Below are 72089 nucleotides of genomic sequence, written 5' to 3'. Positions count from 1 at the left end.
AATACTTTGAATCAAGGGACTCAGAGTTTCCAAGATATCAGGGAAGATCTGTGGGACATCAATCCGTATTTCTCATTATACGACCTGGATACTCCCTTTTTTCCCAACATCAAAGTGTTAAAAAGGTTCCACACTGTTTCTACAAAGATCAGATTTGAGGTTCCATGACACATCATGGAGATTTATCTTCAGTTTTTAAGTTCAAATACACATTTTCCTTTGACTGAATCATTTTGGACAGCTGCTTAGAGGAAGAAAAGGTTTTTGCTTGGCATCCGATTCACTTCCTCTCGCTGTGTATCTTGCACAGTAATAAACTGCAGAATCCTCTGGTTTCAGATTGTTCATTTGCAGATAGATCTGGCTGCGGGAATCATCCCTGGAGATGGTGAAGCGTCCCTTGACTTTGTCAGAGTAGTAAATTGGAGATGAGGCTGTACTTATGTAGGCCACCCATTCCAGTCCTTTCCCAGGAGCCTGTCTCACCCAGTGCATCCCATAGCCACTGAAGGTGAATCCAGAGGCTTGGCAGGAGAGATGGAGGGACTCCCCAGGTCTTCTCACATCCCCTCCAGACTCCACCAACTGGACCTCAGATCGAACTCCTAAAAACAAAAGTGGTTCAATGAAATCTTCTATATACAAAAAGAGAATATGGACAGAAATTCTTTAAAGATGGGGAGAAAGAAAACTACCTTGAAGGAACACTAACAAGGGCACCAAATTCAGCCACAGGATCATTTTTTGCTCCCTGTAACCAATGAAAGGAATGGATAGGAATGGATTGTGGAAAGTGGACAAACTTTGTGTGGTTGGGTGTAGCCTGAAAAGGGAAACCAAGCGGCTCCTTTAAAGGGGAAATTGTGCCTTTATTTACATATTTCTAGGTATAAAGATGCCCCTCAGTTCATTTATCTCAAAGTTTATAAGGCTGATTTTCACATAACATGCCACTCTTAATAAAAGCGAAGGGATACTCCTTTAATCTATAAAGTCATAGGAAAAATATCAGGTTCATATTAGAGAAATTAATACAAAGAATTGCAAAATATCAGAAGAGAGTGTCTGTGAGGTGGGGGGATTTCCTAAACCCCATTGAATCCAGAGGAGGGAAGAGAGAAAGAAAGAGGGAGTGTGTGCACAGGAGTGGGGATTTTCTAAGAATCCCATTGAATCCAGAGGAGGGAAGAGAGAAAGAGGGAGTCTGTGAGGTGGGGGGATTTCCTAAAACCCCATTGAATCCAGAGGAGGAGTGTGTGTGTATTTGTGTGTTTGTGTGTGTGTGTGTGTGTGTGAGAGAGAGAGAGAGAGAGAGAGAGACTATCACTGTGTTGTAGCTTATGATTCTTGATGAATGTATTGTATTTTATTTTATTTATGTACACCGAAGACAAATTCCTTGTGTGTCCAATCACACTTGGGTAATAAACTATTGTACTCTACTCTACTCTACTCATTTCTATTTCAATTCTAATAAGAAGTTTAGCTTCTCTCTCTTGAAAATGTAAGCTAGCATAATGCAAGCTAGCTTTAGCTTTCAAACAGTTTATTTAGTGACCAAAGTTACAACGGCATTGAAAAAAGTGACTGATGACCATTTTTCACACTTAGCGACCATTTTTCACACTTAGCGACCATTGAAGCATCCTCATGGTCACGTGATCAAAAATTTGATGTTTGACAACAGATTCATATTTATGATGCTTTCAGTGTCCTGGGGTCATATAATCGCCTTGTGTGACCTTTTGACAAAATATAAAACTTTTAATCAAGCCCCCCCCCCCACACCCCGGTCAATGGTGTCCCTCTTTACCAATCTGAAAATCTGGTCACATTAACTTAAAAGAATAAAGAAAATGTTGGGGTTTCTGTTTTTTTCTGCTGAAGGTGAATCCAGAGGCTTGGCAGGAGAGACGGAGGGACTCTCCAGGTCTTCTCACATTCCCTCCAAACTCCACCAACTGGACCTCAGATCGAACTCCTAAAAACAAAAGTGTAGGGGTGTCATAGTTGTTCTTCCACACTCCCTGCACAGTTGATTTTTTACATAAATTGCCAGTCCAAAGAAAAATGAAGGCTGGTTTTCAAGAAGAACAATTCAAATGAAGTCCTGACAAACTTCACCATTTCTGAAATGTGATTCGAAGTAACAAATCAATCACGGAGAACATTTGAAAGAGGCATGTTAGAAGACAGGAAAACAATTGCATATTTGGATTCAGGAAAGGTTTTATACATTTTTTTTTTTGCCTTTAACACGACGATGTTAAGAAACCCAAAAGAACTGAATTCAGACCAACATCTTTTGGAGGCTATTTTGGGTGGCTTTTTGTTACTTCTTACTTGCTCCAAGTTGATTCCTCAAGGAGGAGGGCAACAATAAAAATTAAAATAAGAAGGAAAGAAGGAAGAAAGGAATGGAGGGAGGGAGGGAGGGAAAGCAGGTTTTTCAAGAGCAGGTTTCTCCTCTTATTATCCAGGAAGGTACTGATGGACGGTTTGCTAAAATAAAGCCAGGTCTTTGCACACACTTGAAAGTAAATCAGGAAGAGTGTAATTGTGGGGCAAGAACAAAGAATCCTTATCCACAGGAAATCTGCATGGGTAAAGCTTGTAACAATTCTGGGTAGTTAGGAAGCTGATAAAAGTAACAAGAGTTAGGCAGCCTGCAGACCTTAGCTAAAAGTTAGGAATAGAGATGGACTGCAGTAAATAAAATGTGCATTAGAGAACTGCTGGGGCATTCATCAGCCAAGGTTTAGGAACCAACAGAACAAATTGTAGAATTATTACTAAAATGTTCATCAGATGATATTTCTTATTATCTCACCTTGTCCGGCCTTCTCCTTTAGTGAAAATGTATAAACTTTGTTCTTGGTTCTTGGCATTTTGGTCCGGAGCCCTTTTCCTTGGCGTACCCCCCCATTAAAAAGCAATCAAAACCTGCACCTCATATCTGGCATCGTTCCTTGGCCTCTGCACCAGGCTCAGATCTGAAATGGGACCACCGTTTAATATTCTGCATTTTTAATATTTCCTAGGATATTTCATTCTTCTAGGAGAGGAGTGGGTGCTAGCATTCTACAATGCACAGTCAAAATGATAAATGATTGTGTAACCAACATTCTCACAGTGGACAGAGAAAGATAAATGAGTCATTTTGTTTTCACTGATTTGGGATGTCAAAGATGTACCCATTTTTCCCTATTACTCCTTAATTCATAGGTGTTAATGGTTCACATTTACATTATGGATTATTTTTAATATACACACAAACACATAAATATGGGTTTATCCTTCTAGGCATGAAGGCAAACATTTTTCCATATTGATACAATGGGTTGCTTCACATTTGATTGCGTTCAATTCTCCGTTTGCAATGTTCAAGTGAGGAAGCTGAATTTCCTTTCTGTTGTCACATTCCCAAATGTAAAACTGCAGAAGATGAGACCACAGGATTTCTTTCATTTCCTCCTAGAGGAGAGAAGTTGATGGATTTGAATTGTTATGGAGCACATCACGTATAGCACTGCTTTTATTGTCATTGCACGACATAAATAAAGCGAAAACATGTCAAAGTTTGTTTTGGAGGGCGTCAACGGCTGTCTTTAAAGGTGAAATTGTGCCTTCGTTTACATATTGCTTGAGATAAAAGAGTTCTTCAGAGCAGGATTTTCATAGTTCTCCTTCCACTGGCCCTGCACACTTGATTTTTACACAGTTTTCCAGTCCAAAGAAAAATGAAGGCGCCTTATAAAAGAGCAACTAAAACAAAGATTTGCAAAATCCCATCTTTCTCAAAAGTGATTCAAAGTAATAAATTATGAACAACCACTAGGAACATTTTAAAGAGAGATGTTAGAAAACATGAAAACAGCAGCATATCGGAGTTCAGGAAAGGTTTTATATGCCCTCTGCTTAACATCCCCTTTTAAAGACACCCCAAAGAACTGAACACAGACCAAAATCATTTTTGTTTTGGAGGGTATTTTGTGTGGTGTTTTCCTTACTTCTTACTTGCCCAGAGTTGATTCCTCAAGATGGGCAACCATTAAAAATTAATATAGGAAGGAAGGAAGGAGGGAGGGAAGAAAGGAAGGAAGGAGGGAAGGAAGGAAGGAACGAAGGAAAGAAAATTAAATATGGAAACATTGGGTGAAAAGAAATAGAAAAAAAAAGAAATGGCAATAGCGTATTCTTTTATAAAATCCAGTTTGGGATATTAACTGGGGCCAAAGTTTTTATCTAATGAGTATTTAGACCCGTGCTAAAGCCCATCCTTAGGGAATTTCTATCTAGCACGAGTGTTAAAGATTGGAAAACTAAAAAATTAAAAATAGTTTAGAAAGCACATTTTTCTGGATGTCCGTAAGATAAACAGTCAAAATAATGATTGTTTAACTAATATCATCACAGTGGACTTGGAAAGATAAATGAATCATTTAGTATTCACTGATATGGAATGCCACAGATATACTATTTTCCCTATTGTTCTGTTGAAAGAAATGTCCTTCTGGGTTCAGCTCCAAGTGGAGAAAAAGACACTGGAAACATGGAGCTTCCTTGGAAAGATGGTTTAATGGGGGACAGGATCCCATAGTTTGAGCTCCTTAACAGAAAAGGGGGATTTCATGCTTCCAGATGTTGGGTGAAGAAGGAAGATGCTAAAAGTTCCTGGCTTTATATTCTTTGTTCGGCCCAACCTCTCTGTTTCCTGTTCCTGTGTAAAAAATGTATTCTGATTGGTTGTCAGACTCCCAAAGGGCCATGCAGGGCTATGATTTGAGTCCAAGTGTGGTTGAGTTCCAAGGTGCCATGTGGTGAGTTTCTGTAGAAGGCTACTCCTATCTTTGTTATGTAGAGTAAATTAGCTCAGGGCCCCTAAAAACCCATTGACAAAAGTGGGGGCTATTAAGAGTGAGTCTGCTTCCTGCCTAAAAAACATGTTTCTCCATTTCTGTTCCAGGGAAATGTAATATTCTGCCTTTTCAATATTTCTCAGAATATTTCATTTTTCTAGCAGACGGTTGGGGGCCAATTTCCTACAGTCCTTTAATTCATGGATGGTTATGGATAAAAACAGTCATCTCAGAAATTCATAGTGTATATATATATATATATATATATATATATATATATATATATATATATATATATATATATATATATATATATATATATATATATATATATATATATATATATATATATATATATATATATATATATATATATATATATATATATATATATTTCCTATATACACACAAATAAACATTGGCTTGTCCTTATAAGCATGAAGACAAACATTTTTTCGTTATTCACAGAAGGGGTTGCCTCACATTTGATTAAACTGAATTCTTGCTTTGCAATGTGGAAGCAGGGCAGTTGAATTGCCTTTCTGTAATCACATTCCAAAATCCAAAACTCCGCCGGATGAAACCACGGGATTGAAAAAAAAGAAGAAGAAAAGGTACTGAGTGTAAATAAGTGTAAGCTTCTCAGAAGGAGAGAAAGTTCTTGACAAGCTTCAGATTCACTTCCTCTCACTGTGCGTCTCCTGCACAGTAATAGACAGCTGTGTCCTCCGTCTTGAGGTTGTTCATTTGCAGATACAAGAGACTATTGGAATCATCCCTGGAGATGGTGAAGCGTCCCTTGACTTTGTCTGAGTAGCGAATTGGAGATGAGGATGTATCTGTGTAGGCCACCCATTCCAGGCCTTTCCCTGGGGCCTGTCTCACCCAGTGTATATCATAGCTGCTGAAGGTGAATCCAGAGGCTTGGCAGGAGAGATGGAGGGATTCCCCAGGTCTTCTCACATCCCCTCCAGACTCCACCAACTGAACCTCAGATCGGACACCTAAACAGAAAGATGGTTCAATGAGATCTCCTATATACGGGAACAGCAAATGGAAGGAGCCTCTACATGAAATGAAACATTACCTCCAAGGGATGCAAGAAAGAATACCAAGTTCAGCCAGGGGGTCATTTTGGCTCCCTCTAAGGAATGGAGGGAAATTGAAAGGAGAGAATTTGAGAAAATGCACAAAGTTTGTGTTGGTGGGTGTCGCTGGAAAAGGGAAACCAACTGTTGCCTTTAAAGGGGAAATTGTGCCTTCATTTACATATTGGTTGACATAAAAAAGTATCTCAGATGAGGATTTTCATAGTTGTCCTATCACAGAGCCTGCACACTTGCTTTTTAAACAATTTCCCAGCCCAAAGAAAAAGGAAGCAGCCTTTACAGAGGATTAACTGAAACAAACACTTGCAAAATTTCACCACTTCTCTAATGTGATCCAAAGTAACCCATTGTGAACAAGAACTACTAGCATTTGAAAGAGGCATGTTAGAAAGCATGTAAAGAGCAGCACATCTGAGTTCAAGAAAGGTTTCATATTTTCCCTCTCCCCTTTAACACGACAAGTTGAAGAAACCTAAAAGAACTGAACACAGACCAAAACCATTTTTTCTGTGTGTCTTTCAGAGGCTATTTTGTGTGCTGTTTTTGTTACTTCTTACTTGCCCAGAGTTGATTCCCCAAAATAGGCAGCAATAAAAATTACAATAATAAGGAAGGGAGGGAGGGACTTTAAAAGCACAGAAAGAGCCCAAAAAGAAACAATACAAGAAACTTTCTTATTTCTTCTGCAGCAAATATTTGTACGTTTGCAATATTAATTGACTTTGTGATTACAAAAAAGAGCTCATGCTTTTCTACTGCCCATTTTTTTTATCCAAACCACAAATCAAAACTACTTGATAATTTGAAGAAACCCAAAAGAAATGAACACAGACCAAAATAATTTTTAGAGACTATTTTGTATGGTCTTATTCTCACTTCTTAATTGCCAGAATTGATTCCTTAAACAACAATAAAAAATAAAAAAATAAAATAATAATGAAGGAGGGAGGGAAGGAGGGAAGGAAGGATGGAAGAAAAGAAGGAAGGAAGGAAGAAAAGAAGGAAGGAAGGAAGGAAGGGAGGGAGGGAGGAAGGAAGGAAGGAGTTGTTCAGAGATGTTCAAGGGAACAATTAAAGAAATAACAACTGTCACACTTCAAAAATTAGACAATATCTATTTTGAATGGATTTATTCCCTCCCCCACCCACACTCATAAGCCATGGAGTTTCGTGTCTCAACATTTCCCCATGGTGTCCAGAGAGAGGAGGGGACACGTTTTTCAAATTCTCTGAGGAGATTCTTTAGGTCCAGATGTTTCCTCATTATGAGAATGGCAGTTTGGACATTTAGAAAGATCATCTGGAAGTTTCATTTTCAGATTTCTGCATGGCACTAAAGGAAAATACAGGTAGACCTCGACTCACAACAGTTCATTTAGAAACCACACAAAGTTACAACGTCAAAGAAAAAAGTGAATTATGACTGATGAGTGTTGCAGCATCTCCATGGCCACATGCTCAAATTCAGACACTTGGCAAGTGACTCATATTCATGATCTTATGAGGTCCCTTGTGACCTTGCGATCACGTCTTACGTCCTTCTGACAAGCAAAGTCAACGGGGAACCCACATTCACTGAAAACTGAATTGCTAACTTAACCACTTCAACAATTCATTGGAGCATTGTGTCAAGAAATATGTGTGTGCATGAATGCTGCTTCTTAAGCTACGGCCTGTTGATTCTATCCATGTTCATGTGATATTCAGTAAATGAACAAGAAAGATAAATGAGAGACTTTGTATACAATGGATTGACACAGCACAGATATATATCAAGTAAGGAACAATTGTCTTTTGCCCTTTAATTGGTGGATGTTTCTGGATTAAAAATGTCACCTCCACTTTCACATTATACATGTGAATATATAATGTGAAATTTTAATTATCCAATGTTTTCAGTAGAATGAATTCCCACTTCTACTTATACCTGCCAGCCAAAATGCTGCTAGTGGTATTGCTAACATGGGCTGAGGAGGAAAACGAAAATTTTCTTAATATTGGTGCAAGTGTGTGTGTGTGTGTGTGTGTTTGAGAGAGGGGGGAGGGAGGGAGAGAGGGAAGAAGGAGGGGAAGGGAGAAGAAAAAGAAAAAGAAAGAAGGAAACTTATTTAGCAAATAAGTTTAGAAAAACAAATGCTGTTGCTTTAAATCGGAACTGAGCATGCCTGGCTGTGGAATTCTGGGAGTTGAAGTCCACAAGTCTAAAAAAAATGCTGCGTCGCCAGCCATAAACCTCATTGAATGTCACTGACATATATATATATTTTTATAATATATATATATATATATATATATATATATATATATATATATTATATGCACAAGCATGAAGCCAAAAACACCAGCCTGAAGATGGCGAGTGAGACCTCGATGAAACGTTGCCAAGACAATCTCAATCTTACACGGGAAAAGACCTGAATACAACAAGACCAGCATACCTACAACCGTAAAAATCTACGAAAACAAATACATACAGAAACAGACACACACCCTAACATGAACACAAACACATCAGTAGGGAAATGTCCTGATAAATATCAAGGTAAGAATAGCCATCAAGCAGTGACAATATTGGCAAGGAGTCCAAAATAAACAAAGCCAGAAGGCTTCATGACAGTAGAGATTTGCAATTGCCAGTATGTTTCATTCCTGGCACTGCCAAGAATATACAGATTTAAGAATGACAGAGTCTCGGGTTTAAGCATACTGAGTATAAATAAATGGGGAAGGAATGGAAAAAGAATAACATGTAGGAAAGTATGAGACCGAGGAAATTCAGCAAGGAAGGAAATAAAAGGACTGAGTGTAAATAAGCGTAAGCTGCTCAGAAAGAGAGAAGTTCTTGACAGGCTTCAGATTCACTTCCTCTCACTGTGTGTTTCGCACAGTAATAGACAGCTGTGTCCTCTTCTTTCAGATTGTTCATTTGCAGATACAGCTGGCTTTTGCCATTGTCCCTGGAGATGGTGAAGCGTCCCTTGACTTTGTCAGAGTAGTAAATGTAAGATGAACCTGTACTTATACTGGCCACCCATTCCAGTCCTTTCCCTGGAGCCTGTCTCACCCAGCTCATGTAATAGCTGCTGAAGGTGAATCCAGAGGCTTGGCAGGAGAGACGGAGGGACTCTCCAGGTCTCCTCACATCCCCACCGGACTCCACCAGTTGGACATCAGATCTGACACCTAAGAAGAAAGATGTTTCCATGAGTTCTCCTGTACATAAGAACAGCAGGTGGAAAAATATCTACACAGTGGGAAACATTACCTCCAAGGGATACAAGTAAGGATACCAAGTTCAACCACAGTATCATTATTGCTCTTTCAGCAATGAATGGGTGGCAATTGAAAGGAGAAGAGCTGAGAAAATGCACAAACTTTGTGTTGATGGACCTGGAAAAGGAAACCAACTGTGTGGCCTTTAAGGGGGAAATTGGGCCTTGATTTGCATATTGCTTGAGATAAAAGACTTCTTCACAGCAGGATTTTCATAGCTGTCCATAAAAAAGCTGAAGCAGACTTTATAGATGAGTAATTGAAACAAAGACCTGTAAAATTTCACTACTTTTCAAAAGTGATTCAGGGTAACCAAGGATGAAGAAGCAGGAAGAATATTTGAAGGAGACACATTAGAAATTCATTTTTTTTAAAAAGGTAGCATATTTGCGTTCAGAAAATGTTTTCTGCTTTTATCCTTTAATATGACCTTTTGAAGGAGCCCCACAGAGCCAAATGCAAACCAAGATCATATTTGTATATTATTAGTTAAGATAAAAGAGATTTCATAACATTGTCAAGAGGAATTGTTTTTCACTGCGATTAAAAAATTATCAAATCACTCACTGCATTTTGAAAAAATAATAATAAACCACCAGGAAGGGAGGGAGGGAGGAAGGTTGAAGAGAGAATGAAAAAAAAAGCTTCCTTATTTTTATATGTACTAATTTCACTATATAAGTATATTTATAACATGAAGTGTTAATGTTGCAGTTATAAAAAAAAAACGAGCTCATATTTTTATTTATCCATTTTTTTCTAACTATAAAAAAAACAAAAAAAATGTTTTTCTGTTGTTTGCAAAATGTTTATTAAGGTTTCTTTTTCTAATCAAATATGTTACTACTGGGCAGTGACTGTAAAACATGAAGACGATCAAATCTCTATAGACCAAGAAGGTTTCTGGGAGGCCATTCTCCATTTATAAGATTTGGCAGCTTTGGTGCTACCCAGCTGTGGGGGAAGCGCTTGAGATATCAGATGACGGAAGGTAAATTAATAAAGAAAGAAGGTAATGTAGATTGAAGGTGGATTAATGTTTTCCCATTATATGCAAAATGTCTATGAAAGTTTTTTCTAGTCAAAGACTTCAGTTTAACCGCAGATCCCATCATCTCACCTGTGAAATTAGGGTGTCATGTCATTCCATGTTGGGCCTATAATAATCTCCCTGCAGTTGCTATATATAAAAAGAAACCTTCGTGGTTATTTATTTATTTATTTCCCTGCCTCTTAGTCCAAAAAGAAAACTCTCTTTATGCTTTCCATTCTAGCTTAACCCACAAAACCTTCTGAATTAGTTTACATATCAATACCCACATTTTTTTAAAAAAACTTTTCTGCATGGCCACCAAACCTGACTAAACATCCCTCTATCTTGTTTTCATTCCCATCAGAGATTTGAACTAAATGGACAGTTTTTCTGACGACAAAGCCAGAAATGATACAAATCTCTTTTATATATAACAATTCTCTGCTTCATAAGGGGCATTGTAGCCTCCCGGGACTTTTCTTCAGAGATTTTTCAAGGAACAAATACAGAAATAACAACTGTCAGACTTCCAAAATTAGACAATATCTACTTAGAATTCATTTACACACAGACACACCCGGTCACCCAGAAGACATGGAGTTTCGCGGGTCAACATTGCCCCCTGAGAGGACACATTTTTCTAATTCTCTGAGGAGATTCTTTAGGTCCAGATGTTTCCTCAATATCTGTGTGGCAGTTTGGATATTTAGAAAAATCGTCCTCATGTTTCATTTTCAGACTTCTGTATGCCACTAAAGGAAAATCCAGGTAGACTTCGACTCACAACATTTCATTTAGAAACCATACAAAGTTACAACATCAATTAAATAAGAGACTTATGATCATTTGTCACACTGAGTACTCCAGCATCTCCATGGTAACATGCTCAAAATTCAGACGCTTGGCAACTGTCTTATATTTATGACCTTTGCAGTGACTTGGGATCTTGTGAGGAACTTTTATGTCCTTCTGACAAGCAAAGTCAATGGGTGTCCTGTCCCAAGCCTCTAATATAGACTGATGCTGACTTGGCTGTCTGCCACTACTAAGGAGGGAGATAAGCAACCCCTTGGCTATGAGCCCAGAAAATTATCTCTATGAAAACAAGGCTTGAACTCACAGGCTTTGTGTCGGTGGGTGTCAACTGTTGCCTTTAAAGAGGAAATTGTGCTTTCATTTACATATTGGCTGACATAAAAGAGTTCTTCAGAGCAGGGGTTTCATTGTTGAGTTTGTACATTCTTTGCACAGATGATTTTTTTTTAAATAAAAGTTTCCATTCCAAAGCAAAACGAATCAGCCTTTACAGAGAGAAAGTTCCCAACGGTGAGAACAATCAACCAATGGAGCAGAAGTTTCCTTTGGAAGTTGAGGGAGCTTCATCACTGGAAGCTTTCAAGAAGAGACTGGACTGCCATCTGTCAGAAATAGTGTATGGATTCCTGCTTGGACAGGGAGATTGGACTAGTCTGCCCAGTGTGGGATTCAGCCAGTTCGCACCTATTCTTTAGAACCGGGTGGTAACTTTCTAAATAGTTCAGAGAACTGATTGTTAGAAGAAATCTCATTTTGTTTTTGTTTTTCCACTTTACAGGGCTAATCCTGTAAGGAAGGCAGGAAGGAAACATTCTGGTGTTGTTTCTAGCCTGATCTTTATTGCCCTGCTTTACACAAACTGCCTCTCCGGTTAACTCGTATGACATTATAACAGCTAAGGCGAAGCGTCCATCGACCTGAGTGATCTTGAGTTGGCCACGCCCACCCAGTCACATGACCACCGAGCCCCACCTACCCCAATGGTCATTAGGGCAGAGAACCGGTTGTTAAATTATTTGAATCCCACCACTGAGTCTGCGTATAATTTCCTTTCCAACTCTGTTAATCTGTTTAAGTGCCAAGACTTTCCATATGGGGCCTATAATAGTCGCCCTGTAGTTGCTAGATATAGAAAGAAAGGTTCATGGGTTTTTTACCTGTCTATTACTCCCAAAATAAAGCTTTCTTTATGCTTTCCATTGTAGCTTCACCCACAAAATCTTCTCGATTAATGTACAAATCTGTATCCACGTTTCTTTTGGCTTTTTTTGCAGGGCCAAAAACCTGACAAAACATCCCTCTATATTATTTTCATTCCCATCAAATATTTGAACAACCTGGTCTGTTTTTTTTTTTTTCTGACAATCAAGCCAGAAATGATACACATCCTTTCATATTACAACAATTCTAGTCTTCATAGGGGCGATTGTAGCCTCCTGAGAGGTGGACTTTTAAGGGAACAATTACAGAAATAACAACTGTCACACTTCCAAAATTAGACAATATACATTTAGAATGGATTTATTCCCTCCCCCATAAGCCATGGAGTTTCGTGTGCCAACATTGCCCCCTGGTGTCCAAAGTGAGGAGAGGACACATTTTTTTTCTAATTCTCTGAGGAGATTCTTTTGGTCCAGATGTTTCCTCAACATGAGAATGGCGGTTTGGATCTTTAGAAAGATCGTACTGAAGTTTTATTTTCAGACTTCTGCATGGCAGTGGAGGACAATGCAGATAGATGATGAAATGAAGGGATTTGTATTCTGAAAAAGGTGTTGGGAAATCCCTATTGTGACTTAATGGTTTTCATCCCATTTTGGATCTTGAATGAAGAGACTAATCCTCCCATTCTGCCTTTGTTGAAACTTTGCTGCAGGGATTTTCAAAATGCCCTGTCTCGAATGGATGTCTGCCTGCAGTATTTGTGTTGCCTATGAATAGAGCTATCTAGATATTTGTCTTCCCTTTTCAATAAGCTCTTTATCTCTTAAGTGCTGACATCTGCTGTGGGCTATTAAGGAAAGTGGGGGCTGCTTTCTGCCTCTTTAAAAAAATAAGCATGTTTCTCTTTTTCTTCCTTTGGGAATATATAATATTCTGCCTTTTTTAAAATATTTCCCCAAATATTTCATTCTTCTAGGAAGGATAGGCACTGATATTCACATTCCAAACTCTCAAACTCTACAAGATGGAACCAGCCTGAAGTTGACGAATGAGACTTCGTCGAAACGTCGCAAAGACACTTCCAATTTTACGTGGGAGAAAACCCGAACAACTAGAGACCTACATATATATATATATATATATATATATATACATATATATATATATATATATATATATATATATATATATATATATATATATATATATATATATATATATATATATATATATATATTGTGTGTGTGTGTGTGTATGTCTGTGTGTGTGTGTGTGTGTGTGTGTGCGTTTGTGTGTATTAATCAGCACAAATGCAACACAAATGTAACAAAGGCAACATTAAAAATGGCTTTCTGCCTGGATGGCTCCTAGGGTGAGCTGAAAGACAGAAAAAGGGAAGCAGTATGCTTCCTCCCATATTTGGGCATACCAGGGGTTGTGAAACAATACATACATACATACATACATACATACATACATACATACATACATACACACACACACATACATACATACATACACAAATACATATATACATACATACACAGACACACACGCACACACACATGCACACACATACATAATCATAGCCTAACATTCACATAAATACATTAAAAGTGGGATATCCTTATAAATATCAGACAAATATTTCTAATCTTTCATATAATGGCTAGGCTTGCATTTCATTAAGTAAAATTTTTGCTTTGCAATGTGGAAGCTGTGCAGCTGAATTTCTATTCTGTAGTCAAAACAAAATCTGGAGGTGTACAAGATGAGGATCAATTAATGGGGAAGGAATGGAAAATGAATAACATGTAGGAAATTATGAGACTGAGGAAATTCAGCAAGGAAAGAAGTAAAAGGACTGAGTGTAAATAAATGTAAGCTGCTCAGAAGGAGAGAAAGTTCTTGACAGGCTTCAGATTCACTTCATCTCGCTGTGTGTGTCTCGAATAGCCTCTTGCACAGTAATAGGCAGCTGTGTCCTCTGGTTTGAGGCTCTTCATTTGCAGATACAGCTGGCTTTTGGTGTTGTCCCTGGAGATGGTGAAGTGTCCCTTCACTTTGCCAGAGTCATGATAATCTGCAGCATCATAGCATATCCTGGCCACCCATTCCAGTCCTTTCCCTGGGGCCTGTCTCACCCAATGCATCCAGTAGTCACTGAAGGTGAATCCAGGTCTCCTCACATCCCCTCCAGACTCTTCCAACTGTAGTTGTCATTGGACTCCTAAAAATAAAGATGTTTGATCCAGATGTTTCCGAGGTGGCACAGTGGTTAAATGCAGCACTGCAGGCTACTTCAGCTGAATGCAGTTCTGCCGTTCGGCTGTTCAAATCTCACCGGCTCAGGGTTGACTCAGCCTTCCATCCTTCCGAGGTGGGTAAAATGAGGACCCGGATTGTTGGGGGCAAGAGGCTGACTCTGTAAACCACTTAGAGAGGGCTGAAAGCCCTATGAAGCGGTATATAAGTCTATCTGCTTTGGTTTGGTATTGCTATTGCTATTGCTTCAATTGTATTTCCTGTGTGTAGGAACAGAAATTTAATGGAAACTGGAGATAGTGTCAAATATTACCTCCAAGGATTACAAGTAAGAATAAAAAGTTTAGGCACAGGATCATTTCTGCCTCTCTCTCTCTAACAAATGCAGAATATATAATAGCAATGGATTTGGGGAAACGCACAAACTTTGTGTCGGTGGATGTCAACCGTTGCCTTTAAAGGGGAAATTGGGCCCTTCATTTACATATTGGCTGAGATAAAGGGGTCCCTCAGAGCAGGATTTTCACAGTTCTCCTTGCACAGAGCTTACACAGTTGATTTGTACACAATTTTCCAGTCCAAAGAAAAATGAAGCAGCCTTTACAGAAGAGCAACTAAATCAAAGACTGAGAAATTTCCACCATTTCTGAAAAGTGATTCAAGGGGAAAAAATCACAAGCAACCACTAGGAACATTTGAAAGAGACATGTTAGAAAACATGAAAACAGCAGCACATCTGAATTCAGGAATGGTTTTATAATTCCTCCTCCTGTTTAACATGACCTTTTGAAGAAACCTAATTTGTATGGTGTTTCTGTTACTTTTTTACTTTCCCTGAGTTGATTCCTCAAAAAAGAAATAAAGAAATGGCAACAGCATGTTGTATTGTAGGTGTCAGCATTCCAAATATCATGCAGAATTAAATCAGAGTCGAAGGCAGATCTATCCTTAAAGTTCCAATTTAATAAGACAGACATGTTGGCACATCTGTGGAATCCCAAATCATAAAGCTTCCAGGGATTCCACCCAGTTGAAAGTTCATGATCTTATCCCAACACCCATAAATCCATCACATGGTCCAATCTTCTTCGGCCACGCTGGCATCTCCACCCAGCTGGTTCCAGTCAGGTGTAGAGATGCAGAGACAAAAGATGACCTTGGGCTTCTAGAAAGGAATGACAACAACACATTCCACAATTCTACTCCTTTCTATTCCCCCTCCCAATTACTACACTAATGAAACAGCATAATGAAATAATAGAGAGTGTGGCAGGCCAAAGATCCTAAAAAGGAATATAACTTCAGGCCTGAGAGAAGGATCTAACCTGGCTCATTCACCGTAACCAGAGGTTTAGTCTTTAGAAGTTTAACACTCGTGCAAGAGCCCATGCTCAGGGAATTTCTACCTAGCATGAGCGTTATAGCTCGGATAACCAACCAATTAAAAATGGTTTACAAAGCACAATTTGTTGTATGCCACAAGATAAACAATCAAAATAATAAATGATTGTTTCACCAACATTCTCACAGTGGACTCAGAAAGATAAATCATTTCACTTAGTATTAACTGATATAGAATGTCTCAAATATACCAATTTTTCCCTGTTGTCCTTTAATTCATGGTTGTTGATGGTTAAAAAAATTATATCTGCATTGACATTATAAACATTTGTTAATAAATGCACAAAGACATAAATGTGGGCTTGTCCTTATAACCATGAAGACAAACATTTTACATTATTCACAGAAGGGGTCTCCTCACATTTGATTAAACTGATTTCTTGCTTTGCGATGTGGAAGCAGGGCAGCTGAATCGGCTTTCTGTAATCACATTCCAAAATCCAAAACTGCACTGGATGAAACCACACGATTTGTTTCCTGCCCTTATAGACAAAAGAAGCTGATGGATTTGACTGTGTATGGAGCACATCATGTCAAACTCCTCCAGATTTATAGGTTGTGGTAAGAGTAGAGAACAAGTTAGTAACAACAAAACGTGAAGGCAGACCCAGATCCAAACTATAATCAATGAGACTGAGGAAATTTGATGATATTGAAAAAAGAAAAAGGAGTGAGTGTAAATAACTCAAGAGGAGAGAAAGTTCTTGACAGGTGTCAAATTCCCTTCCTCTCACCTTGTCTGCATAGTAATAGACAGCTGTGTCCTCCGGCTTGAGGTTGTTCATGATTTACAGGTGGTGCTAAGAGTAAACTACAAGTAGTGACAACAAGGCAGGAAGACAGATCCGGACCCAAAATATGAATAACGTAGAAAAGAATGAGACTGGGGAAATCTGATGTTATTTCAAGAAAAAGAAAAGGGAATGAGTGTAAATAAGAGTAAATTCCAGAAGTTGTGAATGCTGGAAGTTTTTAAGAAGAGATTGGATAACCATTTGTCTGAAATGGTGTAGCATTCTCTGCCGAAGCAAGGGGTTGGATTAGAAGAACTCCAAGGTCCCTTCCAATTCTGCTGTTCTATTCTATTCTATTCTATTCTATTCTATTCTATTCTATTCTATTCTATTCTATTCTATTCTATTCTACTCTACTCTACTCTACTCTACTCTACTCTACTCTACTCTACTTTACTCTATTCTACGTGAGTCGCTTTGGATTCACTGATTTGAAATGTCACAGATATCTCATAGATATAACATTGTTTTTGTATTGTCCCTACATGGATAAAAACAATAATCTCTGCAATCACATTATACATTTTTTTAATATGCAGACAATAACATAAACATGGGTTTGTCCCTGTAAGCATTCATGCAATGAGTTGCCTCACATTTGATTAAATTGAATTCTTGCTTTGCAAAGAGGAAGCTGGGCAGCTGAATTTCCAAAATCTAAAGCTCTACGAGATGAAACCCCAGGATTTATTTAATTTCCTTATAGACGAAAGAAGATGATGTATTTGAATGTGTACGGAGCACATTATTTCAAAACTTCTCCTGATTTACAGCTGGTGGTAAGAGTAAACAACAAGTAGTGACAACAAGGGAGGAAGAGAGAGACCCATTCCCAAAATATGAATTAAGGTCGAAAAGAATGAGACTGTGGAAATGTGAGGATATTAAAAGAAAAGTTTTGAGTGCAAACCCGTTTAAGCTACTTAGAAGTACAGAAAGTTCTTGACAGGCGTAAAATTCACTTCCTCTCACTGTGTGTCTCCTGCACAGTAATAGACAGCTGTGTCCTCCGTCTTGAGGTTGTTCATTTGCAGATACAAGAGACTATTGGAATCATCCCTGGAGATGGTGAAGCGTCCCTTGACTTTGTCTGAGTAGCGAATTGGAGATGAGGATGTATCTGTATAGGCCACCCATTCCAGGCCTTTCCCTGGGGCCTGTCTCACCCAGTGCATATCATAGCTGCTGAAGGTGAATCCAGAGGCTGGGCAGGAGAGGTGGAGGGACTCCCCAGGTCTTCTCACATCCCCTCCAGACTCCACCAACTGAACCTCAGATCGGACACCTAAACAGAAAGATGGTTCAATGAGATCTCCTATATACGGGAACAGCAAATGGAAGGAGCCTCTACATGAAATGAAACATTACCTCCAAGGGATGCAAGAAAGAATACCAAGTTCAGCCAGGGGGTCATTTTGGCTCCCTCTGAGGAATGGGGGGAAATTGAAAGGAGAGAATTTGAGAAACCCACAAACTTTGTGTTGGTGGGTGTCTCTGGAAAAGGGAAACCAACTGTTGCCTTTAAAGGGGAAATTGTGCCGTCATTTACATATTGGTTGAGATAAAATATTCCCTCAGAGCAGGGGTTTCATACTTATCCTTGCACACTCCCTACAGAGTTGATTTTTAAATACCGTACTTTTCAGAGTATAAGATGCACCAAGGTTTTGAAGAGGCAAATTAAAAAAAAAAAAAACATTTTTGCACTCTGCAATCACCCCAAAACGGACCATTTTTCATAAAAACAGGATTTACATAGGAAAGAACCTTTTCCCTTGACCTTCTTATATTGAAGAAACCCAAAATGACTGAGTGCTAACCAAGCCCTCAGCTTGACAGGGAACAATTACAGAAACAACCACTTCCACACCTCCAAAATTAGAGAATATTTACCTAGAATTGATTTATTCCCTCTTCCATTGTCACCTATAAGCCATGGAGTTTCAGGTGCCAACATTGCCCCCTGGTGTCCAAAGTGAGGAGAGGACACGTTTTCCTAATTCTCTGAGGAGATTCTCTACATCCAGATGTTTCCTCTATATGAGAATGACCGTTTGGATGTTTAGAAAGATCATCCTGAAGTTTCATTTTCAGATTTTTTTTCATGGGACCAAAGGAAAATAGGGGTAAACTTTGTCTTAGTTCATTTAGTGACTGTTCAAAGTTACAACATCAATGAAAAAAGTGACTTATGACCACTTGTCCCACTTATGAGAGTGGCAGAATCTCCCTGGTCACACGCTCAAAATTCAGACGCTTGGCAACTGAGGCATATTTAGGAGTCATATTTATTCAATTTCATTGTACACATGTTGTGCATTGACAATAAAGGTTTGATATGATTTGATTTGATGATCTTTGTGGTGAATTGGCATCTGTTCATATGTTTATTTAATTTGTATGCCGCCCTACTCCCGAGGGATTCAGGGCGGCTAACAACCAAGGAGGGGAAGGGGATACAAATAGGACAAAGACAAACAAAGTAAAAAAAAAACAGCAACAGTCGCAACATTTCAAGTGGGGCTGGGAACTCATCAGCCCCAGGCCTGCCAGAACAGCCAGATCTTAGTGGCTTTGCGGAAAGCCAGAAGGGTGGTGAGGGTCCGGATCTCCACGGGGAGATCGTTCCAGAGGGCCGGAGCAGCCACAGAGAAGGCCCTCCCCCGGGGAGTCGACAGTCAACTTTGGCTAGCAGATGGTATTCGGAGGAGACCTAATCTGTGGGTTCTAATTGGTTGCAGGGAGGTAATTGGCAGGAGGCGGTCTCTCAAGTACCCAGGTCCAATACCATGTAGGGCTTTGAAAGTAACGACTAGCACCTTGAAGGGCGTCCAGAGCGTCCAGAGCCCAACAGGTAGCCAGTGCAGCTCGCGGAGGATAGGTGTTACACTTGTCAGAACCACCTTAAATTACCTGACACACAGCACTGCCATGCATAAGAATATGATGTAAACTTGTTTTTTAAAAGGCATCTTTGGTTTGCGGTAAAACAACTTCAATACAATGTTCACCACAACATTGCACCACAAACGCAGTAGTCATCCTTACCTTTCACAGAGGCACTGAGTTTTATAAATATGAACGTGATAGTGTAGAATAATCATATCCAAGGACCAGTGGTGGGTTTCAAAAACTTTTAGAACCTCTTCTGTAGGTGTGGTCTGCTTTCCGGGTCCACTGGTGGAACCTCTTCTAACCGGTTCGGTAGATTTGACGAACCGGTTCTACCGAATAGGTGCGAACTGGTAGGAACCCACCTCTGAGCTTAAGGTATGTGGGGATTTTATATAGATTAATGTGGAAAGACATAAGAAGCATTAAGGCTCTGATTTAAACACACCGAGGATAAATTAATGGAGAGAGAATAAAAACTGAACAACGTAAAAAAAAAAGGAGGAGACTGAGGAAATGTGGTCATATTCAAAGAAATAAGGGGACTGAGAGTAAACAATTCAGAGTAGAGAAAGTTCTTGTCTAGCTTCAGATTCACTTCCTCACACTGTGTGTTCTCGTACAGTAATAGACCACTGTGTCTTCAGCTTTGAGGCTGTTCATTTGCAGATACAGCTGGGTTTTGGCATCGTCCCTGGAGATGGTGAAGCGTCCCTTGACTTTGTCTGAGTAGTAAGTGGAAGGAGAGGATTCTGTCCTTATGCGGGCCACCCATTCCAGTCCTTTCCCTGGAGCCTGTCTCACCCAGTGCATGTAATAGTTGCTGAAGGTGAATCCCAAGGCTTGGCAGGAGAGACGGAGGGACTCCCCAGGTCTTCTCACATCCCCTCCAAACTCCACCAACTGTACTTGAGATTGGATTCCTAAAAAGAACAATATTTCAGTACGGTTTCCAGTATATAAGAACAGAAAATTGAAAGGAAACTGTAGATAGAGTCAAATATTACCTCCAAGGAAAACAAGTAAGAATGAAAAGTTTATGCACAGGATCATTTCTGCCTCTCTAATTAATGGAGGATATATGATAAAAATGATTTGGGAAAATGCACACAATTTGTGTTGGTGGGTGTCAACTGCTGCCTTTAAAGGGGAAATTGTGTCTTCATTTAAATATTGCTTGAGATAAAAGAGTTTCTCAGAGCAGGATTTTCACAGGGTTGATCATACATCGGGAACAACCCGAGTCAAGGAGGGCGGGAAACTGTTGTGACACCCCATCGGGCGGTACCCTTAATTCTATTGGGATTAGCATGGGGCCTTTGTTTGAACTCACCCAGCGAGGCGAGGCGTCGTCATCGGAGTCATCAGAGGAGCTGGCGGTGGCGTCAGCTTCTTCCTCCACATTCTGCCTGAAGCGCGGGGGGGTGGCATCAGCAGCGAAAGCAGCTTCCTTCTTCTTCTTGTCTGGGGCCTTGCTTGTTTTCCCTTTCCTCTTGGAAGGAGGTGGGGTGGTCGTGGGAAGCTTAGCGCAGCACTCTGGAGCGCGGTGGCCCCCCCTCCCACAATGGAAACATGTGAACCGCTTGACTTTGCCTGTGGAGCTTCCCTTTCCTTCACTTCTGACCCGGAAAGGGGGCTTCTGAGTTGGGGGGGGGATTTTGCTGCTTTCTCCCTCTCTCTCTCATCCCTTGCACGTTGAAGTCTAATGAAATCAAGCTCAATGTCTGCTGCATTTTCATACCAAGGTGTAACGCGCTTGGGAAGGTGTCGATTAACACATTGTTGATAAATGTCCTCATTTAAGCCTAATGCAAATTTATCAAAAAGCGCTTCTTGAGACCAACCTCTCATATAAAAAGAGAGTTGTTGAAACTCCTGAATATACTGAGTCACCGGTCTATCACCCTGTGTGAGGGTCATAAATTTCAACTTTCCCTGTTTCTCAATTAGGGGGTCATCAAATTGTCTCTTAAACGCAGTCATAAAAGCGTCAAAATTCCTCAGGAGGGGGGAATTGCTTTGGTGCAGACCCATCATCCATTCGGCAGCCTCTTCCTCCAAAGCAAGCAACACCATTCGTACTTTCATGTCATCCAATTCTAAATCGGGTCCATAAATTTCCATAAAGTTATAAACCTGCATAATGAAGAGGCCCAGTTTTTTGGGATTCCCATCATACTTTACAGTTAAGGGAGGGACTTTTGCCATTCTGCGTCTTCTGGGAGGCCCCCCTGCTCTGGCAACCCCCCTGGCTGGGGGGGAGAAGCTGTTTCTGGGTTAGCTTGCTCCTATCCACCCTCGGCCTCTTCACCCTCCCTAAATTTTTGCATAGAGTACCTTTGTTCAAAGTCCTCTGTTTGGTCTCTTTCTCGGGGTTTTCGTTCGGGCACGATTTGTTCCATCTCAAGTGGCTTCGCCTTTTGTTTACTCCTGGTAACTCCAGCATCCCAACTTTCGCTGTCCTCTTTTTGCCCCACAGTCAAGGACCATCGAGGGGGAATCACAGGGTCCGCTATTCCTAGCCCAGCCATTCTTCCAGGTAATGATGGGTCAGCGGTTTCCCTTTCAATTTCTTCATCGCTTGCTTGCAAAGACATTTCCCTCGTTTCTTCTTGTAAGTACACCCCCCACGGAAGGTTGAAATCTCCTGGTGGGGTGCAAGTGAGACTCCGCTAACTGTCAGGACCTCTCCATTAGATAATTAGGAAAGAAGACCACAAGACTCCATGTGTAGAAATCAAGTGTACTTTTACTAATTATAAATGATTAAAGGCATAGCGTAGCGAAGTCTGATTATTTAGGCGCGAAAGCGATTGATATATAGAATAGCCCATTCCCCACCCCTTGGCATCACAGTTACAGTCCAATCATAATTCTCTCAAGTGTCAGGTGTGAGATAACTTCAAAAGGCATCACGAAGATGGAATGTCGGTGCCGTTAGTTCTGGCGGGAATCTCCCACGCATGCGTAGTCCGACAGGCAGCTGAACTCCAGAACCTTCCTCCAGCACAATGAGTAACCCCTCCCAAATACCATGCCCTCCCTCCCCGTTTCATGGCAGCCGAAGCAACACCAAAGCAGAGGCTGACAGTGATATTGGTGAGAAAATATTTTTGGTTGGAAGTTGACCCCAGCAATTCAAGAGGGAAGCATCTTTAAAGCTATTTGTTGAAGCGACAAATGGATACCCCCCCCCCCGGAGAATTGAAGGAGGAAAAAAAATCTGCTTTTTAAATAATAAATAGAAATTTGGTTTCTCAAAATTAAAAGACCAGGTATGGAGAGCATGTTAAAATGCTCAAATTAAAGTCCCAAATTTGTTCTTACAAGTATTGATGAAATATTGGACTTATAATTTAAAATAATTGAAATTGGAACTGTCAATAAAATTGCAGAGAGACTGAAGTAGACAGAAGTAAGGGTGCCCTCTGCTTACGAAAAGGGGAATATACAACTTGGAAATAATCATTTAAAAGGACTGAAAATATTTGTTGGACATGGATCTACTCTAGTAGGCCACTAGTGACTTGATTTATAGCTAAGAACTTTAGTTAAAAGTCCCTGAACACCATTGAACATTACTGAACACTTAAAATAATTTGAAGAGGTGTGGACAATCTCCTGGTGAATTTGAACTCATTGGACTGATTATTGATGAGACACGTAAAATTGTGACTTGGAAGTCTTACTTTTTGAATGAATGAATTCTGGACAGTGGACTAAAAAAAGAGATTGACTAAATATAGATGCAATACAAGACAGAAGTCAGGGGAATCTAAACAGAATGGAGCTTTTCCAAAGTATGGAGGAAATATTTGACTGCATAGATCAAAAACTGGAAAATATAATACAAAGAATAGTGGGCAATGATCAGGATAATGAAGAAAGAATGGAAGCACCAGAAGGAACAGAGGGGAAAGCGGGGAGAAATGGGAAGAGAACTGGGGGAAAGAGATAGAATGTGGAATGGATAGTTGTGGAACTGGACAGTGGGAAAGGATAGAGATGAGAGATAAAGTCAGATTGTATAGCCACATGTTGTGGCTCGGCAGGAGCTGTTGGAGCTGCCGCCAGACTTATGAGTTGGCCTTGGAGGAGGTGGAGGACCCTGGACAGGGTGTTGACTCCGAGCAGGGCAGGGAGAGACTGGTTGGCCACCAGGTGGCGGCAGAGCATTGTATCAAAGGGAATGTTCAGGAAAACATTTGGGAGTTGTTTCAGGATGCATGCAGGCATGCGTACAGAACAATTGCGTAATTGTAGGAGATGATTGTGCTTAGCTGATGCTGATTAAGATCCTCTCCTGAGTATAAAAAAGACTGTTTGTGTCACACCCTGGTTGCAGGAGTAAACGTTCTAGTTCACATTCACGAATTAAGAGAAACCAACTTGGAGAAGTAGGTTTGCTGGAAGAAGCCTGTTTGCAGTGCTGCGTTTGTTTATAGGACTTTTTGCAAGAGTGATTATCTCTTTGTTTATTTTGGGCTTGCAGCCAACGAGAGCTTGGACTGATTAAAACATTCTTTTGTATGCCTGTTTTGGCTTTCATTCCTGGACGGAGAAGGGGGGGTGTCAGAACAGCCACATAGAGGGAGTAAAAGACTTTAGGGAAAAATGTGGAAGGAAAACTAAAAAGCTATATATATATATATATATATATATATATATATATATATATATATATATATATATATATATATATATATATATATATATATATATATATATATATATATATATATATATATATATATATATATATATATATATATATATATATATATATATATATATATATATATATATATATATATATATATATCACAGTAATGATGTATTTTATTGTCTCTCATGTAATTTACAAACTTAAAAATGGGAGGTGAAAGGGCCTCATAAGTGGAATAGTCTAGGGCCTCTTTTCATCTAAATCCGGCCCTGCTTCTTGGGAATGGAGATTTGCAGTTGCCAATATCTGGTCGTCTTGGCACTGCCCAGTTGAGGAGAGGGAGCTTCAGGCATCTGGGAATTTTATAAATATGTAAATGTAGAAAGGCTTAAGAAGGATGACGAGATAGGTTTAGGCAGATTGATATAAATCACTGGAGAAAGAATGAAAAATGAGAAAAAAAAGTATAAAATTTTGTCTTATTGAAAGAAATGAGTGATGGAGTTTAAGCAACTCAGAAGGAGAGAAAGTTCTTGAGAGGGTTCAGATTCACTTCCTCTCACTGTGTGTCTTGCACAGTAATAGACAGCTGTGTCTTCGGCTTTGAGGCTGTTCATTTGCAGATACAGCTGGCTTTTGGCATTGTCTCTGGAGACGGTGAAGCGGCCCTTCACTTTGTCAGGGTAGTGCACAGAGGAAGACCATATATCTGCAACCCATTCCAGTCCTTTCCCTGGAGCGTGTCTCACCCAGCCCATCCCATAGCTGCTGAAGGTGAATCCAGAAGCTTGGCAGGAGAGACGGAGGGACTCCCCAGTTCTTCTCACATCCCCGCCGGACTCCACCAATTGGACTTGAGATTGGACTCCTAAAAAGAAAGGTGCTTCAATCAGATTTCCTGTATATAAGAACAGAAAATTAAGGAAACTCTAGTCAGAGTGAAATGTTACCTCCAAGGAGTACAAGGAAGAATAAAAAGTTTAGGCACATGATCATTTCTGCCTCTCTCTCTCTCTCTCTCTAATAAATGGAGAGTATGTGATAGAAAAGGATTAGGATAAACACACAAACTTTGTGTCGGTGGATGTCAACTGTTGCTTTTAAAGGGGAAATGGTGCCTTCATTTACATATTACTTGAGATAAAAGTGTTCCTCAGAGAAGGATTTTCATAGTTGTCTTTGCACAGGCCCTGCACATTTGATTTTTACACAATTTTCCAGTCCAAAGAAAGATGAAGCAGCCTTTACAGAAGAGTAACTGAAACAAAGACTTGAAAAATTTCATCACCTCTCAAACGCGATTCAAAGAAACACGTCTGTCAGGCCTGCATTTATATTCCTTTTAGAATTTTGGCCTGCCACACTTTCTCTTATTTCATTATGCTGTTTCTTTAAGTATAGTCAATGGGAGGGGGGAATAGACAGGAGTGAGATTGTGGAATGTATTGTTTTCATTTTTTACTAGAAGCCAAGGTCATCCTTTGTCTCCGGACTTTCACACCTGGCCGGAAATAGCTGGGTGTGGATGCCAGCGTGGAAGAAGAAGATTGGACAATGTGATGGATTGTGGGCCTGGGGACAAGATCATGAACTTTTAACTGGGTGGAATTCTGATGTCATTTCCAGTATTGGGATTAACACAGATGTGCCTAAGATGTCTGTCTTATTAAATTGGAACAAAAAGGATCGTTTTGCCTTGGACTCTGATTTAATTCTGTATGATACTTGGAACGCTGACAATGTCATGAATAACCAATAAGGATATTGGAAAGAGGCATGTTCGGAAACATGAAAACAGCAGCACATCTGAGTTCAGGAAAGGTTTTATACATTTTCCTTTTAATATGGCCTTTTAAAGAAACACAAAAGAACTGAATGCAGACCAAGATTATTTTTGCTTTGGAGGCTATTATTACCAATGGTGGGATTCAACCTGTTTGCACCTATTTGGGAGAACCAGTTATTAACTTTCTAAGCAGTTCGGAGAACCAGTTTTTGGAAGAAATCTAATTTTTTTCCCTACTTTACAGGACTAAAGGAAGGAAGGACATTCTGGTGTTGTTTCTAGCCTAATCTTTATTGCCCTGCTTACAGAAACTGCCTCTCCAATTAAACTTTATTACAGTGTAAGGTGAAGTGCCCATCAATGTGAGTGATGTTGAGTTGGCCACACCCACCCAGTCACATGACCACTGAGCTACACCTACTCAGCTGGTCATTAGGGCAGAGAACTGGTTGTTAAATTATTTGAATCCCACCATTATTTGTATTTTACTCTTTTGTACTCTTTTTTCAGTCATTTGTTAGGTCCCCGAGTTGATATGCCAAGAAGGGCAGTGATAAAAATTAAAATAATAACAATGGCAAGAGGAATGGTAATAACAATTGTAATTAAAATGTTACTAAAAATGATCACGGTGCATTTAAAAATAAGAATAATAAACCTCTTTGAAGAAGGAAGGAAGGAAGGAAGGAAGGAAGGAAGGAAGGAAGGAAGGAAGGAAGGAAGGAAGGAAGGAAGGAATGAAGGAAGATTTAAAATGAAGTCATTGGCTGAAAAGAAATAAAAAAAAAAGAAATGGCAATAGCGTGTTTTTTTGAAGAATCCAGTTTGGGTCATTGATTGGGGCCAGAGGTTTAGTCTTCTGAGCTTTGAGATTCGTGCTGGACCCCATACTCAGGAAATTCCCATCTAGCATGAGTATTAAAGCTCGGAAGACTAAATAATTAAAATGGTTTAGAAAGCACAATTTGCTGGATGTCCATAAGATACACAGTCAAAATAATAAATGACGGTTTAACTAATATTGTCAAAGTGGACACAGAAAGATAAATGAATCAATGTGTATTCATTGATTTGGAATGTCACAGATATACAAATTCTTCACTATTGTCCCTTAATTCATGAATGTTTATGAATAAAAACAACCATCTCAGTATTCACATTAGAGTTTTTTTTTCCCCAATATGCACACAAACACATAAACATGAGCTTGCCCTTATAACCATAAAAACATTTTTTTTCATTATTCATACAATGAGTTGCCTCACATTTTATTAAAATAGAATTCTTGCTTTGCAACATGGAAGCTGGGCAGCTGAATTTCCAAAATCTAAAACTCTACAAGATGAAACCAAAGGATATATATAATTTCCTGGCAGACGAAAGAAGCTGATGGACTTGAATGTGTAGGGAGCATTTCATGTCAAAACTTCTCCTGATTTACAGGCGGTGTGTAAGAGTACACAATTAGTAGTGACAACCATGGAGGAAGAAAGAACCAGACACAAAATAGGAGTAACGTAGAAAATATTGAGACTGTGGAAATCTGATGATATTAAAAGGAAAGGAAAGGGTTTGAGTGCAAATCAGTTTAAGCGGCTTAGAAGTACAGAAAGTTATTGACAGGATTTAGATTCACATCTTTTCACTGTGTATCTCCTACACAGTAATAGACTGCGGTGTCTTCAGCTTTGAGGCTGTTCATTTGCAGATACAGCTGGCTTTTGGCATCGTCCCTGGAGATGGTGAAGCGTCCCTTCACTTTGTCAGAGTAAGGAATGTAAGATAAACTGTACTTATGAGGGCCACCCATTCCAGTCCTTTCCCTGGATACTGTGTCATCCAGTTCTTGCCATATTGAAAGTGAATTGAGAGGCTTCCCTTAGACCATTTTTGGTTATCTGGCATCCAAAATGGGACATGTGGAGATTCCTAGGAGGGGAGGGGCAGGGTGAGAGGCAGTGGTGGGTTTCAAAAATTGTCCGAACCTACTCTGTGGGTGTGGCCTCCTTTGTGGGAGTGGCTTGCCACCCATGTGACCGGATGGGAGTGGCTTGCTGCCCATGTGACCGGATATGAAGATGCCAACGACACTTGTCAGAACCACCTTAAATTACCTCACACACAGCACTGGCATGCATAAGAATATGATGGAAACTTGTTTTTTTAAAAGGCATCTTTGGTTTGCGTTAAAACAACTTCAACACACGCAATGTTCTGATTGCACCACAAACGCAGTAGTCATCTTTACCTTTCACAGAGGCCCTGAGTTTCATAAATATGAGCATGATAGTGTAGAATAATCATATCCAAGGACCAGTGGTGGGTTTCAAAAGAGTTTGGAACCTCTTCTGTAGGTGTGGCCTGCTTTCCGGGTCCTCTTCTGGTGGAACCTCTTCAAACCAGTTTGGTAGATTTGACGAACCGGTTCTGGTGGGAGGGGCCAGTGGGTCCTTCCAACTACCAGTTCAGCGAACCAACTGTAAAATTAACATCCGGTTTGTCCGAACCGGTGCAAACCGGTTGAATCCCAGCCCTTCATAAAAGGGTAATTTGTAAAAAAAGGGCAGAAGGCAATATAATTAGAGTAATGGGAGATGTAATTGTGGCAGAGATAATGTATTCACTTTAGGTGATTCTCTTGTCACGGCCCGAGTACTAAGCCAATAAGGAAAGATGGGAGGTAAATTTGCAACCGCAATAAGGAATATAAAGAAAGCATATTGATGATTTACGATGTGTCCAATGTACCTGTGTTTGTGTGTGTGTGTGTGTTTATGTGTGGTGCACACTCTTTGCAAAGTTGTAAATAAAATTACCATTGTTTTCTAGTGGGAATTTTAACTGGTGATTGTTCATTTCAAAACTAGACAACGAATACAGATTTCTACCTTTAAATAAATTTTAACTTTTTAAAAAATACCCAGGTAAATCTCGCAACTGTGCATTCTCTCTCTCCCTCCTTCCCTCCCTCCCTCCTTCCCCCTCCCTCCCTCCCTCTCTCTCTCTCTCTCTCTCTCTCTCTCTCTCTCTCTCTTTATCCACCAAATTGATCAACGGGTTCTACACTGCTTATTTCAAAGTCAGTTTGGAGCACCCATTTGGCATCATGGAGATTTACTTGCTGCTGCTTCAGTACACAGATTTAACTTTCTATAAGGAACTCAATTTGTACAGTGCTCTGAAGAGAAGGTTTTTGTTTGGCATCAGATTCACTTCCTCTCACTGTGTCTCTCGTGCAGTAATAGATTGCTGTGTCCTCCAATTTCAGATTGTTCATTTGAAGATATAGCTGGCTGCGGGAATCGTCCCTGGAGATGGTGAAGCGACCCGTGACTTTGTCAGAGTAGCGAATCGGAGATGAGGATGTACCTAACTCTGCCACCCATTCCAGGCCTTTCCCTGGAGCCTGTCTCACCCAGTTCATGTAAGAGCTGCTGAGGGTGAATCCAGAGGCTTGGCAGGAGGGACGGAGGGAATCTCCAGGTCTTCTCACGTCCCCTCCAGACTCCACCAACTGGACTTGAGACTTGGCACCTGAAAAGAAAGGTGTATCAATAATCTCTCCTGTATACAAGAATTAAAATGGAAAGAAGCAGAATGGGGGGGGGGGCAAACAATTACCATGGAGGACTGCCAGTAAGGACAGCAAGTTTAGCCACAGAAGCATTTTTGCTCTGTGCAATGAATGGTGTGGAGTTGATCAGAAAGGATTCGGGAAAGTGCACAAACTTTGTTTTGGTGGGTGTAGCCTGAACAGGAAAACCGATTGGCTGTTTTAAGGGGGAAATTGTTACTTGATTTACATATTGGTTGATATAAAAGAACTCACCAGTGCATTCATCTTACAGTTTTGTTGCATCTAGCAATAGCAATAGCAGTTAGACTTATATACCGCTTCATAGGGCTTTCAGCCCTCTCTAAGAGGTTTACAGAGTCAGCATATTGCCCCCAACAATCCGGGTCCTCATTTTACCCACCTCGGAAGGATGGAAGGCTGAGTCAACCCTGAGCCAGTGAGATTTGAACAGCCGAACTGCAGAACTGCAGTCAGCTGAAGTAGCCTGCAGTGCTGCATTTAACCACTGCGCCACCCTGGCCTATAGGGTTGATTTATAACTTTTCAGTTTTAAGAAAGGTGAAAGCAACCTTTAAGTTAAAGTAATAAAAACAAAGACTCGCACAAAAGTGATTCAAGGAAACAAATGATGAACAAGCACTAAGCACATTTGAAAGAGGGATGTTAGAAAACATGAAAACAGCAGCACATCTGAGTTCAGGAAAGGTTTATACCTTTTCTTCTTTCATATGACCTTTTGAAGAAACCCCAAAAGAACTGAATGCATACCAAGATCATTATTTTGTTTTAGATGCTATTTTGTGTGGTGTTTTTTTATCAGTTGTTAGTTGCCCAGAGTTGATTCACTAAGATGGACAGCCATAAAAATTGATTAATGATAATGATAACGATAACTTAAGTAATAATAATAACAATAGCAATTATAAAGTCATCAAAATTGTGTAGAATATAACATTACAATAAACAACTTTGTGAATAGAAGGATGGGTGGAAGGAAGGCAGGAAGGAAGGCAGGAAGGAAGGAAGAAAACTTAAAATTTGTAATGAGAATGAAAATAAAAAATAAAAAAGTATGTCGGTATTTCTTCCGCAGCAAACATAAGTACATTTATAATATTAACTAAAAGAGCTCTGTTTTTCTATTATCCATTTTTTTCCGTAATCATCAAAACCACAAATGATGACTGTGTGTTTTTCTGTTTCATGCAAAGTTTATAAACAATTTTCTAACCAAATTTTTTTAGTTTAGTCTTCTCTGCGCATTCCATTATCTTCACCTTCTATCGCTCCATTGTGAGTGGTGTTGGGTTTTTTCCATTTAATGATATATTATCCTGCCTGCAGTTATCATATATAAAATCAAAGTTTTATGAGTTTTATTCTAGATGCTTGTATATTAGTCCAAAGAAAAAAACTTTCAATGCTTTCAATTTTAGCTTTATCCTCAAATCTTCTGGATTAATGTACATATCTAATGTCATTTTGTAAAAAAAGTTTCCTTGCATGTTCATGAAAGTTGGTCAAACATCCTTCTATGATGTTTTCATTTCCATCAAAGGTTTGAACCACCTGGACAATTTTTCTGGAGACAAAACCAGAAATGGTACACATCCTTTTTAAATAAAAAGTTTATGTTTCAAATTGAGGATTGTAGCCTTCGGAAATGTGGAAAAATTTCGTTTATGTTTACAGGGAACAATTGCAGAAATAACCACTGTCACACCTCCAAAATTGGACGATATCTATTGAGAATGGATTCATTCCCTTCCCCACCCTCCCGCATAAGCCATGGTGTTTCATGTGCCAACATTGCCCCCTGGTGTCCAAAGTGAGGAGAGGAGACATCTTTCTAATTCTCTGAGGAGATTCTTTAGATCCAGATGTTTCCTCATTATGAAACTGGCAGTTTAGATATTTAAAAAAGATCATCCTGAAATTTCCTTTTCAAATTTCTGCCTTGATAGTAAACACGAAAATGCCATTCAGTCTTTTTTTTTTTTCCTCAGAAGTCAGATCACTTTGCAAACAGGGAAGGCAAAACTGGGATTTTGAAGACATTTTCCTCAATCTTCATTGGATTCCAGTATACTTTCTTCCAGAATACCCACGGCAAAAGAATCCAGAAATTTCACTACATGATGGTGAAGAAAGTTAACACCCACCTCGCTCCTAGAAGAATGAAATATTTTAGGAAACATTAAAAAGGCAGAATATTATATTTCCCTGGATGAGAAAAGGAGCAACATGGATTAAAGTCAATGTCAGTGTTCCAAGTATCATGTAGACTTAAATCAGAGTCCAAGGCAAAATGATTCTTAAAGTTCCAATTTAATAAATCAGACATCTTAGCACATCTGTGTAATCCCAATTCTGGAAATTACATCAGAATCCCACCCAGTTAAAAGTTCATGATCTTGTCCCCACACCCACAATCCATCACATGGTCCAATCTTCTTCTTCCACGCTGGCGTCTCCACCCAGCTGCTTCCGATCAGGTGCAAATGTGTGGAGAGAAAAGATGAGCTTGGTCTTCTAGAAAAGAATGACAACAATACATTCCACAATCCTACTCCTTTCTATTCCCCGCTCCCAAATACTACACTAATGAAATAAGAGAAAGTGTGGCAGGCCAAAGATCCTAACAGGAATATAATTGCAGGCTTCACAGTGAAAGCAGCTCCTTCAGAGCCAGGGTGGTGGGATTAAGACATGGCCCTCAGGACATGATAGGATTAGCCCTCTACCCATCTCACCACATGGCACCTGGGGAGATTACATCACCCAGCAAGATTCAACCAAGCCTGGGACACAGACCACCTACAAAGTTAGCTAAGACCCTTGCCACCTGGGAGTCTAAAAACTAATGGGAGACATTTCTTGTACAGAAACAGAAACCGCTAAGACAAGTCCCAAGAGAGGGTATAAATATATCCCTCTCTCCACTCCATGTGTTCTTCTGCAAAGGACTTCAAACCATGTGGTTCTGTCCATCATTAAGCCATCTTTCCAAAGAGCTTCCATGTTTCCAGTGTCTTTCCTCCCACTTGGAACTGAACCCAGGTGGGCATTTCCTACAACTGTGGTAAATCCTAATTAGCCAGCCCCAAACCACTTGACCTCAAAATTTCTTCAGGCAATGATAGCTCTTTTGTCTAAGAAATGGACTTGAACATTCTCCCTAGAGCTGGACATGACTGGAGAGGGCAAAACTTTTACTTTATCTTTACATTAGAGTCAAGAGGGGGTGTCTTTTTTAAAAAAAAATGTGATGGAGAAATGGATGGATAGAAGGATGGGTGGGTTGGCAGATGGTTTAATGATAGAGATGATGGATGGATGGATGGATGGATGGATGGATGGATGGATGGATGGATAGATAGATAGATGATAAATAGATAGATAATTGATAGAAAGAAAGAAAAAGAAAGAAAAGAAAGAAAAAAGAAAGAAAGGAAGGAAGGAAGGAAGGAGGGAGGGAGGGAGGGAAAAAAAGCAAGAAAGAAATAGGTCACTTGAGAAGACATTGTTTATTACTTCTTAATAAATATCTTTGGATAAAAGAGATATCTCTACTCACATAATAATTTTAACATACCCTACAGACACACACACACACACACAGAGAGAGAGAAACGTTTCATACTTTAGGAGGCTGTCATAATAAGGTTTGAGAGAAACATTTTTAATTATTGGAAAAGTGAGCAGGGTTACCTTTGATTAAATAAAAATCTAGTTTGAAGTGTGGAAGTTGTGGAACTGATTAAAGAGCCAAAAGGGATGGAATTTCAAAACAATAAAAGAGGACAGACACATAATTCAAATAAAACATAAATTAAACCCAAATACAGACTTGTGCGCAGAGGCAGAGAAAGTTCTTGACGGGCTTCAGATTCATTTCCTCTCACTGTGAGTCTCTCGCACAGTAATAGACAGCCGTGTCCTCTGGTTTCAGATTGTTCATTTGCAGATACAGCTGACTTTTGGCATCGTCCCTGGAGACAGTGAAGCGTCCCTTCACTTTGTCCAAGTAGTAAATACTAGTTGAGTAAATCTTTGCCACCCATTCAAGTTCTTTCCCTGGGGTCTGTCTAACCCAAGCCATTCTAAAGCGGCTGAAGGTGAATCCAGAGGCTTGGCAGGAGAGATGGAGGGACTCTCCAGGTCTTCTCACATCCCCTCCGGACTCCACCAACTGGACTTGAGATTGGACACCTGAAAAGAAAGGTGTATCTATAATCTCTCCTGTATACAAGAATTAAAATGGAAAGAAGCAGAATGTGGGGTGGGGGACAATTACCATGCAGGACTGCCAGTAAGGACAGCAAGTTTAGCCACAGAAGCATTTTTGCTCTGTGCAATGAATGGTGTGGAGTTGATCAGAAAGGATTCGGGGAAGTCCACAAACTTTGTTTTGGTGGGTGTAGCCTGAACAGGAAAACCGATTGGCTGTTTTAAGGGGGAAATTGTGACTTGATTTACATATTGGTTGGGATAAAGGAACTCACCAGTGCATTCGTCTTATAGTTTTCTTGCATACTCCCTGCAGTATTGATTTAACTTTAAAACTTTTCAGTTTTAAGAAAAGTGAAAGCACCCTTTAAGTTAAGGTGACCAGATTTTCAGATTGGTAAAGAGGGACACGATTTTAATCAAGTTTTTAAAAATTATATTTTGTCAAAAGGTCACAAAAGGCGATTATATGACCCCAGGACACTGAAACCATCATAAATATGAATCTGTTGCCAAACATCAAAATTTTGATCACGTGACCATGAGGATGCTGCAACGGTCACTAAGTGTGAAAAATGGTCATCAGTCACTTTTTTCAATGCCATTGTAACTTTGGTCACTAAATGAACTGTTTGAAAGCTAAGGCTAGCTTGCATTATAATGCCATATGCTAGCTTACACTTTCAAGAGAGAGAAGCTAAAATCCTTATTAGAATTGGAATAGAAATGAGTAGAGTAGAGTAGAGTAGAGTAGAGTAGAGTAGAGTAGAGTAGAGTAGAGTAGAGTAGAGTAGAGTAGAGTAGAATAGTTTATTAGCCAAGTGTGATTGGACACACAAGGAATTTGTCTTTGGTGAATATGCTCTCAGTGTACATAAAGAAAAATAAAATAGAATACATTCATCACGAATCATAAACTACAACACTTAGTGATAGTCATAGGTTACTAATAAGCAATCAAATAATACTAGGAAACATATTATTTGATTTTTTTCATCAGTCACTTTTTTCAATGCCATTGTAACTTTGGTCACTATATCACCTTTCTTGCCACAGTTCTTAAGTGAATCCTAAGTGAAGATGTTATATCTTAAGTGAATCTTAAGTCTTAAGTGAAGATGTTATACAGTAGAACCTCTGGTCACGAATGCTTCTGACCAAAATATTCACATTCTCCCCGCTGCTGATTTCCCCTTCTGCACCATTTTTTTTGTAAGCGCCAAATTTCCAAAATTAGGTTTGATTCATGACCAAATCAGTTTGCGACCAATGTTATGGAACGAATTATGGTTGTGACCAGAGGTTCTACTGTATTCATGCCTTTACATACTCTATATCACCTCAAAATGTTGCACAGCCTTCATAAGTTTCTAACACAGATAAAATTAAATACAACATCAAAACCATAAAAAAGTAAAATTAACCTGGCTGGAAAATCCTATGCCTGTCTTGCTATTATTACTGACACACTTGCTGCAGTATTTGATGGCTAAAAGAAAAAATATATTGTTAAAGTGTGTATTATGTTCACTCCCATGTCTTGTCTGCTGCATTGATTTTGAATTCATTAAAAGAGCTTATTTTACATCAAATCCCTCTCATATTATTCTCCTATGTTCAATAAACCCTAAGAGACAGCATACTATACATGAAATTCCTGTAACTGTATATTTAGTAAATTGTGGAGCTGAGTTTATCCAATTAACTCAGTTTTTGGACTTGAGTAATAACATACAATAAAGGAAATAAAACTATTTAGAATGAAGTGTAGTTGGCTATTTGTGATTAAGGGTGTCATGCAGAAACAATTATAGTTTTGATCAGGAAAATACCCTAAAAAAAAAACTTTTGTTCTTTCAGGGTTTTTTTTTAATGATTTTTCCATGGCACATCACATATTGTTTTGAATAAAAAAAACAGCAGCTGCACATTTTAAAAAACCTACATTATTTTAAAATGCATTAAAAAATAAAAGAAAAAAACCCACCACACTTACCAGCAGACAGAAACTCAATATTTTTCAAAGAAATTTCCCACCATCTTGGAGTCCTCCAACCTCCGTGCCCCTCCCCTCCGGAAAATCCAGGAAGTAACACTGGCGACCTCTCTAGCCATTTCCTGCAGCTCTATGGTACTAGTTCATTTTTTTCTTATAAAATAAGGTAAAAAAGCGGTGCGGTGGGGGGGTGTCCGTTTTGTTGCTTTAACGTTTTAATATCTTCAATGAAAGTACTGAGACAGAGAGAGAGAGGGATTACACAGGGTGTCTTTTGTCTTGCCCCGGTTAGGATTTCTTAAGCAAATCCACTGGGCTTTCAACATGGAGCCAGAAAAAAAATCGGGACTTTTTTAAAAGGCGGAGGGACGCGGGAAAAATTGTTATAAATCGTGACTGTCCCGCTGAAATCGGGTCATCTGGTCACTCTACATTTATTACAACTGTGGTAAATCCTAATTAGCCAGCCCCAAACCACTTGACCTCAAAATTTCTTCAGGCAATGATGGCTCTTTTGTCTAAGAAATGGACTTGAACTTTCTCCCTAGAGTTGGACATGACTGGAAAGGGCAAAACTTTTACTTTATCTTTACATTACAGTCAAGAGGGGGTGGCTCTTTAAAAAAAAATGTGATGGAGAAATGGATGGACAGAACGATGGGTGGGTTGGCGGATGGTTTAATGATAGAGATGATAGATAGATAGATAGATAGATAGATAGATAGATAGATAGATAGATAGATAGATAGATAGATAGATGATTGATAGAAAGAAAGAAAAAGAAAGAAAGAAAGAAAGAAAGAAAGAAAGAAAGAAAGAAAGAAAGAAAGAAAGAAAGAAAGACAGGAAAAAAAGCAAGAAAGAAATAGGACACTTGAGAAGACATTGTTTATTACTCCTTAATAAATATCTTTGGATAAAAGAGATATCTCTACTCACATAATAATTTTAACATACCCTACATAGACACACACACAGAGAAACACAAATTGTTTAGGAGGCTGTCATAATAAGGTATGAGAGAAACATTTTTAATTATTGGAAACGTGAGCAGGGTTACCTTTGATTAAATAAAAATCTAGCCTTGTAATGTGGTTGTTGTTAGATAGATAGATAGATAGATAGATAGATAGATAGATAGATAGATAGATATAGATAGATGAATGAAAGATAGATAGATAGATAGATAGATAGAGATAGATAGATAGATAGATAGATAGATAGATAGATAAATAGATGATAGAGATAGATAGATAGATAGATAGATAGATAGATAGATAGATAGATAGATAGATAGATAGATAATACATAGACAGACAGAATTAAATCAAGTGAGGAACCATTGTCTATTGCTCCTGAATTTACAAATATATTTGGATAAAATAGATTTCTCTATTCACATAATATTTTTTAACGTCCTACAGACACACATACATAGAAACAAAAATAAATTAGAGGGTGTTATGATAAGTATTAAAATAAAATCTTTTAAAAAATATTGAAAAAACAGGCGGTGTTACATTTGATTAAATAAAAATCCAGCTTTGCAGTGTAAAAGTTGTGGGACTGACCAAGGACTCAAAATGGATGGAATTTCAAAACAATCAAAGAAAGCCGCAACACTATTCAAATAGAACATAAATAAAACCCAAATATAGGCTTGTATGAATTATATTGGGAAGCTACTCAGAGGCAGAAAAGGTTCTTGACAGGCTTCAGATTCACTTCCTCTCAATGTGTCTCCCACACAGTAATAGACAGCTGTGTCCTCTGGTTTGAGGCCGTTCATTTGCAGATACATCTGGCTTTTGGCATCGTCCCTGGAGATGGTGAAGCGTCCCTTGACTTTATCTGAGTAGTAAATATTAGGTGATCTTGGAAATATCCTGGCCACCCATTCAAGTCCTTTTTCTGGAGCGTGTCTCACCCAGCTCACGTCAGCATTGCTGAAGGTGAATCCAGAGCCTTGGCAGGAGAGACGGAGGGACTCCCCAGGTCTTCTCAGATCCCCTCCAGACTCCACCAACTGGACTTGAGATTGGACACCTAAAATGAGAGGAGTTTGAGTGAGCCCTCCTATATAAAAGAATTAAAGGGAAATAAGCTGAATAAGGAGGGAAAATATTACCTCTCAGGAGAGCAAGTGAGAACAACAGGTTTTGCCACAGAACCATTTTTTCTTCCTCCAATGAATGGAGGGGAATTGATAGAAAAGGATTCAGGGAAGGGCTTAACTTTTGTGTAGCCTGAAAAAGGAAATCTTGTGGTTCTTTTAAAGGTCAAATTGTACCATGATTTACATATTGTTGGGTTAAAAGAGACTCTCAGGGCATTCACTGTTTAAGATTTCTTTGCCCAGGGTTTATATGCAATACAATAATGACAAAAGTAATAATAATAATTGCAATTTTAAAAAGTGACCAAAATTGTGTAGAATATAACATAATAATAAACAGCTTTGTGAAAAGAAGGATGGGAGGGAGGGAGTGAGGAAAGTAGGAAGAAAGGAAAGAAGGAAGGAAGGAAATTGTAAAATTTAGAATGAGAATGAAAAGAAACAGGTAAAAGGATGTCGGTATTTCTTCTGCAGAAAATATAAGTACATTTATAATATTAACTAAAGAGATCTCATGTTTTTCTATTATCCATTTTTTTCTAATCAATAAAACCACAGATCATGACTGTATGTTCTTCTCTTTCATGCAAAGTTTATAAACAATTTTCTAACCAAAAATTTTAGTTTAGTCTTCTCTTACATTCCATTATCCTCAACTTCTATTACTCTTTTTTGAGTGGTGTTGAGTTTTTCCATTTATGGATATGATATCCTTCCTGCAATCATATAGAAAAGCAAAGTTTTATAACTTTTGTTCTAGTTGCTTGTCTATTAGTCTAAAGAGAAAACTTTCAATGCTTTCAATTTTAGCTTTATCCTCAAATTCTTCTTCTTTAGGATACTTATCTAATGCCCATTTTTAGAGCTTTTTTTCAATGTTCACCACACCTGATAAAACATCCCTTTCCTTTCCTTTTTCTTCTTCTTCTTCCTTTTATCAAATATTTCAGCTACCTGGACAGTTTTTCTGATGACAAAACCAGAAATGATCCCCATCCTTTTTTATAATAAAACCTTTCTGTTTCACCATGGGGATTATAACCTCCTGAAAGGTGGACTTTCCTTCAGAGGTTTTCAGGGAACAATTAGAGAAATAACAACAGTCACATAATTAGACATAATTTATTTAGAATTGTTTTATTCCCTGACTGATAAACCATGGAGTTTTGCATGTCAACATTGCCCCCTGGTGCCCAAAGTGAGGAGGGGACACATTTTTCTAATTCTCTGAGGAGATTCTTTAGGTCCAGATGTTTCAATATGACAATGGCAGTTTGGAGGTTTAGAAAGATCATCCTGAACTTTCATTTCCAGATTTCTGCCATGATTGTAAAGAATTTTTTTTTCCTCAGAAGTCAGATTACATTGCAAACAGACTGTTCAAAGTTACAATGGCTCTGTGGTTGAATGTCTATGAAACGTCTAAGTCTTCCAGGTCATGGTTGTCCCAAAGGGGCATTTTCAAGAGACAACTGGACTTTCTGGTTTTCCTTTGAAGACATTTCCCTTCTCATCCAAGGAGCTTCTTCAGCTTTTCACCCAAGAGGAGCTGAAGACATTTCTTGGATGAGAAGTGAAATGTCTTCAAAACAAAAACGTCCTTTTGCATCTTGAAAAGGCATCTTTAGGATGCCTCTTCGGTTAAGGACACTGAGCTTGTCAGCTGGCAATATGACAGGCCATGTTCGAGACCTGAGTGTCTCATAACGAAGTGAGCTAATTTTATAATGTAAATATAAAGTAAACTTTTTACTTTATATTTACATTATATTCAAGAGGAAGTGGCTCTTTAAAAAAAAAAGATGGATTAATGGATGGATGGATGGATGGATGGGTAGGTGAAAGAATGATAGAGATGATAGATAGATAGATAGATAGATAGATAGATAGATAGATAGATAGATAGATGGATGGATGGATGGATGGATGGATGGATGGATGGATGGATGGATGGATGGATGGATGGATGGACGGATGGACAGACAGACAGACAGACAGATTTAAATCAAGTGAGAAACCATGGTCTATTGCTCTTTAATTTTCACGTATATTTGGATAAATAGATTTCTCTATTCATATAATATTTTTAACATATCCAACAGATACACGCAGATAGAAACACAAATAGATTAGGGGGGCTGTCATGATAAGTGTTAAAATAAACTTTTTTTTAATTATTGGAACAATGGGTGACATCACATTTGATTAATTAAAAATCCAGCTTTTCAGTGAAAAAATTGTGGGATTGATCAAAGACTCAGACTGGATGGAAGTTCAAAACAATAAAAGAAGGCAGCAACACAATTCAAATAGAATATAAATGAAACCCAAATATAGACTTGTATGAATGATATTGGGAAGCTACTCAGAGGCAGAGAAGGTTCTTGACGGGCTTCAGATTCACTTCCTCTCACTGTGTGCGTCTTGCACAGAAATAGACAGCTGTGTCTTCTGGTTTGAGGCTGTTCATTTGTAGATACAGCTGGCTTTTGGCATCGTCCCTGGAGATGGTGAAGCGGCCCTTGACTTTGTCTGAGTAGTAAATGTATGATGAGCTTGTATATATGTAGGCCACCCATTCAAGTCCTTTTTCTGGAGCCTGTCTCACCCAGTGCATGTAAGCATCGCTGAAGGTGAATCCAGAGGCTTGGCAGGAGAGACGGAGGGACTCTCCAGGTCTCCTCAGATCCCCTCCAGACTCCACCAACTGGACTTGAGATTGGACACCTAAAATGAGAGGAGTTTGAGTCAGTTGTCCTATATAAAAGAATTAAAGGGGAATAAGCTGAATAAGGAGGAAAAATATTACCTCTTAGGAGAGCAAGTAAGAACAACAGGTTTTGCCACAGAATCATTTTTGCTTCCTCTAATGAAGAGAGGAGAATTGATAGAAAAGGATTCAGGGAAGGGCTTAATTTTTGTGTAGCCTGAAAAAGGAAATCTTGCGGTTCTTTTAAAGGTCAAATTGTACCCTGATTTACATATTGCTTGGGTTAAAAGAGACTCTCAAGGAGTTCACTGTTTAAGAATTCTTTGCACAGATTTTGCATGCAATACAATAATGACAAAAGTAATAACAATAATTGCAGTTATAAAGTGAATGCAAGTCAAGAGTGGAATGCCTTATCATTACGTCCCAAAACTGCTTTTCAAAAGACAAAGCGACTTGATTTTTCCCTTGAGAACTTTTCACTTCCAAGAAGCTTCCAAGAAGGATGAGAAGAGCCAAGGTGGCGCAGTGGTTAAATGCAGCACTGCAGGCTACTGCTAGATCAGCAGGTCAGCGGTTCAAATCTCACCGGCTCAGGGTTGACTCAGCCTTCCATCCTTCCGAGGTGGGTAAAATGAGGACCCAGATTGTTGGGGGCAATATGCTGACTCTCTGTAAACCGCTTAGAGAGGCCTGAAAGGCCTATGAAGCGGTATATAAGTCTACTGCTATTGCTATTGCTATTGAGAAGTGAAACGTTTTTAAGGAAAATAAAGAAAGTCCAATTGTGTTTGGAAAAGAATCTTTGGGACAACCATGACCTTGATGATTGAGAATCTCTATAGATAATTTATTATTATGGTTCTTTATACAGTGTGCCAGATGTTTGCAGTGGATTTAGCATTTTTATCCCTTTGATCAGATGAGAAGTGAAATGTCTTCAAGTAAAAATTAAAAAAAGGTCCAGTTGCATCTTGAAAAAGCATCTTTAGGATGGCTTTTTGTTTAAGGATACTGAGTTTTTCTGCTGGCAATAGGACAAGCTATGTTCGAGACCTGAGTGTCTCAAAATGGAGCGAGCTCTAGTTCTTGCCTCAGTTCTTGCCCACCTAACAGTTCAAGACTATGAAATTTGAGTAGATAAATAGGTACCACTTTGGTTGGATGATAGCCGTGTTCCATGAGCATATAATCATGCTGACCACTTGACCTTGAAATTTCTTTGGCCAATGCTGGCTCTTTTGGCAAAGTAATGAACTTGAGCACCACCTTCTAGAGTGGGACACAACCTTTTACTTTGTCTTTACATTAAAAACAAGAAGAGGTAGCTCTTTTTTAAAAAAATGTGATGGAGAAATGGATGGGTGTGTGGATTAATGATAGAGATGATAGATAGATGATAGATAGATAGATAGATAGATAGATAGATAGATAGATAGATAGATAGATAGATAGAAAGATAGATAGATAGATAGATAGATAGATAGATAGATAGATAGATAGATAAAGGAAAGAAGGGAAAGAGAAAGAAAGAAAGAAAGAAAGAAAGAAAGAAAGAAAGAGAAAGAAAGAAAGAAAGAAAGAAAGAAAGAAAGAAAGAGGTCAAGTGGGAAGTCATTGTCTATTGCTCCTTAATTTACAAAATATTTTTGGATAAAAGAGATTTCTCTACTCACATAATAATTTTTTAACACACCCTACAGACAAACACACACAGAAATACAGATAGATTAGGGGGCTGCCATATTAGTGTTAAGATAAACTCTTTTTTTAATTATTAGGAAAGTGGGCAGGGTTACCTTGGATTAAATAAAAATCTAGCTTTGCAGTGTGGAAGTTGTGGAACTGATCAAAGGATCAAAAGGGATGGAATTTCAAAACAATAAACGAAAACACCCACATAATTCAAATTTGAATTTGAATTCAAATTCAAATTCAAATTCAGACTTGTGAGAATCATTTCGGAGAGCTGCGCAGAGGCAGGGAAAGTTCTTGACAGGTTTCAGATTCACTTCCTCTCACTGTGCCTCTTGCACAGTAATAGACAGCTGTGTCCTCTTCTTTCAGATTGTTCATTTGCAGATACAGCTGGCTTTTGGCATTGTCCCTGGAGATGGTGAAGCGGCCCCTGACTTTGTCTATATACCCAATTGTACTTGATGCTGGATTTATCTCTCCAATCCATTCCAGTCCTTTCCCTGGCGCCTGTCTCACCCATTCCATCCAAGAGCTGCTGAAGGTGAATCCTGAGGCTTGGCAGGAGAGACGGAGGGACCCCCCAGGTCTTCTCACATCCCCTCCAGACTCCACCAACTGGACTTGAGACTTGGCACCTAAAAAGAAAGATGTATCAATAATCTCTCCTGTATAAAAGAATCAAAATGGAAAGGAACAAAACAGGGAGGAAACAATTACCATGGAGGATTGTCAGTACAAACAGCAAGTTCAGCCACAGAAGCATTTTTGCTCTGTGCAATGATGGGTGGGGAATTGATCAGAAAGGATTCAGGAAAGTGCACAAACTTTGTTTAGTGGGTGTAGCCTGAAAAGGAAAACTTACTGGCTGTTTTAAGGGGAAAATTGGGACTTGATTTACATATTGGTTGACATAAAGGAAATCACCAGTGCATTTGCCTCATAGTTTTCTTGTTTACTCCCTACAGTGTTGATTTAACTTTATAACTTTTTAGAAAAGTAAAATCTTCTTTAAGTAGAGTTGATTTGAATCACAAACATGATTCAAGGAACAAATGATGAACAAGCACAAGGAACATTTGAGAAAGGCCTGTTTAAAAACATGAGCTACCTGGACAGTTTTTCTGATGACAATACCAGAAATGATACACAATACATACAATACAATACAATACAATACAATACAATACAATACAATACAATAGCAGAGTTGGAAGGGACCTTGGAGGTCTTCTAGTACAACCCCCTGCCTAAGCAGGAAACCCTTCCAACTCTGCTATTGTACCGTTTCAGACAAATGGCTATCCAACATCTTCTTAAAGACTTCCAGTGTTGGGGCATTCACAATTTCTGGAGGCAAGCTGTTCCACTGATCAATTGTTCTAAATGTCAGGAAATTTCTCCTCAGTTCTAGCTTGCTTCTCTCCTTGATTAGTTTCCACCTGTTGTTTCTTATCCTGCCTTCAGGTGCCTTGGAGAATAGTTTGACTCGCTCTTCTTTGTGGCAATCCCTGAGATATTGGAAGACTGCTATCATGTCTCCCCTAGTCCTTCTTTTCATTGAAGTAGACATACACAGTACCTGCAACTGTTCTTCATATGTTTTAGTCTCTATATCCTTTCCTTAAATAAATTATTTCCATTTCAAAATGAGGATTTAAGCCTCCTGAAAGGTGGACTTTTCTTCAGAGATTTTCGGGGAAGAAACACAGAAATAAAAACTGCCATACTTCCAAAATTAGACAATATCTATTTAGAATTGATGTATTCCCTCCCCCATAAGACATGGTGTTTCATGTGCCAACATTGCCCCCTGCTGTCCAAAGTGAGGAAGGGACACATTTTTCTAATTCTCTGAGGAGATTCTTGAGGTACAGATGTTTCCTCAATATGAAAATGGCGGTTTGGATGTTTAGAAAGATCATCCTGAACTTTCATTTTCAGATTTCTGCCCTGATGGAAAATGAGAAAATGCCATTCAGTCTTTTTTCTCCTCAGAATTGCTTTTGTATAGGCAAGTGGACATTCATGATTTTTCCCTTGAGAACTTTTTGCCACCAAGAAGGTTCCAAGAAGGAGGAGAAGTGAAACATTTTCAAGGAAAATAACCCAAGAAAGTCCAGTTTTCTTTTGAAAAGCACCTTTGGGAGAACCAGTACGTGGATGGTTGAGAATCTCCATAGACAATTTATTATTATGGTTCTTTACAAAATATGCCAGGTGTTTGCACTGGATTTTGCACTTTTATCCCTCTATCCTTTAAGGGGTGGAAAGGCTTGTTTACAGTGCAGTAAGTTAATTAGCTACTTATAAACAGTTTAGGGAAGAATTTAAAGATAAGGGAAAGAACACATGCACCAAGAATAAAATTTCAATAGCTTTGTTGGCGACCAAACCTTTTTTTTTATCATTCCTTTTGATCAAAGAAAGAACGGAATGCTGACTAAGCCACAAAGCACAATTTCAAAGCTACGTGTGAATTGCACACAAATGCTCAAGTCACCAAGTGTAAATGGACATTCTGGGATCCTCTTATGCTGGTTTAATCTGAGCAGTTTTATGCATTTCACATAGTGGTTCTTGTTGTTTTTAGTTGCTATTTTGTTTGGTGTTTCTATTGGTTTTTGATAGATAGGTAGGTAGGTAGGTAGGTAGGTAGGTAGGTAGGTAGGTAGGTAGGTAGGTAGATAGATAGATAGATAGATAGATAGATAGATAGATAGATAGATAGATAGATAGATAGATAGTGATAGATAGATAGATAGATAGATAGATAGATAGATAGATAGATAGATAGATAGATAGATAGATAGATAGAGATAGATAGTCAAATGAAATAGATAGCTTTACAGTGTAAAAGTTGTGGGACTGACATAGGACTCAAAATGGATGGAATTTCAAAGAAGGCAGCAACACTATTCAAATAGAATATAAATAAAATGGAAATATAGGCTTGTATGAATTACATTGGGAAGCTACTCAGAGGCAGAGAAGGTTCTTGACGGGCTTCAGATTCACTTCCTCTCACTGTGTCTCTCGCACAGTAATAGACAGCCGTGTCTTCAGCTTTGAGGCTGTTCATTTGCAGATACAGCTGGCTTTTGGCATCGTCCCTGGAGATGGTGAAGCGGCCCTTGACTTTGTCTGAATAGTAAATAGTACTGGAACCACGGTTTATGTAGGCCACCCATTCCAGTCCTTTTCCTGGAGCCTGTCTCACCCAGTGCATGTAAGCGTTGCTGAAGGTGAATCCAGAGGCTTGGCAGGAGAGACGGAGGGACTCTCCAGGTCTCCTCACATCCCCTCCAGACTCCACCAACTGGACTTGAGATTGGACACCTAAAATGAGAGGAATTTGAGTGAGCCCTCCTATATAAAAGAATTAAAGGGGAATAAGCTGAATAAGGAGGAAAAATATTACCTCTCAGGAGAGCAAGTAAGAACAACAGGTTTTGCCACAGAACCATTTTTGCTTCCTCCAATGAATGGAGGGGAATTGATAGAAAAGGATTCAGGGAAGGGCTTAACTTTTGTGTAGCCTGAAAAAGGAAATCTTGTGGTTCTTTTAAAGGTCAAATTGTACCCTGATTTACATATTGCTTGGGTTAAAAGAGACTCTCAGGGTGTTCACTGTTTAAGAATTCTTTGCACAGATTTTGCATGCAATACAATAATGACAAAAGAAATAACAATAATTGCAATTATAAAAAGTGACCAAAATTGTGTAGAATATAACATAATAATAAAGAGCTTTGTGAAAAGAAGGATGGAAGGGAGGGAGGGAGGGAGGAAAGAAGGGAGAAAGGAATGAAGGGAGGGAGGGAGGGAGGAAGGAAGGAAGGAAGGAAGGAAGGAAGGAAGGAAGGAAGGAAGGAAGGAAGAAAGGAAATTTTAAAATTTAGAATGAGAATGAAAAGAAACGGGTAAAAGGATGTCGGTATTTCCTTTGCAGCAAATATAAGTACATTTATAATATTAACTAAAGAGATCTCATGTTTTTCTATTATCCATTTTTTCTCTAATCATCAAAACCACAAATCATGACTCTGTGTTTTTCTGTTCCATGCAAACTTTGTAAACAATTTTCTAACCAGAAATTTTATTTTAGTCTTCTCTGACATTCCATTATCTTCACCTTCTATTGCTCTATTGTGAGTGGTGTTGAGTTTTTCCATTTATGGATATAATATCCTCCCTGCAGTTTTCATACATAAAAGCAGTTTTATGAGTTTTATTCTAGTTGCTTGTCTCTTAGTCTAAAGAGAAAACTTTCAATGCTTTCAATTTTAGCTTTATCCTCAAATTCTTCTTCTTTAGGATACTTATCTAATGCCCATTGTTAGAGCTTTTTTTCAATGTTCACCACACCTGATAAAACATCCCTTTCCTTTCCTTTTTCTTCTTCTGATTCCTTTCATCAAAGATTTGAGCTACCTGGACAGTTTTTCTGATGACAAAACCAGAAATGATCCGCATCCTTTTTTTAAATAAATCTTTTCTTTTGCACCAGGAGGATTGTAGCCTCCTGAGAGGTGGCCTTTCCTTCAAAGATTTTCAGGTAACAATTATAGAAATAACAACTGTCACATCTCCCAAATTAGGGCTGCTAGTAAGAAGACCACCTGGCTGCTTTAAAGGTAACATTGTCCCTTTAAGTTTACATATTGCTTCATATAAAAAAGTCCTTAAGGGCATTCACGTATACATTTCTCTGCACACATGTGGGGTGAGGGGTTCTTATTTATTTTCCCAAATCCAACGAAATCATGGAACAATATTATAGAAAATTCCATCTGGGTCATGTATTCTAAACCATCCCTAATATCCCATCTGGTAAATATATCTTGAGATATAGATAGATAGATGTTAGATAGATAGATAGATAGATAGATAGATAGATAGATAGATAGATAGATAGATAGATAGATAGATAGATAGATAGATAGATGATAGATAGATAGATAGATAGATAGATAGATAGATAGATAGATAGATTGATTGAGCCGATGTGGCGCAGTGGTTAAATGCAGCACTGCAGGCTACTTCAGCTGACTGCAGTTCTGCAGTTCGGCTGTTCAAATCTCACTGGCTCAGGGTTGATTCAGCATTCCATCCTTCTGAGGTGGGTAAAATGAGGACCGGGATTGTTGTGGGCAACACGCTAACTCTGTAAACTGCTTAGAGAGGGCTGAAAGCCCTATGAAGCGGTATATAAGTCTAACTGCTATTGCTATTGCTATAGATAGATAGAAAGATAGATAGATAGATAGATAGATAGATAGATAGATAGATAGATAGATAGATAGAAAGATAGACAGACAGACAGACAGACAGACAGACAGACAGACAGACAGATTTAGGTCTACTGAGAAGCCATTGGCTATTGCTTTTTAACTAAAAAATACAGGTGAAACTCGGAAAATTAGAATATTGTGCAAAAGTTTATTTATTTCATTAATGCAATTTAAAAGGTGAAACTAATATATAAGATAAGACTCATTATATGCAAATCATCACAATTATGACAAATCATGGCTTGAACTATCTTGCATTGCATGTAATGAGTCTATCTGTTATATTAGTTTCACCTTTTAAGTTCAGTTACTGAAATAAATGAACTTTTGTATCATATTCTAATTTTTTGAGTGTCACCTTTATATTTGTATAAAAGAGATTACTCTACTCAAATAATAATTTTTAACATACCCTACAGACAAACACACACAGAAAAACAGATAGATTAGGGGGCTGTCATGATAGATGATAAAAGAAATGTTTTTAATTATTGGGAAAGTGAGCAGGGTTACCGTGGATTAAATAAAAACCTAGGTTTGCAGTGTGGAAGTTGTGCTACTGATCAATGGGTCAAAGAGGATGGAATTTCAATATAAGAAAAAAGGCAGCAACACACTTCAAGCAGAAGATAAATAAAACACAAATACAGAAATGTGTGAAAAATTTCGGAGAGCTGCTCAGAGGCAGAGAAAGTTCTTGACAGGCTTCAGATTCACTTCCTCTCACTGTGTATTTTGCACAGTAATAGGCAGCTGTGTCCTCTGGTTTCAGGTTGTTCATTTGCAGATACAGCTGACTTTTGGCATTGTCCCTGGAGGTGGTGAAGCGGCCCTTGACTTTGTCTATATAGCGAATTGTACTTGATGCTGGATTTATATCTCCAACCCATTCTAGTCCTTTCCCTGGAGCCTGTCTCACCCAAGCCATCCAGAAGCTGCTGAAGGTGAATCCAGAGGCTTGGCAGGAGAGACGGAGGGATTCTCCAGGTCTTCTCACATCCCCTCCTGACTCCACCAACTGGCCTTGAGACTTGGCACCTGAAAAGAAAGGTGTATCAATAATCTCTCCTGTATACAAGAATCAAAATGGAAAGGAACAGAATAGGTAGGAAACAATTACTGTGGAGAACTGCCAGTAAAGACATCAAGTTTAGCCACAGAAGCATTTTTTGCTCTGTGCAATGAATGGTGGGAAGTTGATCAGAAAGGATTCAGGAAAGTGCAGAAAGTTTGTTTTGGAGGGTGTAGACTGAAATGGAAAACCGACTGGCTCTTTTAAGGGGGAAATTGGGACTTGATTTAAATATTGCTTGAGATAAAAGAGCTCACCAGTCCGTTTGTGTTACAGTTTACTTGTATACTCCCTAAGGTGTTGATTTAACTTTAAAACTTTTAAGAAAAGTAAGATCTCCTTTAAGTAAAGTTGATTTGAATCAAAAAAGTGATTTAAGGGAAGAAATGATAAACAAGTACTAGAAACATTTGAGAGACACCTGTTTAAAATCATGAAAACAGATAGAAAGATAGATAGATAGATAGAAAGAAAGAAAGAAAGAAAGAAAGAAAGAAAGAAAGAAAGAAGGATGGGTGGATAGATATATATAGATATATAATCAAATGAGAAAGAGATAGGTAAGATAGATAGATAGATAGATAGATAGATAGATAGATAGATAGATAGATATGAATAAATGAAAGATAGATAGATGATCGATGATAGATAGATAGATAGATAGATAAATAGTAGATAGATAGGTAGATAGATAGATAAATAGATATGAATAAATGATAGATAGATAGATAGATGATAGATAGATGATAGATAGATAGATAGATAGATAGATAGATAGATAGATAGATAGATAGATATGAATAAATGAAAGATAGATAGATGATGGATGATCGATGATCGATGATAGACAGACAGACAGACAGACAGACAGACAGACAGACAGACAGATAGATAGATAATACATAGACAGACAGAATTAAATCTAGTGAGGAACCATTGTCTATTGCTCCTGAATTTACAAATATATTTGGATAAAAGAGATTTCTCTATTCACATAAAATTTGTAACATATATTACAGACACACAGATATAGAAACATAAATAAATTAGAGGGTGTTATGATATGTATTAAAATAAAATCTTTTTAAAAATATTGAAAAAACAGGCAGTGTTACATTTGATTAAATAAAAATCCAGCTTTGCAGTGTAAAAGTTGTGGGACTGACAAAGGACTCAAAATGGATGGAATATCAAAACAATCAAAGAAGGCAGCAACACTATTCAAATAGAATATAAATAAAACGTAAATATAGGCTTGTATGAATTACATTGGGAAGCTACTCAGAGGCAGAGAAGGTTCTTGGTGAGCTTCAGATTCACTTCCTCTCACTGTGTCTCTCGCACAGTAATAGACAGCCGTGTCTTCAGCTTTGAGGCTGTTCATTTGCAGATACAGCTGGCTTTTGGCATTGTCCCTAGAGGCTGTGAAGCGTCCCTTGACTTTGTCTGAGTAGTAAATGCTAGATGCGGTTGGATATATGTAGGCCACCCATTCCAGTCCTTTTCCTGGAGCATGTCTCACCCAGTCCATGTAGGAGCTGCTGAAGGTGAATCCAGAGGCTTGGCAGGAGAGACGGAGGGACTCTCCAGGTCTCCTCACGTCCCCTCCAGACTCCACCAACTGGACTTGAGATTGGACACCTAAAATGAGAGGAGTTTGAGTCAGCCCTTCTAAATAAAAGAATTAAAGGGGAATAAGCTGAATAAGGAGGAAAAATATTACCTCTCAGGAGGGCAAGTAAGAACAACAGGTTTTGCCACAGAACCATTTTTGCTTCCTCTAATGAATGGAGAGGAATTGATAGAAAAGGATTCAGGGAAGGGCTTAACTTTTGTGTAGCCTGAAAAAGGAAGTCTTGGGGTTCTTTTAAAAGGTCAAATTGTACCCTGATTTACATATTGCTTGGGTTAAAAGAGACTCAGGGCATTCACTGTTTAAGATTTCTTTGCCCAGGCTTTACATGCAATACAATAATGACAAAAATAATAACAATAATTGCAATTATAAAAAGCGACCAAAATTGTGTAGAATATAACATAATAATAAACAGCTTTGTGAAAAAAAGGATGGAAGGGAGGGAGGGAGGGAGGAAAGAAGGAAGGAAGGAAGGAAGGAAATTTAAAATTTAGAATGAGAATGAAAAGAAAAAGACAAAAGGATGTCGACATTTCTTCTGCAGCAAATATAAGTACATTTATAATATTAACTAAAGAGATCTCATGTTTTTCTATTATCCTTTTTTTTTCTAATCATCAAAACCACAAATGATGACTGTGTGTTTTTCTGTTTCGTGCAAAGTTTATAAACAATTTTCTAACCATACATTTTACTTTAGTCTTCTCTGCACCTTCCATTATCTTCACCTTCTATTTCTCTATTGTGAGTGGTGTTGAGTTTTTCCATTGATGGATATAATATCCTCCCTGCAGTTATCCTATATAAAAGCAAAATTTTATAAGTTTTATTCTAGTTGCTTGTCTATTAGTCTAAAGAGAAAACTTTCAAAACTTTCAATTTTAGCTTTATCCTCAAATTCTTCTGAATTAGTGTACTTATCTAATGCCCATTTTTAGAGCTTTTTTTCAATATTCACCACACCTGGTAAAACATCCCTTTCCTTTCCTTTTTCTTCTTCTGATTCCTTTCATCAAAGATTTGAGCTACCTGGACAGTTTTTCTGATGACAAAACCAGAAATGATCCCCATCCTTTTTTAAATAAATCTTTTCTGTTTCACCGGGAGGATTGTAGCCTCCTGAAAGGTGGTTTTCAGGGAACAATTAGAGAAATAACAACAGTCACACTTCCATAATTAGACAATATTTATTTAGAGTTGATTTATTCCCTGGCTGATAAACCATGGAGTTTTGCATGTCAACATTGCCCCCTGGTGTCCAAAGTGAGGAGGGGACACATTTTCCTAATTCTCTGAGGAGATTCTTTAGGTCCAGATGTTTCCTCAATATGAGAATGGCCGTTTGGATATTTAGAAAGATCATCCTGAAGTTTCATTTTCAGATTTCTGCCATGATAGTAAATAATATTTTGGTTTTTTTTCTTATAAGTCAGATCACGTTGGAAACAGAGACGGCAAAATTGGTATTTTGAATCCATTTTCCTCAATATTCATTGGCTTCTATTGTACTTTCTTCCAGAATAGCCAAGACAAAAGAATCCTTAAATCTAACTATATGCTGGTGAATCCTAATTAGCCAATCCAGGATCTGGGACTGAATCAAGCTGAAGAGCTGCTTTGAAGGTTTTTGCTTAGCTGCAGATTCTCTTCCTCTCACATTGTAGAGTTGTGCAGTAATAGACAGCTGTGTCCTCTGGTTTGAGGCTGTTCATTTGCAGATAGAGCTGGCTTTTGGCATTGTCCCTGGAGATGGTGAAGCGTCCCTTGACTTTGTCTGAGTAGTAAACACTAGATGACATTGAATGTATATCTGAAACCCATTCCAGTCCTTTGCCTGAGGCCTGCCTCACCCACTGCATTTGGTAGAAACTGAAGGTGAATCCAGAGGCTTGGCAGGAGAGATGGGGGGGACTCCCCAGGCCTTCTCACATCCCCACTTTTTTGTTTTCCTAAATCCAATGAAATCATGGAATAATCTTTCAGAAAAAGCCATCCAGATCATCTCTTCTAAACCTTCCCTAACATCCGATCTGATCTGTTCACCTCTGACTAAGTAAGATTCTTCTAACCATCTGTTCTCAACTCAGACTTGGCTTCACTATGCAAATTGTAGTCTCTTGAGGTGTCCAGTTTGAGATCCTTTTAGGGAACTCTTCCCAAAATGACTGGTTGTTCCTTTTTCAAGTGTGAGTCTATGACAGATTGTATTATCTGGGGTGAGGTGTTCTTATTTATTTTCCCAAACCCAATGAAGTCATGGAATAATATCATAGAAAATTCCATCCATGTCATATATTCTAAACCATACCTAAAATCCCATCTGGTCTGTTCACTTCCAACTAAAGAAGACTCTTCTAGACAGATTTTGGAAAGGTTTCCCTCTTGTCCCTTCACCCTAGCTTCCCTGGGACAAGGCTGACAATGAGATGGGTGGCATATAAATTGAATAAAAAGATAACACAGTTAGTATAGTGATCTAGTAGAAAGGGAACAATAGTAATAAGTTTACCCCAAGGGATTTATTAAAGTCATTCAATGACACCTGACTGTCTCATAATGAAGTGAGCTCATATTATAATGTAAATATAAGGTAAAAAGTTTACTTTATATTTACATTATATTCAAGAGGAAGTGGCTCCTTTAAAAAAAGATGAATTAATGGATGGATGGATGGATGGATGGATGGATGGATGGATGGATGGATGGATGGATGGGTAAGAGCATGATGGAGATGACAGACAGACAGACAGATAGATAGACAGACAGACAGATAGATAGACAGACAGACAGACAGAGAGACAGACAGACATATTTAAATCAAGTGAGTTTCTACCTTATTCTTTGTCTGTGTAGTGAAACATGGTAGGTCAAACAAAGTAAATAAATGATAAGCAGTTACACAGCAGAGGAAATACATGAAGGAATTGTGTAGGTACTACAGGTATTCCTCAATTTACAACAGTCCATTTAGTGACTGTTCGAAGTTACAATGGCTCTGTGGTTGAATGTCTATGGAACTTCTAAGTCTTCCAGGTCGTGGTTGTCCCAAAGGGGCCTTTTCAAGAGACAACTGGACTTTCTGGTTTTTCTTTGAAGACGTTTAACTTCTCATCCAAGAAGCTTCTTCAGCTTTTCACCCAAGAGGAGCTGAAGACATTTCTTGTATGAGAAGTGAAATGTCTTCAAAACAAAAACATCCTTTTGCATCTTGAAAAGGCATCTTTAGGATGACTCTTTGGTTAAGGACACTGAGCTTATGATAGAGATGATAGATAGATAGATAGATAGATAGATAGATAGATAGATAGATAGATAGGTAGGTAGGTAGGTAGGTAGGTAGGTAGGTAGGTAGGTAGGTAGGTAGGTAGGTAGGCAGGCAGGCAGACAGACAGACAGACAGACAGACAGACAGACAGACAGATTTAAATCAAGTGAGAAACCATGGTCTATTGCTCTTTAATTTTCACGTATATTTGGATAAATAGATTTCTCTATTCATATAGTATTTTTAACATATCCTACCGATACACGCAGATAGAAACACAAATAGATTAGGGGGGCTGTCATGATAAGTGTTAAAATAATTTTTTTTTAATTATTGGAACAATGGGTGGCATCACATTTGATTAATTAAAAATCCAGCTTTTCAGTGAAAAAATTGTGGGACTGATCAAAGACTCAGAATGGATGGAAGTTCAAAACAATAAAAGAAGGCAGCAACACCATTCAAATAGAATATAAATGAAACCCAAATACAGACTTGTATGAATGATATTAAGAAGCTACTCAGAGGCAGAGAAGGTTCTTGACGGGCTTCAGATTCACTTCCTCTCACTGTGTGCGTCTTGCACAGAAATAGACAGCTGTGTCCTCCGCTTTGAGGCTGTTCATTTGTAGATACAGCTGGCTTTTGGCATCGTCCCTGGAGATGGTGAAGCGGCCGTTGACTTTGTCAGAGTAGATAATGTATGTTGAGCTTGTATATATGTGGGCCACCCATTCAAGTCCTTTTCCTGGAGCCTGTATCACCCAGTTCATCCCATAGCTGCTGAAGGTGAATCCAGAGGCTTGGCAGGAGAGACGGAGGGATTCCCCAGGTCTCCTCAGATCCCCTCCAGACTCCACCAACTGGACTTGAGATTGGACACCTAAAATGAGAGTAGTTTGAGTCAGCCCTCCTAAATAAAATAATTAAAGGGGAAATAAGCTGAATAAGGAGGAAAAATATTACCTCTTAGGAGAGCAAATAAGAACAACAGGTTTTGCCACAGAATCATTTTTGCTTCCTCTAATGAAGAGAGGAGAATTGATAGAAAAGGATTCAGGGAAGGGCTTAATGTTTGTGTAGCCTGAAAAAGGAAATCTTGTGGTTCTTTTAAAGGTCAAATTGTACCCTGATTTACATATTGTTTTGGTTAAAAGAGACTCTCAGGGAGTTCACTGTTTAAGATTTCTTTGCACAGATTTTGCGTGCAATACAATAATGACAAAAGTAATAACAATAATTGCAGTTATAAAGTGAATGAAAGTCAAGAGTGGAATGCCTTATCATTACGTCCCAAAACTGCTTTTCAAAAGACAAAGCGACTTGATTTTTCCCTTGAGAACTTTTCACTTCCAAGAAGCTTCCGAGAAGGATGAGAAGTGAAACGTTTTTAAGGAAAATAAAGAAAGTCCAATTGTGTTTGGAAAAGAATCTTTGGGACAACCATGACCTTGATGATTGAGAATCTCTATAGATAATTTATTATTATGGTTCTTAATACAGTGTGCCAGATGTTTGCAGTTGATTTAGCATTTTTATCCCTTTGATCAGATGAGAAGTGAAATGTCTTCAAGTAAAAATTAAAAAAAGGTCCAGTTGCATCTTGAAAAAGCATCCTTAGGATGGCTTTTTGTTTAAGGACACTGAGCTTGTCTGCTGGCAATAGGACAAGCTATGTTCGAGACCTGAGTGTCTCAAAATGGGGTGAGCTCTAGTTCTTGCCTCAGTTCTTGCCCACCTAACAGTTCAAAACTATGAAATTTGAGTAGACAAATAGGTACCACTTTGGTTGGATGATAGCCGTGTTCTATGGGCCTTAGCATATAATCAAGCTGACCACTTGACCTTGGAATTTCTTTGGCCAATGCTGGCCCTTTTGGCAAAGAAATGAACTTGAGCATCACCTTCTAGAGTGGGACACAACCTTTTACTTTGTCTTTACTTTAAAAACAAGAAGAGGTAGCTCTTTTTTAAAAAATGTGATGGAGAAATGGATGGATGTGTGGATTAATGATATAGATGATAAATAGATAGATAGATAGATAGATAGATAGATAGATAGATAGATAGATAGATAGATAGATAGATAGATAGATAGATAGATAGGATAGATAAATAGATAAAGGAAAGAAGGGAAAGAGAAAGAAAGAAAGAAAGAAAGAAAGAAAGAAAGAAAGAAAGAAAGAAAGAAAGAAAGAAAGAAAGAAAGAGGTCAAGTGGGAAGTCATTGTCTATTGCTCCTTAATTTACAAAATATTTTTGGATAAAAGAGATTTCTCTACTCATATAATATTTTTTAACACACCCTACAGAAAAACACACAAAGAAACACAGATAGATTAGGGGGCTGCCATATTAGTGTTAAGATAAACTCTTTTTTTAATTATTGAGAAAGTGGGCAGAGTTACCTTGGATTAAATAAAAATCTAGCTTTGCAGTGTGGAAGTTGTGGAACTGATCAAAGGATCAAAAGGGATGGAATTTCAAAACAATAAACAAAAACACCCACATAATTCAAATTTGAATTTCAATTCAAATTCAGACTTGTGAGAATCATTTCGGAGAGCTGCGCAGAGGCAGGGAAAGTTCTTGACGGGTTTCAGATTCACTTCCTCTCACTGTGCCTCTTCCACAGTAATAGACAGCTGTGTCCTCTTCTTTCAGATTGTTCATTTGCAGATACAGCTGACTTTTGGCATTGTCCCTGGAGATGGTGAAGCGGCCCTTGACTTTGTCTATATACCCAATTGTACTTGATGCTGGATTTATCTCTCCAATCCATTCCAGTCCTTTCCCTGGGGCCTGTCTCACCCATTCCATCCAAGAGCTGCTGAAGGTGAATCCTGAGGCTTGGCAGGAGAGACGGAGGGACCCCCCAGGTCTTCTCACATCCCCTCCAGACTCCACCAACTGGACTTGAGACTTGGCACCTAAAAAGAAAGATGTATCAATAATCTCTCCTGTATAAAAGAATCAAAATGGAAAGGAACAAAACAGGGAGGAAACAATTACCATGGAGGATTGTCAGTACAAACAGCAAGTTTAGCCACAGAAGCATTTTTGCTCTGTGCAATGAATGGTGAGGAGTTGATCAGAAAGGATTCAGGAAAGTGCACAAACTTTGTTTAGTGGGTGTAGCCTGAAAAGGAAAACTGACTGGCTGTTTTAAGGGGAAAATTGGGACTTGATTTACATATTGGTTGACATAAAGGAAATCACCAGTGCATTTGCCTCATAGTTTTCTTGTTTACTCCCTACAATGTTGATTTAACTTTATAACTTTTAAGAAAAGTAAAATCTCCTTTAAGTAGAGTTGATTTGAATCACAAACATGATTCAAGGAACAAATGATGAACAACCACAAGGAACATTTGAGAGAGGCCTGTTTAAAAACATGAGCTACCTGGACAGTTTTTCTGATGACAATACCAGAAATGATACACATACAATACAATGCAATGCAATGCAATGCAATGCAATGCAATGCAATGCAATGCAATGCAATGCAATGCAATGCAATGCAATGCAATGCAATGCAATGCAATACAATACAATACAATACAATACAATACAATACAATAGCAGAGTTGGAAAGGACCTTGGAGGTCTTCTGGTCCAGCCCCCTGCCTAAGCAGGAAACCCTTCCAACTCTGCTATTGTACCGTTTCAGACAAATGGCTATCCAACATCTTCTTAAAGACTTCCAGTGTTGGAGAATTCACAATTTCTGGAGGGAAGTTGTTCCACTGATTAATTGTTCTAAATGTCAGGAAATTTCTCCTCAGTTCTAGCTTGTTCTCTCCTTGATTAGTTTCCACCCATTGCTTTTTGTTTTACTCTCAGGTGCCTTGGAGAATAGTTTGACTTCCTCTTCTTTGTGGCAACCCCTGAGATATTGGAAGACTGCTATCATGTCTCCCCTAGTCCTTCTTTTCATTAAACTCGACAGACCCAGTACCTGCACCTGTTCTTCATATGTTTTAGTCTCCATATCCTTTCCTTAAATAAATTATTTCCATTTCAAAATGAGGATTTAAGCCTCCTGAAAGGTGGACTTTTCTTCAGAGATTTTCCGGGGAAGAAACACAGAAATAAAAACTGCTGTACTTCCAAAATTAGACATCTATTTAGAATTGATTTATTCCCTCCCCCATAAGACATGGTGTTTCATGTGCCAACATTGCCCCTTGCTGTCCAAAGTGAGGAAGGGACACATTTTTCTAATTCTCTGAGGAGATTCTTGAGGTCCAGATGTTTCCTCAATATGAGAATGGCCGTTTGGATATTTAGAAAGATCATCCTGAAGTTTCATTTTCAGATTTCTGCCCTGATGGTAAATGAGAAAATGCCATTCAGTCTTTTTTCCCCTCAGAATTGCTTTTGTATAGGCAACTGGACATTCATGGTTTTTCCCTTGAGAACTTTTTGCCACCAAGAAGCTTCCAAGAAGGATGAGAAGTGAAACGTTTGAAAGGAAAATAACCCAAGAAAGTCCAGTTGTCTTTTGAAAAGCACCTTTGGGGCAACCATGACCTTGATGATTGAGAATCTCAATAGACAATTTATTATTATGGTTCTTTACACAATATGCCAGGTGTTTGCACTGGATTTAGCACTTTTATCCCTCTATGCTTTAGGGGGGGAAATGCTGGTTTACAGTGCAGTAAATAAATTAGCTACTTATAAACAGTTTAGGGAAGAATTTAAAGATAAGGGAAAGAAAAAATGCACCAAGAATAAAATTTCAATAGCTTTGTGGGAGACCAAACCTTTTTTTTATCATTCTTTTTGATCAAAGAAAGAACGGAATGCTGACTAAGCCACAAAGCATAATTTCAAAGCTATGTGTGAATTGCATAAAAATTCTCAAGTCACCAAGTGTAAATGAAAAATATTACAGGTAAGTAGAAATACCTGGACACTTTGGGATCCTCTTATCATGGTTTAATCTGAGCTGTTTTATCCATTTCACAAAGTGTTGGTTGTTGTTTTTAGTTGCTATTTTGTGTGGTGTTTCTATTGGTTTTTGATAGATAGATGAGATGAGATGAGATAAGAGCATTCAGTGTGATTGAGATGCTTTATTTGTATGCCACCCTTTTCCCTGGGGGGACTCAGGGCGGCTCACAACTCAAGGGGAGGGAGGACAAACAAGTCATAACATGAAAAGCGATACATCATTAAAAACACAACAGTCATACAATTCGAGTGGGGTTGAAATCTTTAGCCCCAGGCCTGTCCGGACAGCCAGGACTAAAGGGTGACGCGGAAGGTCTGGAGGGTGGTGAGGGTACGAATCTCCATGGGGAGTTCATTCCAGAGGGTCAGAGCAGCCACCGAGAAGGCTGTCCTCCGGGTAGTTGCCAGTTGACATTGTCCGGCTGATGGAATTCAGAGGAGGCCTAATCTATGGGATCTTATTGGCCTAGTGGAGGTAATTGGCAGTAGGCGGTCTCTCAAGTACCCAGATCCAATACCATGAAGGGCTTTGTAGGTGACAACTAGCACCTTGAAGCGCACCCGGAGACCAACAGGTAGCCAGTGCAGCTCGGGGAGGATAGGTGTTACGTGGGTGAAACGAGGTGCACCCACGATCGCTCGCGCGGCCGCATTCTGGATCAGCTGAAGTCGCCGAATACTCTTCAAGGGCAGCCCCATGTAGAGCACATTGCAGTACTCCAGAGGTCCTCCTAGAGGTCCTCCTAGAGGTCCCCCATGTAGAGCACATTGCAGTACTCCTAGAGGTCACAAGGGCACGAGTGACTGTTGTGAGAGCCTCCCGGTTCAGGTAGGGACGCAACTGGTGCACCAGGCAAACCTGGGCAAATGCCCCCCTGGTCACAGCTGACAAATGGTGTTCAAAAGTCAGCTGTGGGTCCAGGAGGACTCCCAAGTTGCGGACCCTATCTGAGGGGCGTAGTATTTGACCCCCCCCACCCTGAGAGATGGAACACTTGGCCAATTAGTGGGAGGGAAGCACACCAGCCACTCGGTCTTATCTGGATTGAGTACAAGCTTGTTAACCCCCATCCAGTCTCTAACAGCCTCAAAGCCCTGGCTCATCATGTCCATCGCTTCATTGAGTTGGCACGGGGCGGACAGATACAACTGTGTATCGTCCGCATACTGGTGGTATTTTATCCCATTCCGTCGAATGATCTCGCCCAGCGGTTACATGTAGATATTAAAAAGAAGGGGGGACAGGACCGAACCCTGCAGCACCCCATATGTTAGGGGCCTAGGGGTCGATCTCTGCCCTCCGACTAACACCAACTGTGACCTGTCCGAGAGGTAAGAGGAGAACCACCGTAAGACAGTGCCTCCCATCCCCACCTCCCTCAGTCGTCGCAGAAGGATACCATGGTCGATGGTATCGAAAGCCGCAGAGAGGTCAAGGAGTACCAGGATGGAGGCATGGCCTCCATCCCTGGCTCTCCAAAGATCATTGGTCAATGCGACCAAAGCGGTTTCTGTGCTGTAACCAGGCCTAAAGCCTGACTGGAATGGATCAAGATAACTGTCTTCCTCCAAGGACCGCTGGAGCTGAAAGGCCAACACCTTCTCAACAACTTTCCCCACAAAGGGGAGGTTGGAGACTGGACGATAGTTGTTTAGAACGGCTGGATCCAACTATGGTTTCTTCAGGAGGGGTCTCAACACCGCCGCCTTTAAAGCGGGGGGAAAGACCCCCTCCCGTAGGGAGGCGGCAACAACCGCCTGGATCCAGCCCCGTGTCACCTTCCTGCTGTTAACAACCAGCCAGGAGGGGCACGAGTCCAGCACGCGTGTGGAGGAACCTACAGCTCTCATAGCCTTGTCCACATCCTCAGGGGTAACAGCTTGAAAATCAATCCAGCGATGACCTACCAGATTATCCCTTAGTGCCTCAGCTGGTTCTGCAGGATTGGAGCCCAGGTCCGCCCGAAACCGAGCAACTTTATCCACGAGGAATTGGACATAGTCCTCAGCCCTACCCTGCAAAGAATTACCCGTATCCCTCCTATTTAGGAGGGAACGGGTTATCCTGAACAGGGCTGCTGGGCGCGACTCAGCGGAAGCAATCAGAGAGGCAATGTGAGTTCTTTTTGACATCCTGATTGCCCGGATGTACTGTCTGATGCAGGATGTTAAAAGTGCTCGGTTCGATTCGGATTTACTGGACCTCCATTGGTGCTCTAGGCGTCTCTTTCAGCGCTTCATCTCCCAGAGTTCCTCAGTAAACCAAGGGGCCCTCCTGGATCCACTGCTTCGGAGCGGCCATAGAGGTGCAATCCGGTTAAGAGACTCCGTCGCTGCCGAGTTCCAAGCAGCAACCAGAGTCTCCGCTGGACTGCGGGCGAGAGTATCAGGAATAACCCCAAGCTCCGTCTGGAACCCCAAAGGGTCCATAAGTCGCCTGGGGCGGAACCCCTGGTCGTTTCCTCCTCCCTATGGTGGGGGTTTGGTCTCCGAAAGTCAAGCCTCAGTAGGTAGTGGTCCGACCATGACAGGGGTAAGATCTCACTACCCCTCAGACCAAGATCACAACTCCTCTGCTCCGAGAGAAATACGAGGTCGAGCATGTGACCCGTTGAGTGGGTTGGGCCCCAGATAACTTGGGTCAAGCCCATGGTTGTCATGGAAGCCATGAACTCCTGCGCTCCATCAGAGTGTTCACCGAGCGAAGGCAAATTGAAATCCCCCAGAACCACAAGCCTGGGGAACTCAACTGCCAGCTCGGCTACCAACTCGAGGAGCGAGGGGAGGGCTGCTGCAACGCTGTTGGGAGGCAGGTACGTTAGCAGCAAACCCACTTGACCCTTGAGGTCCAACTTCACCAGCAGGGACTCACACCGGACAAGCTCCGGAGCAGGGATCCTACGAGGTACTAGAGACTCTCGGATAACAATGGCCACACCCCCACCCCTTTACTGGGCTCATGGCTGATGAAGCACCTGAAAGCCCTCTGGGCACATCTCTACAAGGGGGACTCCTCCCTCCGGGCCCAGCCAGGTTTCAGTAATACATGCCAGGTCTGCCCTCTCATCTAAAATTAAGTCCCGAACGAGAGGAGCCTTATGAACTACAGACCTGGCATTTAGCGACAGCAGCCTGAGACCAGGGTCCTGGTTATTCACACCATCTGGCCTTGGAGTGGGACTCATAGGGCCGGAAGGAGGGATCTCTGTGACGTAGCGAGCCCTCCTTGCCCGGTAATGGCCAGCACTAAAGTCCCCGCCGTATCTGCCCCTCCCTGTTAAGACCGTAATGCTCCGGCCCACTCCCGTGTCCGTGGTCCCTCCACCCACCCCCATAACCCCCGCATACTCTGGCAGGCCCTTCGAATCAAACATCCTGAGGCTGGGATTGGCCCAGGCCCCCCTGATACTTCTGCAGAGCACTCAGCACAGAGGGTACCTGGATAAGGCCCCAGCCTGCTCAGACATACACAATCACAGAGCCATTCACTCCCCATTAACAATTTAAAACACAGAAAAGTTACAACAATAATAGGGGTTAAAAAAAGTGGGCGCATACAGCAACAGTCACATCATTCACACCTCATTCATAAAATGCGGAGACTAAAAATTGCGCAATGAGAAGGGGGGGAGATGTACTCCGCTCCTCTCCCTTCCTATGGCAAAGTCCAAAGAGGGCAAAGTCCAAAGGTATGATGGAGTAATGTCCCTGATAGTTGGAATAATATTTTTGGGGCAGTGGTGGGCAGCCGTAGTCGCAACAAAGGAGCTGGGACGTAGCTCTGGAGGTCCGAGAGTCCAAGTCCAAGTTCGTAAACAAAGTAAACAAAAAGAGCCAGATGGTAAAGATGGTAAAAGAGGGAAGGAGACTCCATAATCGTTGAAGTAATACAGGAGAGGGGGGGCGCCTGGGGGGGCGTAATGGCGACAACAAAGCCTGCCGAACGGTCCCCTTTGGTGCCATCCGAGGCAGCTACCCCCTCCCTGGCACAATAGTTCCCTGTTCAGTCCAGTCCAGAATGGCTCTACTGGGTCTCCCGCCCGAGGAATAGAGTTGTAAGGCGCCGGCCTCGTTAACACTGCCGGAAGCAAAACAAACTGATATAGGTCCAAGGGCTCCTCCAGGCTCCTCTCAATCGCGAAAAACAAAGCCAGATGTCCGGAAAAAGCCAGAAGATGTCTGAAACGTCGCAAACTGATAAAGTGATGGGGGGGGCACCTGGGAGGAACGCGGCGGCGGCAAGCAAGGCAAGCAAGGCCAGCCGCCAGATCTCTTCAGTGCCATCCCGGATCAGCCACCCCCTCTCTGGCACGGTAGTCTGCTGCGAGTCTAAGTTCAAGGCTTCCCCTAGTCGAGGAGTCAAACAGCGAGGTCGAAGGACGCTGGGCCATTGAAAACCGCCGGGAAACGGCACCATCAGCATACCGCCATTCCTTTACAACCAGATGGTAGGAGCCTCCATTGTCTTGTTGTTAAACAAGACAGTGGAGGCTTTCAAGTCTTATTCACTCTCTAACGTTTATTAAGGAGTAATCCAAGTCAGCATATCCATTTCTTTGATATAAAATTGTAGCAAGAGCAACAGTAATAATTAATTTTTGGTCATGTTCAACACCAAAGTTTGGTCTCCACTGGATAAGTGTTGATTGCATTAGGATTAGATAGGAAACTACTTTTTACAAACTACCTTACCCATTTTGTTCCACAGCCTAGAGATTTCCTTCTTCTCACCTATCGAAATTCATCTTCTACACGGCTTCTTTGAAGATCAGACCAAAGGTTCCAAATTGTATACAGAGATTTACCTTCTGATTCTCTCTTTAAAAAGCCCACATTTGACTTTCTGAATCAATTTCGAAACTTGCTCAGAGGAGGAGAAGGTTTTTGCTTGGCATCAGATTCACTTCCTCTCACTGTGCCTCCTGCACAATAATAGACAGCTGTGTCCTCTGGTTTCAGATTGTTCATTTGCAGATAGAGCTGGCTGCGGGAATCATCCCTGGTGATGGTGAAGCGTCCCTCGACTATGTCTGAGTAGTAAATTGGAGTTGATTCTGTATGTATGAAGGCCACCCATTCCAGGCCTTTCCCTGGAGACTGTCTCACCCAGCTCATGGGATAGTCGCTAAAGGTGAATCCAGAGGCTTGGCAGGAGAGACGGAGGGATTCTCCAGGTCTTCTCACATCCCCTCCAGACTCCACCAACTGGACTTGAGATTGGACTCCTAAAATCAAAAGTGATTCAATGAAATATTCTATATATAAACAGTAAAAAATGAAATTTATTCTTTAAAGAGGGAAAAATACCTTGAAGTAGCACTAACAAGGAGAACAAAATCAGCCATGGGATCATTTTGGCCCTTTAATGAATGGAGAGAATTGAGAGGAAAGAATTCAGGAAAGTGTACAAACTTTGGGTGGGTGTAGCCTGAAAGGAGAAATCAAGGTTGGTCCTTTAAAGGGGAAATTGTGCCTTCATTTACATATCACTTCAGATAAAAGCAACACTCAGTGCATGAATCTCAGAGTTTTCCTTGTCTTTACATGGGGGACTATCACGAAATATTCCAGTCTTCATAACAGTGAAGGCAAACTATTTCTTTCTTTTCTCTTACTGCAAATTCAAAGTAGAAATGGCAGATTTATATTAGAGGAATTAAAATGTAGACTTGCAAAATTTCACCACTTCTCCAAAGTGATTCAAAGGGAGAGGTAAGGAACATGCAAATATAATTTTTAGAAGGGCTACTCTGGAGAGAGAGCATGAAGGAAAAGTCACATCTATCCTCAGTTTTCAGTGAACCATTATGGAATTAAGAATAAACTAATCATATCTCAGAAATGACATCATATCAAATGACACTTGTTTTATTCCCAAGCCCATCCCCCACTGAGTGCAGAGGCCATAGAGTTTCAATTGACAACACTGCCCCCCAGTGTCCAAAATGAGGAGGGGTGGCACCTTCTTAATATTTACTCAATATCTTTATGGCAGTTTGGATTTTTAGAAACATTATGCTATAGTTTCATTTCCTCTTTTCTACAATGATAGTAATGGACTATTTTTAATTCCAGTTTTTTTCTAAAACCAGACAAAGTTGTAAACAGTGATGCTAAAAGAAACTTTTTTTTCCAGTTTTCATTTTCTTCAAACAAACTCTCTCATTGGGTTCCAAGGACAAAATACTCCAGAATCCTCTCTGTTTTGTGATCAATCCTAATTCACTAATCCATCGTTTTTGGCTAAAAGAAGTTGAAGGGCTGTTCTGAGGAAAAGAAGGTCCTTTCATCACATCAGATTCACATCACCTCACTGTGTCTCTCGCCCTGTAATAGACTGCTGTGTCTTCAGCTTTGAGGCTGTTAATTTGATGATGCAGTTGGCTTTTGGCATCGTCTCTGGAGATGGTGAAGCACCCCTTGACTTTGTCTGAGTAGTTTATCCTGCTGGAACCAGAGTTTATATCAGCCTCCCATTCAAGTCCCTTCCATGGAGCCTGTCTCAACCAGCCCATGCTATAGTTGCTGAAGGTGAATCCAAAGGCTTTGCAGGAGAGATGGAGGGAATCTCCAGGACTTCTCACATCCCCTCCTGACTCCACCAACTGGACTTGAGATTGGCCTCCCAAAAAGAAAAACATTTCAATGAAGCCTTCTATATGCAAAAATGAGAATACGGAAGGAAATTCTTTAAAGAGGGGCTAAATTTACCTTCAATGAACACTAACAAGGACACCAAATTCAGCCATGGGGTCATTTTTGCTCCATTTATCGAATGGAGGGAATAGAAACCAAAGAATTTAGGAACTGTGAAAACTTTGTGTGGGTGGGTGCAGCCTGAAAAGGGAAACCATGCAGCTTATTTAAAGGCAAAATTACCATGAAGTGCTATAAAAATGATTTTGCTACTTCATTCCTCAAAATCTGTTCTGTATAACTTTTATAAACATTTTTTTTAGGATAATCATTCTTGCTGTCTCTTTTTCAACACCCATGATTTTTTCTCATTGGTTGTGGATTACATTAGGATTAGATAGGAAACCATTTTATTTTCAAATTACCCAGTTTGTTCAAACACCCTGGAGATTTCCTTCTTCTTATCTATCAAAATGTCAATCATCTTCCACACAGCTTCTTAGAACACCGAACCTGTTCCTGTCGTTAGTTCCTCTAACCCCCCATAGCTTTTACCTTCAACTGACTACCATGGACCTTACTCATTCATTAAGAGGTCCCTAAGAGGACGTGCATAAAGACTCCAGCGTGCCTACCGTCCCTGTCCTACTCTCCCCATTTATATGTACTCTTTCTGTGTGTTTATGGCTATGTTTTGCTTATTTATATCCATTCATTTGTGTGATTTTTTCATGCGTTTTCAAACTTGTTGCCTTGTTGACAATTTAACTAAATAATTAATTAATTAAACAAAAAAAAGATCAGATCTGAGCTTCCATATTGTATACGCAGACATACATTCCATTTCTCACTTTAAATATTTAAATTCGACTTTCTGATTTAATTCAGAAAGCTGCTCAGAGGAAAAAAATAGTTTTTGCTTGGCATCCAATTCACTTCCTCTCGCTGTGTATCTCGCACAGTAGAATCCTCTAGTTTGAGGCTGTTCATTTGCAGATACAGCTGGCTGCGAGAATCATCCCTGGAGATGGTGAAGCGTCCCTTGACTTTGTCTGGGTAGTAAGTGGAAGGAGATGATCCTGTACTTATGTAGGCCACCCATTCTAGGCCTTTCCCTGGAGCCTGTCTCAACCAGTGCATGTAGAAGCTGCTGAAGGAGAATCCAGAGGCCTGGCATGAGAGACGGAGGGACTCCCCAGGTCTTCTCTCATCCCCTCCAGACTCTACAAACTGGACTTGAGATTGGACGCCTAAAACCAAAAGCATTTCAATCAAACCTTCTATATACAAAAAGAAAAAAATGAAGCAAATACTTTAAAGAGGGGAAAAATACCTTGAAGGAGCACTAACAAGGGCACCCAATTCAACCATACAAGGATCATTTTTGCTCCTTGTAAGGAATGGAGGGAATCAATAGAAAAGAAGTTAGGAAAGTGCATAAACTTTGTGTGGGTAGGTGTAGCCTGAAAAAAGAAATCTAGTGGATCCTTTAAAGGGGAAATTTTGCCTTCATTTACATATCGCTCTAGATAAAAGGTCGCCTCGGTGCATTAATCTTACAGTTTTCCTTGTAGTATCCTTACATGAGGGACTTTCAGAAAATATTCCAGTCTTAATAAAAGTGTAGTCAGACTCTTTTTTTAGCAGAAATGGGAGGTTTATATTATTGTAATTAACTGTTTTGTTTAAATTGTCAAAATAATCTTTCCCTAATCTAATTGGAGTTGCCTGGAACAAGTATAAAATCCTGGGTAATATATTCATCTTAATTGTTGATATTATCTTCTATTAGTGGTAGTTGTAAATTTTCCTATTTTGCCAAATCTGTTGCAATATGTTTTTTGAGTTTATGATAATTGTTCTCCTTAAGTGTACTACCTGTTGCTGTGAAATATATCACCAAATACTTGACCTTATTCGTGACCTGAATCTTCAATGCTTCCTCCAATTCTTCTTTTGGTCTTATTAACATGTTCTTTGTCAAAATCTTGATTTTATCTTTATTTCTTTTAAAACCTGCTACTTTTCCTCTATTTTTTCTATCAATTTAAGTGCAGTTTCTAATGGATCCTCTAAGATGAAGACCAGATCATCTGCAAATGCTTGCAATTTATATTCTTCCTTTTTTATTTTCATTCCTTTTTATGTCTTTTTCTTCTCTAATATTTCTATTTAGGACTTCTAATGTTAACAGGAACAACAGAGATGATGGTGGACAACCTTGTCTTGTCCCTTTCCTTTTTTCAATCGAATCTGTCAGTTCTCCATTTATCATTATCTTTGCTGTTTGTTTGTGATATATACTTTGTATGGCTTGAATGAGTTTCTTACCAAAGCCTATCTGCTTCAACTGTAACAACATAAATCGCCAATTCACATTGTCAAAGGCTTTCTGTGCATCTAAGAACATCAAAGCCATTTGTTTTTCAGGATGTGCCTCATAATATTCCAAAGTGTCCAGAATTACTTTCATATTGTCTTTAATTTGTCTCTTTCGCAGAAACCCGTTTTGATCACGGTGAATAAAGTTATTTAAATATTTTTGGTGTCTTTCTGCCAATATTGAAGCAAATATCTTATAGTCTGAATTTAGCAAGGAAATGGGTCTATAGTTCTTAATTTGAAGTGGATCAGCCTTCTCTTTTGGTACAAGTGCAATAGACATTTCTGACCATGATTTGGGTATCCTCATCTTTAACATAACTTCATTCATAATTTCTAGTAGTGGAAGACACAACAATTTCTGCAGTGTCTTATAAAATTCCAAGGGCAGTCCATCCGGGCCTGGAGCCTTTCCATTATTTTGTTTTTTAAGTGGTTCAGTTAACTCCATCATCGTTATATTGCCTTCTAGCATTATTTCAGTTTCTGTAGGTATCTGGGTAGAATCGCTTTCTGCAGGTATTGTTAGTTCTTCCTTCTTCTATATTCTCTTATTCATACAGTTTTCCATAGTAATCTTGTATATTTTCTTCTTCTTCTCTCCGTTTCCATGGGGAGGGTTGCAGTGACCAATGTTTACCTCCCTTGGCTCAATCCTCACTGCTTCTACAAAGATCAGATTTGAGGTTCCATCACATGTCATGGAGATTTATCTTCAGCTTTTAAGTTCAAATACACAACTTCCTTTGACTGAATAACTTTGGAGAGCTGCTGAGAAGAAGAGAAGGTTTTTGCCTTCAGATTCACTTCCTCTCACTGTGTCTTTGTACAGTAATAGGCAGCTGTGTCCTCCAGTTTGAGGCTGTTCATTTGCAGATGCAGCTGGCTGCGAGAATCATCCCTGGAGATGATGAAGCGTCCCTTGACTTTGTCTGGGTACTGAGTGGGAGGAGATGATCCTATACTTATGCGCCCCACCCATTCCAGGCCTTTCCCTGGAGACTGTCTTGCCCAATCCATGCAGAAGCTGCTGAAGGTGAATCCAGAGGCCTGGCAGGAGTGATGGAGGGATTCTCCAGGTCTTCTCACATCCCCTCCTGACGCCACCAACTGGACCTCAGATCGGACAGCTAAAAACAAGAGTTTTTCAATGTAATCTTCTATATACAAAAAGAAAAATAATGAAGTGAATTCTTTAAAGCGGGGGGAATACCTTGAATGAATATTAACAAGGACACCCAATTCAGCCATTGGATCATTTTGACTCCCTGCAATGAATGGAGGGAATTGAGAGGAAAGAATTCAGGAAAGTGCACAAACTTTGTGTGGGTAATAGGCAGCTGTGGGTGTAGACTGAAAAGAGAAATCAAGTGGATCCTTTAAAGGGGAAATTGTGCCTTCATTTACATATTGCTAGTTATAAAGAGGCATTAATCTCATAGTTTATGTGGCTGATTTTCACATAACATGCCACTCTTAATAAAAGCGAAGGGATACTCCTTTTCTTTAAAGTATAATGTCATAGGAAAAACAACAGGATCATATTATAGTAATTAAAACAAAGACTTGCAAAATGTCAGAAGTTCTCAAAAGTGATTCAAAAGGACAGGTGAGGATTGTGCAATAAAAAGTTTGGAAGGAGATATTTTGAGGTAGAAGATGAAAAGAAGGTCAAATCTGAATTCAGGAAAATTTTTCCCTCCACATTTTCTCCCCTAAGTATGTCCCCTTGAAGAAAAGCCCAAAACATGAGTGAAAACCAAACAATGAGGCATCGATTTGTAAGACAATTTGATTTGAATCAAAGAAAAGACACAGACAGAAGAAATTGATCAATCCTGTGGGATGATCTTTGCTTATTAGATTGGTTTTTAACTCATCAATATTATTTTTACATATTGCTTGTTCCACTCGTTGCTTCTTGTTCTACCTTCACGTGTTTTGGAGAATGGCTTGACTCCCTCTTCTTTGTGGCAACCCCTGAGATATTGGAAGACTGCTATCATGTTCCCCCCCCCCCCAGTCCTTCTTTTCATTCAACTAGACATCCCCAGTTCTTGCAACTGTTCTTCATATGTTTTAGCCTCCGGTCCCCTAATCCTCTTTGTTGCTCTTCTCTGCACTCTTTCTAGAGTCTCAACCTCTTTTTATAGTGTGGTGACCAAAACTGGATGCAGAATTCTAGGTGTGGTCCTACTAAGGCTTTACAGAGTGGTTTTATTACCTGACATGATCTTTTCGGCTGCCACCATACACTGTTGGGTATTATTTAGTTGTCAACTCAGACATGGCTTTACAATGAGGGATATATACTCAAGGTGTGTGTCTGTGTTTGCGTTTGCGTTTGTGTGTGTGTGTGTCTGTGTGTGTGTGTGTGTGTCTGTGTTAAAATGTCCCTTTGTGTAGTTTTCATTTTCAGCAAAGGTCTGAGATACCGTTATACATTCTAGAAACTTCCTCTGGATACAAAGACCAATGATACATTATTTTACCAAAATTTCTGAGCTTCAAGGTGTGGATTATAACATCCTGATGTGAGAAATTTTCCTGAGACCTTTCAGTGAACCATTATGAAAACATTAATAAAAAAAATCATGTCTCAGAAATGACACAATATCTAATGACACTTGTTTTATTCCTTAGCCCATCCCCCACTGAGAGGCCATAGAGTTTCAATTGACAACACTGCCCCCCAGTGTCCAAAGTGAGGAGGGGAGGCATCTTTCTAATGTTTCCTCAAAATCTATATGGCAGTTTGGATATTTAGAAAGATTAACCTATAGTTTCATTTCCTCTTTTCTACCATGATAGTAACGGAGTATTTTAAATTCCAGTTTGTTTCTAAAGCCAGACCACCTTGTAAACAGTAAAGATAAAACTGGAGTTTTCAAGCTATTCCCCCCCCCACACACACACACACTTTTTGTTTTCTTCCAACAAACTCTGTAATTGGATTCGGAGCAGAAAAGTGTCCAAACTTCTCTCTGGAGTGTGGATCCTAATTCACTAATCCATCGTTTTCGGCTGAAAAAAGTAATATTTAGTAAACACCTTAGAGAATGCTGTAAAGCATTACAGAGCAACATATAAGTGCTATTCCAATTGCTAATGATGCTTCATTTACCAAAACCTATTGTGTACCACTTTTGGACTCGTTTTCAAAGATAATTATTCCACACCATCTCTTGTTCAACCCCTTCCTTTCCATTGGGTGAGTGTGGATCTCCATAGGATTAGGCAGGAAGTCACTATAGCATCATTTTTGTACTTCTTTGTCAGTTACTTTTCTTTATTTCTTCAAAATCTTTCCTAATATATCAGATAACTGCTTCATTGACATAATAAAAATCTTTGCAACAAATTTGAGATTACAGGCAAGTCCTTAGGATAGTCAAGACAGAGATGCCACTTTTTACAATCTATCCAGGTTCTTCCACAGACAGGAGATTTCCTTCTTCTCACCTATCAAAATGTCAATCATCTTCCACATGGCTTCTTAGAAGATCAGATCTACCATTCCGAACTGTAGATGGGAATTTGCCTTCTGCTCCTCACTTTAAATGCCCAAACTTGAATTTCTGATTCAATTTGGAAAGTTGCTCAGAGGAGGAGAAGGTTTTTGCTTGGCATCAGATTCACTTCCTCTCACTGTGTCTCTCGCACAGTAATAGACAGCTGTGTCCTCTGCTTTCAGATTGTATATTTGCAGATACATCTGGCTGCGAGAATCATCCCTGAAGATGGTGAAGCGGCCCTTGACTTTGTCTGAGTAGTAAATTGGAGATGAGGATGTACCTATGTAAGCCACCCATTCAAGGCCTTTCCCTGGAGCCTGTCTCATCCAGGCCATATAATAGCTGCTTAAGGTGAATCCAGAGGCTTGGCAGGAGAGATGGAGGGACTCCCCAGGTCTTCTCACAGCCCCTCCAGACTCCACTAACTGGACCTGAGATTGGACTCCTAAAAGCAAAAGTGTTTCAATGAAATCTTCTATATACAAAAAGAGAAATTGGACAGAAATTCTTTAAAGAGGAGAAAAAACTACCTTGAAGGAAGACTAACAAGGGCACCAAATTCAGCCACAGGATCATTTTTTGCTCCCTGTAACCAATGAAAGGAATGGATAGGAATGGATTGAGGAAAGTGCACAAACTTTGTGTGGTTGGGTGTAGCCTGAAAAGGGAAACCAAGCGGCTCCTTTAAAGGGGAAATTGTGCCTTCATTTACATATTTCTAGGTATAAAGATGCTCCTCAATGCATTAATCTCACAGTTTATATGGCTGATTTTCACATAACATCCCACTGTTAATAAAAGCAAAGGGATACTCCTTTAATCTATAAAGTCATAGGAAAAACAGCAGGTTTATATTAGATTAATTAAAAAAAAGACTTGCAAAATAGCAGAAATTCTCAAAAGTCATTCAAAAGGACAGGTTGGAACATTTTTGGAAGTAGATATTTT

At 39.5% G+C, this 72089-nt stretch overlaps 1 gene segment (V, D, J or C); it reads right to left on the bottom strand.

The window, feature by feature from the left end:
- Positions 1-52015: 52015 nt before the first annotated feature.
- Positions 52016-55128, bottom strand: LOC148046730 (immunoglobulin heavy variable 3-21-like). The segment is given in 3 exon segments: positions 52016-52172; positions 54217-54532; positions 54616-55128. Coding segments are annotated over 3 exon segments (519 nt in total).
- Positions 55129-72089: the final 16961 nt, after the last annotated feature.

The sequence above is a fragment of the Thamnophis sirtalis genome, unplaced genomic scaffold (assembly GCF_051295495.1).
Source record: "Thamnophis sirtalis isolate CommonGarterSnake01/CBP01778 unplaced genomic scaffold, rThaSir2_p1.2 scaffold_4, whole genome shotgun sequence".
NCBI classification, from domain to species: Eukaryota; Metazoa; Chordata; class Lepidosauria; order Squamata; family Natricidae; genus Thamnophis; species Thamnophis sirtalis.
The sequence above is the reverse complement of the archived record's forward strand: the minus strand, read 5'-3'. Positions and strand labels throughout refer to the sequence as shown.